The following is a 70376-nucleotide window of genomic DNA, read 5'->3' as shown; positions in this document are numbered from 1 at the left end:
AGTGGCGCGCTACGAGCTTGTAGGTCTGCTATTTTTGAAAAATCGAAGAACGACTGACATAGAAACATGGCTTTTTCAGACATTTTTTTAGAATCTGAACTCAGGTCAGAATGGAAAACTGTCAGGATGTAGAAGACATTTTTTGAATCTGATCTCAGGTCAGAATGGAAACTGTCAGGATGTAGAAGACATTTTTAGAATCTGATCTCAGGTCAGAATGAAAACGGTCAGGATGTAGAAGACATTTATAGAATCTGATCTCAGGTCAGAACGGGTTAACTTTCCACTGGGCGCGACCTCGCGGCCGACGCTGGTTGGTGGAGTTCGTGTCTTTTTGGGGCATAAAAAGAGGCTTCGAGACGCCGACCCGGTCACTCTGTTCCAGAATGAAGCTCTGCTCTGTGGCTGTTCTGCTGCTGCTCTGCTGTCTGTCTGATGCTCACCCTGACGCTCAGACTGGACCAGATGGTACCCTGGTACAACCTGACCATGAGGCTCAGACTGGACCAGATACCCTGGTACAACCTGACCCTCTCTGGGCCGAGCTAAGAGACCTCAGGGACATGGTGGTGGAACAACGGGTCCAACTCGGCCACATGGAGGCCAGAGTGTCAGCCAGCGAAGACGAGGTTTGATACAGACTTATAGCATGTTATGTAGACAGCACTACAATTGCATTGTTATGTAGACAGCACTATAATTGCATTGTTATGTAGACAGCACTATAATTGCATTGTTATGTAGACAGCACTATAATTGCATTGTATGTAGTCATAGCACGTCATAGTACATATGTATAGCATAGTGGTATATAGTTTATATGTATGGTTTCATTATATAGATATTCCACTGTTACTTTCTTAGCTTACGCATGTTTCATGATACATGTTTTTATGTGATGTATTCCCATGCTTTTTTTGTTCTTGCTTAATGTAAATCGCTCTGGATTAAGAGTGTCTGATAAATGCCTACATTGTAAATTGTAAATTGAGGTGCACAGCCTGGGAGCCACCGTGGTGGAGCAGAGAGTCCAGCTGGAGAACACAGAGGCCAGGCTGTCGGCCAGTGAGGAGGAAGCCAAGGACCTCCGAGCCGAGGTGCTCCGTCTGGGAGCCACCGTGGTCCAGCAGAGAGAGAAGCTCAGCTACACGGAGGCCAGGTACTGTACGGTACTGTAGTTAGGGATTTACTTTAAAATTCTGTCATTCTGTGTTAAGTAGCATGCCACCGGTCAAACTAGGGGGGTTTCCATGATTCATGTGTGGTAAATGTGTGGATGTACTAAATGTGACCCGAAACACAAAGTGTTAACCTAATTGTATTATACTATACAGTGGTTCTCATATTAGCAAATATTGGACAGGAGAAATTCATATTCCTCAATGAAAATGGACCGAGGGCGATCATGTTATGCCATTTAATGCAACTTTCATTCTGTTGATATTGATCTGCTGATATTGATCACCTGTCTATTTAAATTCTCAGTATTTCTGAAAATGACTTATTCATAATAATAATAATAATAATAATAATAATTAATAATAATTAAGGTTCCATATAATAGAGCAGTCACTGCATTCTTATTTGCAAATATTACTAATAAACTTACTATTACTAATAAACCTACTATTACAAATAAACCTACTATTACTAATAAACCTACTATTACAAATAAACCTACTATTACTAATAAACCTACTATTGCTAATAAACCTACTATTACTAATAAACCTACTATTACAGTAGTATAAATTAAGACCGACAATAAAATTACATTTTATTCCTGGACGTTTTATTATTGAACCAATAAAGTATGAACAAGATCTTGTGACTAAATAAATAACTATACATTAGGTTATATTCTTTTTGGACATACATGGTTTCTAGCTGACAGACCACATGTATTCATTCAGGACAAAAAGACTGGCCTTCTGGCTTATGGGATCTATACTACTCACTAGCCAATCACAATGCTCCCGTCACTCCCACTGATGGGATGCACAATGGAGTTTAGGGTTTACACAAATACAATCTATACTGTATCAAATACTGTAATCTACTGTATCAAATACAATCTACTGTATCAAAATGATACAATATAAATATTGTGGCCGTTTGGTGGAGACCTCGTATGTCCTCATTTTAACCCATTTAGACCTGAGGCCGAAAACAGTTTTCTGAAAAACCTGTTTCTATGTCAGCGGTGCTCAACCTGTTTCTATGTCAGTGGTGCTCAACCTTTTTCATGTAAAGGACCCCAGAATTATCTGTATTTGGCTGTGGACCCCCATCTGAAAACATGTTGTCCCAGGGACCCCCCAGAAGCAAAAACGTTCGCTCTGAAAGAATATCAGTCCTAGCAGATCTACAAGCTCATAGCACAGCACTCGGTGCCATGCTATGAGCTTGTAGATCTGCTATTTTTCAATTGCTAAAGTAACATAATGCTTAAAACACCAAAAGGGGTTCGCGTCCTGAATGGGTTACAAATAGCAAAAATAGCAGATCTGCAAGCTCAATGCCTTGCATCACGAGACGTTGCGTGCTTGCAGATCTGCTATTTCACTACTTCTGAAAAATGAATAATGACTGTACTGTACTGTACATCCATACAGTAAAATACCAGCTGAACACTGGATAATCTCCACATGAACATTTATTCTAAATACACCAAACAATAATAATTGTATTTCTCATCTTTTTCAAAACATCAAAATCTTCCTCACTAATAAAATCCCAGACATTCAAAAATAAAATGTCACAATTCCACATAAGATCAACACCAAAATACATTAATCAATGTTGACACCGTACCCCAAAACAAGTCTTATTGTCTTATACCCACAATATTTAATATAGAACCGAGTTGGCACTGCATGATGTGCTCTTTTGAGCCCCTCTACACAAAATCTCATGACCAAAAACGGCAGCTCTACAAACTCACAAACGAGTCGTGTTGCATGTGTTGTGAGCTTGTAGATCTGCCTTCTTCGGTGAAACTTCCCCCAGAATAAGGATGCTAGGGTTCAAGTGCTTAATGTCTGTATTGAGAACACAATTCAAAGAGTTTACAGTCATAAACATTATGTACAATAGCTGATTTATTTTGTCTGTCTTCAATGATTGATAACATCATATAGATAACCAGGCTACTGTACATGAAAGAGAATAACGTAATCATTGGAGCATCACTGCATTCCTATTTGCAATATTACAAGACTGACAAATAATGCCGTTTTATACCTGGATAGATATCAATCTTGCACATTAATGAAGAAGAACGTTGCATTTAACATAAACCTGAATGCTGCAAAGTAAAATATATGAACAATGGATTCATTTTAAATGAGTTGACATAAAACCTATACGTGTACACATGTTACATGAAAACTAACCTTTTCATGTAAAGCTGAGGATAAGTCTAATCTGTATGATTGACAGGAGAGATGATCAGAGGAGCATAGTTTTTACCATCATAATTAAGATATGGACTGAGGTATGGATAGAGTCTCTCAGTGAAGGAGCAGCCATTGAAGGAGTAGAGGTGAACTCTGGCCTCCACATCATAAAAGGAGACCAGACCCTCCTCATAATCCACAAACACTCCCACTGTCTGGAGCTCCTCTCTTACAGGGAGGAGGACAGGAGGGTCGGCAAAAGCCTTGTACTCGTTTCCATTCCTCAACGCTATAGAGCGTGCAGTCCCGCCCCCTTTCAGAACGACGAGTGGGAAATTAATCCCAATGCATTTTTCCCATAGGCATTTCAAATCGTATATTTATTTAAAGACCTTTTAAGCGTCGTACGAAGCCAACTCTTGTCGTGACAAAAAATTCGGGCCAAACAAAGAATTAGAAAGTAGAAAAAAACGGCAGGTTACAACACTTTCTTTTGTTGTTTTTCTTCTTTGTAATTATTTCTTTGGTCCAAAATCTTCTGTGTGTTGTCATGATTTGTCACGACAAGAGTTGGCTTCGTACGACGCTTAAAAGGTCTTTAAATAAACACGTTTTGAAAAGCCTATGGGAAAAATGCATTGGGATTCATTTCCTGGGCCACTCGTCGTTCTGAAAGGGGGAGGGACTGCGACGCTCTATAGTTCAGTAACCATCGTCAGGGTTCAGTGTGGTGTCCTTCCTATTGATATAGACTCTCTGACCACTCCTACATCCCACTCAGTCTTCCCTCCAACCTGCACCTCATAGTAGGACGACCTTCCTGAGGAGAAGCTTTGTTTTCCTAAGTCACAGACATATTTAGAGAATCTCTCTTTGTTTTCTGGCAGAATCTTCTTTACTTTTCCAAGACTCATTTGTTTTCCATCCTCAGACAGGATGAGTTAGCAGTGTGCTGTATCGAAGTCCAGAGTTACATCCACTTCATATCGCTGGATCCTCAGCTCAGCATCACAGAGGTTCTTCTCCATCTCTTGACTGAGTGTCTTCTCCACTATCAACTTGCATAATTTATGTTGAGCAATTTTCATAATTGGCATAATATCGGACCATACCATTAACAACCTATAAGGGGGGGGGGGGGGGGAGGAAAAATATCAAAATGTCATCATGCTTTATGTAGCATGTGACATGTCAAACTAGGTTTTTCATGATGCTGAATCCATTCCAATCATTAGTTTTTCACAAAATACACTCCTTAGGCTAAAACGGCCATAGCCGTAATCACAAATGTGATGATGTGAGCACATTAGGGCATGTAGCTATATGGCCGTTTATAGCCCAAGGAGTGTTTCTTTTTTCAAAACTAATGCTTGGAATGGATTCAGCATCATGAAAACCCCCTAGTTTGACACGTCACATGCTACATAAAGCATGATGACATTTGGAATTGTTTGCCTTCTATAGGTTGTTAATGGTATATGGTCACATAATAATTATGCCAATTATGAAAGTTTCTCAACATATGCAAGTTAGCATCGGGCAGTTTCTACATACTCATACCCATACTCAACGTTTCTAACAGAAACCTTTGGTGTACTAGCCTGTTGCTAGCCTGCTGCTAGCCTGTTGCTAGCCTGCTGCTAGCCTGCTGCTAGCCTGTTGGTAGCATGTTGCTAGCCTGCTGCTAGCCTGCTGCTAGCCTGTTGGTAGCCTGTTGGTAGCCTGTTGGTAGCCTGCTGCTAGCCTGTTGGTAGCCTGTTGGTAGCCTGTTGGTATGCTGCTCTATAATATAGTACTCTTGATGAACTCATTTGTGAATAAAGCTGGTGGTAAGCATTTTATTTTGCTCTCTTTAACTCTCCATAACTAAAGGGTGGCAGCCAGCGAGGGAGAAGCCAAGGAGCAGAGAGTCGTGGTGCTTCGTCTGGAATACACCGTGGAGGACCAGAGAGTTCATCTGAGCAACATGGAGGGAGAAGCCAAGGAGCTCCGAGACACCGTGGTGGAACAACGGGTTCATCTCAGCAACATGGAGGAAGAAGTCCAGGAGCAGAGGAGCTTAGTGAGAGGTAAGGACAGACCTCATGGAGCTTAGTGAGAGGTAAGGATGGACCTCATGGAGCTTAGTGAGAGGTAAGGACGGACCTCATGGAGCTTAGTGAGAGGTAAGGATGGACCTCATGGAGCTTAGTGAGAGGTAAGGACGGACCTCATGGAGCTTAAAGGACAACTTTAGTATTTTTCAACCAAGGTTCATGTTTTAGGTTGTTATTAGAGAAAGTAAAAGATGCGTGTTCATTTTTTTTCATTTGCTGCTTTCTTTCGTTTTAGGGATTTTGGGAGGCATACTATCATCTGACAGAGCATTGCTCCGACGGAGCAATGCTCCGAGGTGCGCTGCGGGTCGGGAGAGGGTTGCGGTTAGGTTTAGGTGTCTGCCCCGGGGCAGGTTAGGGTTAGGGTGAGGGAGGAGGTAGGTTGTCGTTCGGACCAATGCTCCGTCGGATGAAAGTACTGCACTCAGGGATTTTAGCTGTTTTTGACAGGGGGCGGGGGCATTCGAGCATGGGGCTAAATATGTATTATTTATTTTACATAATTTTATAGCGATTTTTTTATTTTTATTTACTATAGTCCTACTAGACCCCAAGAAATTACATCTGGCCACAAAAGTTCACAGGATCTACTGAATATGACGGTAGCCTATACTGGGGGGAAGCCGCATTGTAATAGGCTCAATATGTCAGTTTGACACATTCAGTAGATCCTGTGATCTTTTGTGGCCAGATGTAATTTCTCGGGGTCTAGTAGGACTATAGTAAATAATAAATAAATAAAATTGCTGTACAATTTTGTAAAGAAATACATATTTAGCCCCATGCTCGAATGCCCCCTGTCAAAAACAGCTAAAATCCCTAAAACAAAAGAAAGCAGCAAATTAAAAACAAATTTCACTCATCTTTTAGTTTCTCTAATAACAACCTAAAACATGAACCTTGGTTGAAAAAAACTAAAGTTGTCCTTTAATGAGTTAAGGATGGTCTAAAGTTTAGACTATCGTCCTCACCTCATTAAGCTCCATGTAGACTCTTCTTATATATATTTTTTATCCCACGATTTTGTAACCCATTTTTCACCCCTGTGTCAATCATCTAATGTGATCCTGGGCTCTACACACCCTCCGCCAACCTGGGGAGAGCAACGGACTTAACTCATGCTTCCTTCATGCTTGAGTGTCCAAGTTGCTCCTTTACACCTGACAGGGGGGAGTTTCCCTGGTTGGACGTAGCGCATGGAAGGAACACGTTATTCCAACCAGTTCCTTTCCCCTCCATCAGGCGCCCCGGCTGGCCAGGGGGAGGCAGTTTAGAGACCAGGATTACTGCATGTTTTTGTCTAAAGTTTAGACTATCATCCTCACCTCATTAAGCTCCATGTAGACTCTACATGTAGACTCTACATGGAGACTCTACATGTAGACTCTACATGGAGACTCTACATGGAGACTCTACATTTAGGGCGCGTTCGGAAATAGTGCACTGAGCGCACTGTGCAATGCAAACTAATAGGCGAGTGCGCTCCCGGTGCGCATTTCCGAACGCACCCGTAGACTCTACATGGAGAGTCTCCATGTAGAGTCTCCATGTAGAGTCTCCATGGAGACTCTACATGGAGACTCTACATGGAGACTCTACATGTGGCGCCCTCTGGTGGTCAGGGAGGGCATTCCACAGCCGAGGAGCAGCCGAGCAGAAGCCTCCACCTCCGGTTCATGTATTTCTCTGTGATATTGTGTTTCCAGTAATGGCTGCCAAAGTGAGTGAGAGTGAGTCCCAGGTTGCAGAGTTCCAGACCAGGATGAACGCCACCGAGACCAGACTGGAGGCCACCGAGGTCTACGTCGAAGACTACCAGAGCAGACTGGATGCTACAGAGACCAGACTGGATGCCACAGAGGTCCAGGTGACAGACTTGGAGAAACAAAGTGAAGGTAATTTAAGCGTGAAACATCAACGCTTTCGTTCTGGGCCCAGGAACGTTGCTGATTTGGTTGCCCTACGCATAATGTTTGTGCTGCACCCTCAGTGTGTTGCCCGATTCATACTCCTATTTTACCGCTGTTTCGGCGCTGTAGTGCCGAAATGATTTCGGCTCGTCAGAGCACCGAAGAGCCGACTTTAGGACGGTTCCCCCCCCCCCCCCCCCCCCCCCCCCCCGGAACCTCAAATGACGTCAAATTGTAGGCTCTACAGCGCCGAACCGACTTTTATTCGGCTCTATAAAATAGGAGTATGAATCGGCCCTAAGTCTTGTGCATATGCGTAGCGACGGCGCTGTATGGGCCATGAATAAAGATTGTTTTGATCAAAAAGGCATTTAGCTGCTGGATGAATGAATGCAGACGACAAGATGACTTTAACTTTAACATTTAGCTGCTGGAGGAATGAATGCAGACGACAAGATGACTTTAACTTTAACATTTAGCTGCTGGAGGAATGAATGCAGACGACAAGATGACTTTAACTTTAACATTTAGCTGCTGGAGGAATGAATGCAGACGACAAGATGACTTTAACTTTAACATTTAGCTGCTGGAGGAATGAATGCAGACGACAAGATGACTTTTAATTTCCGCTTATTTCCTGCATGTTTAAAAGCAACAGAGGGTCATTGAGACGGTGGCGCGACAGAAATAAACAAATGACGTATTTATTGGTCAGAGGCACAGAATGAGTTTAACATACATGTATTTCTCTGTGATATTGTGTTTCCAGTAATGGCTGTCAAACTGAGTCAGAGTGAGTCCCAGGTTGCAGAGTTCCAGACCAGGTTGAACGCCACAGAGACCAGACTGGAGGCCACCGAGGTCTACGTCGAAGACCACCAGACCAGACTGGAGGCCACCGAGGTCTACGTCGAAGGCCTCCAGACCAGACTAGATGCTACAGAGACCACACTAGATGCTACAGAGGTCCAGGTTGCAGACTTGGCGAAGGAAAGTGAAGGTAATTTATGGATGTGAACCGAGAGGTTCCCGGTTCGATCCCTGTGGGCTCCCCCAGAGTTAGTGTGGAAGTGTCCTTGAGCAAGACTCTGAACCCCTGATTGCTCCCGATGTGCAGGTTGGTGCCTTGCATGGTTTCCACCTCCATCGGTGTGTGTGTGTGTGTGTGTGTGTGTGTGTGTGTGTGTGTGTGTGTGTGTGTGTGTGAAGTGACGATGGAATGGAATGGTTTGTAATGGGATGTAATTTACTGTATTCAACATACAATCCACACATGAGAAGGCACATTAAACTACATTAATGATTGTGATTATGTAACAACTATATTATCAATGATTTAATTGATTTAATGGTATAATCTGGTGTTGATTTCAGCTCATGCTGCTCAGCTGTCCAGCGTAGAAACACACCTGACTGCTACTGACAACCAAGTACAGGATCTGAGGAGTGAGTTTATTTATTATGCATTATGTTATAATGATCTGAGGAGTGAGTTTATTTATTTAATATGTTATAATGAACTGAGTTCTAGGTGGTTACAATATACAATGTAGGTGCTCTTACAACAACACATGGTAATACGTCAAATACATATAATTAGTCATCTAGGATAAGTAAGCTAAAGAACCTAACAGTGGAATATCTATGTTATTAAACTATATGTGTATACACTATAGACTAGTGCTATGTCTATAAAAAATTATCTAAGTTGAGACTTTGCCGTCGAGGCTACTGTAAGTTCTACAGCAAGTACTACGGCCTAGGATGGAGTCTGAAGTACTAGACATACTATAGCGTACTCTGAAGTACTGTAGAATACCTCCATATTGTAGAATGTACTCTACTGTACTGCAGTACTGTTTACTACTGTGTCTTGTTGAAGCTGATAGTTGGATTTAAAGCTGCTGCACTGCAAGACAATATATTTAATACATTATTGAAATAACAGGTCTATAATATATGCTTTTATTAATGTTATAAACATTGTGATAATGTTTCTGTGTTGACAGACCCACCGAAGGTGGCGTTCTCTGTTGGTTTGAGTAACGATGGACAAGTTGGACCGTATAGTTCTGACACCACTCTGATCTACAAGAACGTCATCACCAACGTGGGCAACGGCTACGATCCATCTACAGGTTGGTTAAGATCCAGTCATGTATCTATTATATATATATATATATATATATATATATATATATTAGGGATGCACCGAAAGGGAAATTCTTGGCCGAAACCGAATACCGAATATAGGAAATAGATGGCCGAAAACCGAATACCGAATAGCCGAATACATCTTGTGTGGAATGTGGAATTTCATGGAATTTGATGCGATGCGATACGATGTGATCCGACACATTTAACCTTTTTTAGATTTTTTATTTGAAGCTAGATCTATAAGGAATAGGGTTGGGACTTCATTAAAAAACATCTAATTAATTAGAGGCTTTGTGATTAATTCATCTCAATTAATCACATTTTAATCGTATATCAATAGGCCTATTTGACCAGAGCAGTGAGCATTTTTTTCTACATAAACATAGGCAATAAAACAAGTAGTAATAATAATAGTGATGATAATATTATTTATAGCTTCTCTGAGTACTTAGACACTTTTCAAGGAGAACATGAGAAAACAAATAAAAACAACTTTATTTGAGAAAAACTAAGACTATGGAATAAAATAAATTAAAGTGGAATGAGATTCCAGAGGTGGGTTTGAATTTATAGGTGGTGGCAGGCCCGGCGCCACGGGGGTGCCAGAGGGTGCCCAGCACCCTCAGTTCCAAATTCTGCACCCTCACTTTTATGTACATACAGCATAGTTTTACTATATAAAAATTAGATGTGCACCCTCGCCATTTTCAAATGCCCCCTCAGTCATTTCATCCTGGAGCCGAGCCTGGGTGGTGGCATGGGAAGTGCATTTTGTGGACAGTGAAACCCTGAGCATTAAACACAGGCAGACGATACAGTCTATCATTATTGTTAAAGCTACAAATGATATTCCCATTCGTCTTTGTGTCTGCCCGTGTAAACGCAGCAGCGAGTGTGATGGGGTTGGGGAACGGATGGAAAGTACATAGTGTTAAAACTAACGTTAGCTCCCATGCTAGCTACTAGCTAGTAGCTTCCCTCGTCAACAGAACACCACCACAGATCGGGTGGAAGCTGCTGGATATCACGTTGCTTGTGCCCGTGGATGGGAAATAAGATTTAAAAGGCTATGGAAGCGTGGATGTTGTGTCGGATCTGCCTGTGCATTCCGTCTGCTGCTCGCGTGTTGTGAGTGACTGTCGCAGCGTCGCTGGCTGCTGATGCATTGTTAAAGAGCGTCATAAGCATGCGCCCTTCCTGCACTGGAAGTAGCAGATCTGCAAGTTATCTACCCGTCGCAATGCACAGCTCGTTGGGCTTGTACATCTGTGTTTCTCCCGCAGTTTAGTTGAATTATATCTCACTACTATTCGGTGATATTTTTTTGGCCTATTTGAGCCGAAACCGAATAGACCGAAAATACATTTTTAGCCATTTTCGGCCGAATATTTTCGGTGGCCGAATTTTCGGTGCATCCCTAATATATATATATATATATATATATATATATATATATATATATATGTATATATATATATATATACATATATATATATATATATACATATATATATATATACATTGTGGAGTGTCTGTGTTCAATGAGCAGGCGGAACAGGGGATTGCAGCAGTTTCAAACTGCTTTTTATTTGTTTAGCAGCAAATCATACAGCAGGCAGGAGAAACCCCACATAGGTTCCGGATAAATTATATTCCATACAATATTAGTTTCACAGGCGTCCTCGCCAGCCTGGAGAAGGATGAGAACAGAAGATTAGATTTCAACTCAGGTTTGTACAGTCTCTGATAGCTCGCTCCTCACTGGAGGGCTTTGGTTTTAACAATGATAAGAGGTGACGGCGATGCCTTGCTTCGTGACGTCATCGGTCTTTATCTTTAACTGTAGTGGGTCTTCTCCCATAGCGGGGGTTCAGCTTCGAGAGAGCACAAGCCGTCAAGCCGTTCCGGCGTATATAATGAGCGCCTGTTTGCCAGACAGGGCTCAATGCAATGTCTCAGAATTATAGGTTTCTTTCCGACCTTATTTGTAGTTTCCGCGTCTTCGTCGTTGTGGCAGGGCTGCCCCCCTCCGGTGACAGACCCCCCCTCCCGCAGCGCGATACGTGGGAACTGGAACTCCTGTTCCTATATTTTATTCATACAGTCCGATAGTCTCTGTCCCTCGGACATTTCCTGGACCGTTCCTAAAAGCCTGTGACGAGAGGAGAGTGACAGTTAAGACATGCAGAGCTATACACATGAATGTGTGTTCGGTGGAAGTGTGTGTGTCTTCTTACCCCCCGACGGTTTGCTGTGCGTGTCTCCGTGAGCTTGTGTGTGTGTGAACCAGCCGCTGTCAGACGTAGACTGAGTCTTCCTTTTATATGACGGGTGTGGCCGCTTGCTGATTTGGGTGCGGTCGGTCCATCAGCTCAACCTGGCGGAGGAGGAGATTCGGGACGTATACATTCTCTATTATGCGGCCGAGGGTGTTCCTAACGGTCCGAGGCGTCTTCTGTCTGACAGCGTGTCTGGTTGCCCTGGCAACGCACTTACCGTCGCTCGCGAGACCCCACAACATATATGTGACCAGTGCCAGTGATTTAAACCACAAGGGGGCCATGGTCATTTTTCAGTTCTTTACATATTATGAAACTGCACACTGCAACCTTTCATTTGATGTATTGCTCATTGAAATTGGGGGGAAAATGAAGAAGATATGACCATTTTAAACTTGTTGAACTGTAAACACCAAGGTACTGAATTTGCCATTCTAAGTGTGCATAGAATGACTTGAGTGAACCAAGTGGGCTCTTAAAATAAGAATAAATAGAGATGAGAATTCTAATTAGTTTGTTTATTTTCCACATACTTGAATTTGCATACTGTGACAATGACAAATAAGAGTGGCATAAGAATAAAATACAACTAACAGTTTAACATTGCACTTTCCCTGTGACTAAATAAATATATACAGTTTAAATTTGCACTTTCCCTGGGACTAAAAAGTATAAAGTTTAAAATCTCACTTTGTCTATGGACTAGAAATATATACAGTTTAAAATTGCACTTTGCCTGTGACTAAAGAGTATACAGAATATAAAGTTTAAAATCTCTTTGTCTGGGACTAAAGAAATGTATACAGTTTAACATTGCACTTTGCCTGGGACTAAATAAATATATACAGTTTAAATGTGCACTTTCCCTGGGACTAAAAAGTATAAGGTTAAAATCTCACTTTGTGGACTAGAAATATATACAGTTTAAAATGGCACAATAGATTTATAAATGTTACACTCGGACAGTCTTCTTTGGTGCTGTGGACTTTGGTTTGGGGCACGTTGTGTCTTGTGCATCATCACGACAGAATTTTCTGAGTTCTTTAAAAAGATATTCCTGACGGGCTGTGTCCAGTCCAGGTGGGGGTTGTACTGGAAGACCATGTACTGGGGGTAAGACCTTGGGATCTTTGAGCAGCTGAAACGCCACTACTTCTGAGTCACGGTGTTTTTGGGCCATCACCACACCAGGCTTCGTGGTGTCAAAACGGAAGTGCTGGTAGCTCTTTATCTGTGGGAGTTTGCGGAAGTAGGGAGTCAGGTGTTTTTGCCAGTCGAAGCCTTCAACAAGCACTGTCCCATCTTCATGTCCGACAAGCTGGGAGAGGTTCACTCCCTTCTCCTCAGAGCTTTTAGCCATCACTGTCGCGATGTCTGCCAAGGTGTCAACTCTGCTTCTCCTGTAGACTTGTTTGAACAGTCCAAAGCACCAGTCAGGACCAAACTTGGTGTGGCCAGCAATCAGCAGATGGACTCCCAGCTTCAAATGTAGCTTGTGAATGGTTCTCCACGCACAGTACCAGAGCATGAAGTTGTTTTTGTTTTGGCCACTGCAGTTGTCACAATGAAGGTCAACGTATTTTTCTCCAACTCCATAGTTGTTGAAAAAATGATGTAAGTAGCTGATGACTGCATTACTGCCTTTTCCTGATGCCATGCCTTCATCAATCAGGTAATTCACTTGCTTCGCCAATCCTTCACAGTGGATACCAAAAAGGCCACACTTGCGTGCAGTGAGGAAAAACAACTGGCTAACCTGGAGAGAAGATGAAGGGTAGTGCACCTGAAAGAAGAAACATTGAAACAAATATATACATTAAAATCAATATCCTGACTGAATACAGAATGGACATTGCTATGACAGTAATATGCAAGGCCCTCTGGAGTAAGTGTGGAAATGTAGTGGCGTCATCAAAGTTGCCCACCCCTAACACATGCCTATCACAGTAACACAGTCAACAAACAATATTGAGGATGAGAATCATTCCTACCTGTTGTGCGAAATCAAAGCTGTAGTGCATTGTGAGGTCCCTGCTTGCATGTGTGGAGGGGCCTAGAGACAGCTGGCCATCCGCACAGATCTTCTTACTGGCAGCGGACATCTCCTGGTACAACTGACGCTCTCTATGAACAAGTGCCAGGTGATCGATTTGCTGCTGGTGCTTTTCTGCCATCTTCTCGTCGCTTATGTTCACACTTCGGCTCAGCTGGTAGTTGTCTTTGTAGCACTGCCAGCACAGATCGGTCCTGGGTTTGACGCTTGTTACCTGGGGGATAATCGCCTTCCACAACCTTCGGAAGCAGTTCAGTCCAACAACACGTTTCCCTGCAATAGAGAGAAAGAGAGACTTAATTAAAATGGGCTGTGTACAACTGTACATACATCCTATACACGACTTAATCCCTATTAAAAAATAACTAAATAAATATAACATCAAGAAAAAATATTTCAACAATAGCTGATCTACAAGCTCACTCTTTTTTATTTTATTCTTTCAAAACAATAACCTACCAGCTTCCATTGCAGCCTTGTAGAGACGCCAGACTGATGCTTTGGTCACATTACTTGGCAACAACTTCAGGCTGTAATCCTTGTGTCCGGGATGTCGACCAGGCAAAGATATGGCATGGACCTCTGCATAGTTTGTGATGAATGTCAACACCAATGTGATGTCCTCTTTAGTCAGAAACTTCTTGTTCGTCCTGGGAGCCTTTTTCCTCTGCCGTGGAGTGAGACCATTCTCATTGTAGTGTCGCTTAATTGCTTTTAGAAGGGTGCTGCTGATCCTGGACAAAAAACAACAAACGCTGGGTTACTAACTAACAACGTTAGTCTGCCTGGACTCCATTTACTGTTCAGCGCTTGGATCCGGTCTAGAGCCCGCCCACTTAAACCTACACATACATACACGCACACAAACGTTTCCGTATCCGCTCTATACCGGATGCTATTATAAACAGCGCTAACGCTAACACACTGCAAATTAAAACGCTACTGCATCATGTATCAAGACTAGTCTTACTTAAAACAAACTAATCATAAACAGACTGATTTCAGAGACTATAGACCCTGAATATAAACAAGATGATAATGAAACTCACCCATAGATGAAGCAAAATGTAGCTCGACACACCACGATGGCATTCACCATGTATGTGGATCTGTTGAACTTTCGCTTCGCGTTGACTTTCTTCGTGGATTGAGTCATTTCGGAGTCGTTCATACAAGTCTTTATAATCGCCAAAATAACAAGGTCTTTCTGGTCCTTTGTCAACGCTGCCATGTCTGTTCGGGTCTCCCAGATCATGCCTGGATCGAGTTGTTTACTGCAAGACGAATGCGGCTGTTCTACGTTCTCTTTTGCTCTTTGATGACATCCGCAATCAAAGTTTATTATTTTCTCCATTTCTGCTGTTCGGTCGGTGTCCACGGCTACATTATTAACTTCTGGTACAAGTAAAAGCGAGGCGATGCCGACCTGTACACCACCCGGCCCAGCTGTTCCCCCAGACTCGTCTTCCTCGTCCTCGTTATCACAACACGAACTCCTGTTGATTTGATCGAAAACAACGCCATGGTCTTCATCATCCGTGTCAGATTCATCCGTGAGCTCTAAACCCGGGTCACTGCCACCGTGTATGAAATCTGAAATAAATGTTCCCAGGAGATCGTCTTGTGCCGGTCCATTTAAAGCGTTAAGCAAGCGTTCCAATTCAAAGTTACTAGCCATGATCACAAACAAACAACAAGAATGATGTTGTGTTTACTGACAGCCTGAACACGTTGTACTTATGGGCGGTGATCGGCTACGTGAAACTGGAGAACAATACATAGGTATGGCCAATCGAAACAGCTCTATGTAAATACGTGCAGGAATGTTCACACCCCCAAAATACGGAAAATAGTCTTACATTATAGAGACATTTTTGCAACGTAATTACAACAACTTAACGACACTAAACCGACTTTCTGATGGAATAAAAACATTCTTTAACATTCCAACTGTTTTAATTTGACTAAAAACGAAAACCACCAAAAAAAAAGAGAGAATCTAATTTGGTATAATGTGAAGTTCCATTAGAGCCGACTTGTGGTTTAAATCACTGGCACTGGTCACATATATATATATATATATATATATATATATATATATATATATATATATATATATTCATTCATGATCCAGTCATGTTGATTCACTTCATAGAATACATTACTTTACTATTTAAACCAATAGACGGGAAGGATGAGAGGAGAGAAGTTTAATGTGATTGGTTGTGAGCTTGTAGATCTGCATGCTATTTCTAACAGGCTACAATATGGTGGGATGGTTCATTCACGCAGTTGTATTCGCTGTGTGTGTGTGTGTGTGTGTGTGTGTGTGTGTGTGTGTGTGTGTGTGTGTGGTGTTCTCTCTCTCTCTCTCTCTCTCTCTCTCTCTCTCTCTCTCTCTCTCTCTCTCTCTCTCTCTCTCTCTCAGGTATCTTCACATCAGTCCTGAAAGGGGTCTATCAGTTCAGGTTCACTGCAGATCACTTCTTTACATCATCGCATGTGCATATCCAGATGTATAAAAATGATCAGCGACTCATTTGGAACCATGCATATGTTAGTCCTACTGGTAGTTGGACATATGTGTCTAATGGAATGATCCTCGAGCTGGAGCAGGGAGACACAGTTTACATGCGTATACCTGGTGGGGAGAAGCTCTGGGACTCAGGGTCATACAACATGAATGTGTTCAGTGGTTTTCTGCTCTATGCTATGTAACTCTGTTACTGTATACATTAACACTGTTACTGTACCATTACATTAACACTGTTACTGTACCATTGCATTGACACTGTTCGTGGCAACGTTACATTAAAGAGACAAGTGTTTGTTGACCCAATTCAATGTATTTATACATTCTGTCAATAAGAAAACACTTATTAAAAACAGTACTGTTGTTTATAGTGTGTTTTACTGATTGTTTCAACACTGTAGTACATCTAGAAGACAGTGATGAAGTGTTTTTGTCCATAATTACAGTATTTCTGTTGGGAGGAAATCACCTAACTCCATTTTGGAGGTTTTTGACTGTGTTTGCATAAATCAGTGCTATTGAACATCCTTTACGTCTGTGTGTTGATTAAAACAATATTGAACCAATGGAAAGTAGTAAAAAGTGCTTCGAACAAAACCTCTTAACTCCATCAAACTGTCTGCTAAAGCAGCTAACTCCACCACCTCTCCCCCTCTCAAACTGTCTGCTATAAAGCAGCTAACTCCACCACCTCTCCCCCTCTCAAACTGTCTGCTATAAAGCAGCTAACTCCACCACCTCTCCCCCTCTCAAACTGTCTGCTATAAAGCAGCCAACTCCACCACCTCTCACCCTCTCAAACTGTCTGATATAAAGCGGCTAACTCCACCACCTCTCCCCCTCTCAAACTGTCTGCTATAAAGCAGCTAACTCCACCACCTCTCCCCCTCTCAAACTGTCTGCTATAAAGCAGCTAACTCCACCACCTCTCCCCTTCTCATGGAAGTAATTGGCAATATATAAAGTCACAACACCAACTTTGAGGAGGCTGCATTGCTTTGTTTTCAAAATACAAGGTTTTCTTCATTTCCTGAAAAAGATCCTGAAAATCTTTGAGGGGCCCTAGCCCCTCCTATGTCCAGCTTTGAGGGTCTGTGTAAACACAAACGCAAATTGTGATTGGCCGGAATGAGAAGATGTACGATGATAAGAGCGCCCCTCACTTCACACAGGTGTGATTTTTCCTTTTCTGATGAATGATCATTATGGAGTTAGGTGGTTTCCTCCCGACAGCAGAGACAGAATGTGACACATGCAGCATGTGAGCGACAGTGGATCAGCGGTCCAGAGTGGGCGACTGGGAGGTTTCCAGTTCGATCCCGGGTGCAGTGGATCAACGGTAGAGTGGGCGAATGGGAGGTTTCCAGTTCGATCCCGGGTGCAGTGGCTCAGCGGTAGATTTGCCGGCCGGGAGGTTCCCAGTTCGATCCCGGGTGCAGTGGATCAGCGGTAGAGTGGGCGACTGGGAGGTTTCCAGTTCGATCCCGGGTGCAGTGGGTCAGCGGTAGAGTGGGCGACTGGGAGGTCTCCAGTTCGATCCCGGGTGCAGTGGGTCAGCGGTAGAGTGGCTGCAGGTAGAGACACCATGGGAAGGCTTTCAGTTCGAATCCCAGCTCCTCCTCCACAAGTCGAAGTGTCCTTGAGCAAGACACTGAACCACACACTGTCTCCAGTCAGTGAGACACTGAACCACACACCGTCTCCAGTCAGTGAGACACTGAACCACACACTGTCTCTAATGCGTCGGTGTGTGAATGTGTAATCCATCTGGTCCTTGGTCTGCCCCGGGGTCTCCTCCCAGTGGAGATATAATCCATCTGGTCCTTGGTCTGCCCCGGGGTCTCCTCCCAGTGGAGATATAATCCATCTGGTCCTTGGTCTGTCCCGGGGTCTCCTCCCAGTGGAGATATAATCCATCTGGTCCTTGGTCTGCCCCGGGGTCTCCTCCCAGTGGAGATATAATCCATCTGGTCCTTGGTCTGCCCCGGGGTCTCCTCCCAGTGGAGATATAATCCATCTGGTCCTTGGTCTGCCCCGGGGTCTCCTCCCAGTGGAGATATAATCCATCTGGTCCTTGGTCAAAACATTGTGTTTATTGTCATGATTTGTCTTTAAATAAATCTCTCGAGGGGGCGGGACTGCATGCGACGCTCTATAGTGTAACAGAGTGGCTCAGAGCCTCTGCCTGATGGTGGCGCTATAGTGTAGCAGAGTGGCTCACAGCCTCTGTCTGATGGTGGTGCTATAGTGTAGCAGAGTAGCTCAGAGCCTGATGGTGGCGCTATAGTGTAACAGAGTGGCTCACAGCCTCTGTCTGATGGTGGCGCTATAGTGTAGCAGAGTGGCTCAGAGCCTCTGCCTGATGGTGGCGCTATAGTGCAGCAGAGTGGCTCAGAGCCGTGGTGTAACAACTTCCAAACTTCCGAAGGTGGATAGGGCCAAACCATTTCGGGATTTACACAGGGGTGGACCGCATGAACGTAGGATTTCTAAAGTATTACTCCTAAGATCACTTTGGAGCTGGGGGGGGACATGTGACGTTGCAGGGGACGTCCCCCCGTCCCCCACCCAATTGTGCCCCTGCGTGGAATCGGTCTGCATTCAAATGGTTTTAATATCGGGGCTCCTTAACTCTATCTCTACCACTATTAGCTGTTAGCATAAACCCCAGTTCCAGGTGCCAGCATATACGTGTTCACTTTAAAAAGACACAGTTTGGGCCTGGGCCATGGCTCAGTGGTCCAGGCCTGGGCCATGGCTCAGTGGTCCAGGCCTGGGCCATGGCTCAGTGGTCCAGGCACCTCATGGCCACCCTGGGCCATGGCTCAGTGGTCCAGGCCTGGGCCATGGCTCAGTGGTCCAGGAACCTCATGGCCATCCTGGGCCATGGCTCAGTGGTCCAGGCCTGGGCCATGGCTCAGTGTTCCAGGCCTGCCCCCCCCCCCCCCCCCCCACACACACACACACTCACACTCCATTGTAGCGACGCTACAATGGAAGCAAAATTCTGATGGCCCGCGTTGGAATGGACAGGTTAGGGTATCAAGTTCATGTTATTTTGTCATCTGACACCCAAACCATAGCCTACAGTGTTTATTTAATTATTTTATATCTACAATGGTATAATGTCTCCACAGTGAGGCTATAGCAGCCTACTACTATAGCAGGGGTGGGCAACTTTGACGATGGCGAGGGCCAATATATTTCCACACTCACTCCAGAGGGCCACAGTGCATATTACTGTCGTAGCAAAAAATAGCCGATCTACAAGCTCAAAACGCGTTGCGCTGCGACGCGTTTTGAGCTTGTAGATCGGCAATTTTTTGCTATATTTGAATTGAAAACCTGAATAATTATTTTGCTATTTTTTAAGTTGGAATCCTGAAAAGTAACCTTTTTATTGAATTTCAAATACATTTAGTTAGTTATGTTAACTTTATGAACTGTTAACATAACTACATTGGACACAAAAAGACAATAATATTTTAATACTAGTCATTTAATACTAGTCATTAAGTACTAGTCATTTATTCATGAAGTAATTAAAGCAGGTTTGGAATTGTAAACAGCTGAAATCAATACTATATCAGTATTCTGATATTAACATGCGGGCCACATTAAGTGAAGGTGGGGGCCGCATGTGGCCCCCAGGCCGCCAGTTGCCCTGCACCCCTGTACTATAGCCTACTAGGCAGGAAAATGGCAACCAGAATAGTCTGGTGAGTCTCAGAGGCCTCTAGCCAATAGCAGGCCAGTCTGGTGCGTCTCAGAGGCCACTAGCCTATAGCAGGCCAGTCTGGTGCGTCTCAGAGGCCTCTAGCCTATAGCAGGCCAGTCTGGTGCGTCTCAGAGGCCTCTCTAGCCTATAGCAGGCCAGTCTGGTGCGTCTCAGAGGCCTCTCTAGCCTATAGCAGGCCAGTCTGGTGAGTCTCAGAGGCCTCTAGCCTTTAGCAGGCCAGTCTGGTGAGTCTCAGAGGCCTCTAGCCTATAGCAGGCCAGTCTGGTGCGTCTCAGAGGCCTCTAGCCTATAGCAGGCCAGTCTGGTGCGTCTCAGAGGCCTCTAGCCTATAGCAGGCCAGTCTGGTGAGTCTCAGAGGCCTCTAGCCTATAGCAGGCCAGTCTGGTGAGTCTCAGAGGGTACATAACTGCACCCTGTTATTAAAGTAAGGGCCTAAATCTCTGTGTTTATGTTTTTCATGGTGAATCGTTTTCTTTCCGTGAATGTTCTAAATGCAGCTGTGACTCTTATCTGTCTCCAAGACATTGTAATGTCTATATACTATATACACCAACTATGAAATACCTTTAAAGATATATACACCAACTATTAAAGACTATCATAGAATATATACAGTATACACTATACAGTAAGGACCATGTTAGGCTGGAAATAACACAAATTACATCACATGCAATCACACTGTCTGCCTGTCTGTCTGCCTGCCTGCCTGTCTGTCTGTCTGTCTGTCTGCCTGCCTGCCTGTCTGTCTGTCTGTCTGTCTGTCTGCCTGCCTGCCTGCCTGTCTGCCTGTCTGTCCTTCCTTTCAAATACTTTTCAGGCGTCCCACATATTGAGACCCTGTCTGTCCCACACTGACACTGTCTGTCTGCCACACACACACACACACACACCCTCACACACACACACACACACACACACACACACACACACACACACACACACACACACACACACACACACACACACACACACACACACACACACACACACACACACACACACACACACACACACACACGTACAGCAGGGGGCAGTGTTACACAGCGTAACCACACGTAACAGTGGTCTGACACATAAGAAATACCTCCTCTATGTAATGTTAACATTATAAAACAGTGGTCCTCACAGTAAGGGGTTTCCCAGGGGTCCTTGAAGGGGTTTCCCAGGGGTTACAAAATGATTTAATGTAACCACTTTAAACTCAAAAACATCAAAACCCTGAAAGAAATTCAACTTTAGGAATATTTTAACAATCCAAATTTTCTACGGGGGTCCCTGGCACAACGGATTCCCAGAAGGGGGTCAGTGGAAAAATATATAATCAACTAGAACTGCACTCTGTCGAGTGCATACTTGCTTGTTGCACACTAGTAGGCCATAAATGGCCAACTAGTGCTCAAGCAGAGCGCGCAAGTACTTTCGACCGTTATAAACTGTCACTTTTGATGCGTATGCACCGTCCCAGCAAATTGTGCCTGATTTGCTGGGACCAGGTTACATACATGTATACACAGGAGCATTACCTTTAATCCTCCCAACACTAAAACATATCGTCATTACGTCACAATCGAAGACCAATTACACTCTGGCATTGGGTCCTTTAATCCACATATTTCTTACGTCATCATTGAGAGCTAGTTATACATAATGCTGGGACCAGATTACATACATGACCATATTTCTTACAACATTTATTGAGAGCTAGTCATACATATACTATATATATAATTTGTAAGTTGATTAGCGGTATACTGTGGTTACTTTGCGCCAAAAACCGTCCCAGCCAACCCGCCACTTTTGATGCGTATGCAAATAAAACAGCAGATTTGTGCCAGGTTTGCTGGGACCAGATTACATACATGACCATATTTCTTACGTCATCATTGAGAGCTAGTCATACATATACACACCATGTACTCTGGTCCCAGCAAATCAGGCACAATTTGCTTTTTTTTTTTTTTTTTTACAGATTATATATATAGTATATGTATGACTAGCTCTCAATGATGACGTAAGAAATATGGTCATGTATGTAATCTGGTCCCAGCAAATCAGGCACAAATTTGCTGTTTTATTTGCATACGCATCAAAAGTGGCGGGTTGGCTGGGACGGTGCATACGGACCGGGCGAAATTATTACTTGCGCGCTCTGCTTGCGCAAGTAATTATTTGGGGGTGGGGCGCTCCAACCATGGGATACATTATATTCACACCGAAAAGGAAAAACTAAAATCACGAAAAATATAAAATATAATACTTGGATAATTTGGCAGAAACAAAAAATAGGCACAAAAGAAATCACAACAATATTTGCACGATCCGTTCCCAATTCAGGGACACATTTAATTTAAAAAGAAGAAAAACAATTATCGTTTCTTCAGTTTTCAAAGTACACTTCTAAAGCAACGGCAGGCATGTAGCATAAAAGAATAATGTTGATAAAATATATGTCAAATTTCACAACTCAAATGTCACAATAACTAAAGACTGTTTAGCCCCTCCTCCTTTTTTGGGGGGGGGAAGACAAAAATTGAAATAAAAAACATTTGGTATAAAGTTAAAGTTCTGTATTCTGATGGAAATCCTTGCTTTAGGGTCGATTTGAGCCAATCAGAGCACACTCGTTTGATTTCAGCCAATTAGAGCGCACTCGTTTCATTTCAGCCAATCAGAGCGTACTCAATGGTCCTCGAGTTATAAAAGTCTACTCAATTATTTGTGTCATCATAATAGCTCTGTACTGATTGGATAAAACTGCTATCCCAACGTGAAGATGCATTTCATGTCTACTAAAGCGCCTCTTCTGATTGGATGAAACTGCTATCCCGACGCCATAGACCAACACACTATCATTCTGATTATCATCAGAATACAGACATAATTTAACATTTATTTTAATCACTTGCAGTTATTTTAATCAATCAATAAATCAGATCTACAAGCTCACAACGTGTGCTCATATACTCAAAATGTAGAGAGAGGGGGTCGTGTGCTTAACCGGGAGGGGCATTAGCCCAAAATAGCAGATCTACAACATCTAAAAAGCTCACAATGCAGCGCAAGGCAACTCATTGTGTGCTTGTAGATCAGTTATTTATTTTTGGCAACCAAAAATAATAATATAATATTAATAATAATATAATAATATTAATAATAATATAATTATATATATATATAGCTATCTGGTTTAGGCACAACCATTTTGAAAAGCATTTTAAAATAGTTCCCCGACAGTCAGGTCTACACATGCTCACGACTTGCTCCACATAGATTATTATTACGTTACGATCATGATCATCATTTTAAAATGCCCCCCCCCCCCCCCCCCCCCCGCCGGCCATTTAGAGACACTGTAGTCGAGGCCCGTGAACCAAGGACTGTCTAAAGAGGACGAGACGCGAAGAGCGTACGGGCGACGCCATGTTGCTCCATGGCAGTGTTGCCAACTCGTGACAGGAATAAGCCAACCCACCTCCAAAAACCAAGCCAAAAAAACCCCAATAACATGACCATATAATCCTAATAAAAAAGATTTGATGCATTTTATCATTATAAATACCATGTGTGTCTAGGATAATTCATGTCTTAGTAACTTATTATACTAATAATTAGCCTATAAAGAAAATAAAAGGATCTCTGGAAAAAAGGAAGCCAAAAGTCGCGGGAAATAAGCAGACTTGGCAACCCTGCTCCATGGAAGGAAAGCAACATGCGCAGTTGAGACCAAGGAAGCTGAACGCGGAAGTGTTGGCTGCATAAAGCCTGACTGCGCATGTTTCTGTCCTTCCACGGAGCAACATGGCGTCTCGTCCTCTTTGGACAGTCCTTGCCGTAAACGAGGAAGTGAACGGCGGCGAGCGGAAACAGGTCTGAATCTCAGCGATCTCATTTGACGTCATTAAAAAGCACCCAAAGCCGTACGTGTACTGTACGGACACGTCCAATTAGAAAAAAGACCTGTATACTCGTCCTTAGCGTAATTAGTGTTAAATAAAGAAAATAAATCAATCAATCAAAAAAAAGAAAAAAAAAGGCAAAACAAAAAGTACAGAAACAACTTCAGGTGGGCTCTCCTCTCCGGGCTGTACTCGGCTCGGTCCACAGAGGGACGGCGGTGGTTACGGAGGACAAACTGGCAGTGCATCGTGATGCAGCGACACCAGCAGCAGCAGGCAGGTGGCGCTAGAGAGGCCGGGCTCCTCAGGGGTCGAGCAGCACGGTCCTGAGCGCGTCCTCCTCGCTCATGGTGATGGTGGCGACGGCGCCGTCGTTGAACTCGAAGGAGGTGCCGCTGTCCACCACCATGCAGGCGTCCCAGCAGCGCGAGCGCACGCACACCTGCCGCGCGGCGAAGCCCCGCTGGTGCGCGTTGGAGAACACGCGGTTGACGATGGGCTCGCGCACGCTGAAGAACAGCCGGCGGTCCTCGGGCGAGAACACCAGCGCGGCGTTGTAGCGCTCCGTCACGCGGTCCACCAGCTCCGCGTCCAGCGGGGCGTCGTCGGGGGGGCCCCTCTGGGCGCCGCGCCGCAGCGACCTCCCCAGCCTCAGGACGTCTTCCACCGTCTGTGGGAGGTCAAAACAAACAACAACTTACAGTTTAGTGAATTCGCCTGCCATCTATACGTTCATAAACGTAGCTAGGCTAACGACGGTACCTTATGGCAACCTGGCGCCCCAGCTTGTTAAATAAAAGGTAGGTACCCTCACATGTTCTCCCCGTGTACCCTAGGGTAGGTACCCTCACATGTTCTCCCCGTGTCCCCTAGGGTAGGTACCCTCACAAAAAACATGCAGTAATCCTGGTCACTAAACTGCCTCCCCCTGGCCAGCTGGGGTGCCTGATGGAGGGGAAAGGAACTGGTCTCTATACTGCCTCCCCCTGGCCAGCCGGGGCGCCTGATGGAGGGGAAAGGAACTGGTTGGAATAACGTGTTCCTTCCACACGCTACGTCCAACCAGGGAAACTCCCCCCCTGTCAGGTGTAAAGGAGCAACTTGGACACTCAGGCATGAAGGAAGCATGAGTTCAAGTCCGTTGCTCTCCCCTTGTCCCCCATATATGGGGACTAGGTTGGCGGAGGGTGTGTAGAGCCCAGGGTCACATTAGATGATTGACACAGGGGTGAAAAATGGGTTACAAAATCGTGGGATAAAACAAATATATTAAAATAAATAAAATAAAAATAAAAGTTTAAGTGTGCGCAGGTTAAAATCTAACCTGGCGCCCCAGCTTGTTAAATAAAGGTTCAGCTTGTTAAATAAAGGTTAAAATCTAACCTGGCGCCCCAGCTTGTTAAATAAAGGTTCAGCTTGTTAAATAAAGGTTCAAATCTAACCTGGCGCCCCAGCTTGTTAAATAAAGGTTCAAATCTAACCTGGCGCCCCAGCTTGTTAAATAAAGGTTCAAATCTAACCTGGCGCCCCAGCTTGTTGATGTTGTAGGACCAGGCCCGGCTGCCCGTCCCGCTAGCCACGCTCAGCCCGGAGCTCTTCTGCTTCTCCCAGGGTCCGTCGTCCACCGACATCTCGTAGTACGAAGCCTTGGACGACAGAGACTCGCCGATGAAGATCTCGTTCAGGCTCCTGGAAGCATCATGGGTAAAAGAAGGACGTTATGTTAATTAAACATGCTGAGACAACGGTCGGACGTGGTCGGATGTGCTGCTCCCGTGCTTGCGGGACCAATAGCATGTCTGAACTAAAGGTTAGGGTGTCGGTCTATTGACCGTCAGACCAATAGCATGTCTGAACTAAAGGTTAGGGTGTCGGTCTAATGACCGTAAGACCAATAGCATGTCTGAACTAAAGGTTAGGGTGTCGGACTGTCGGTCTAATGACCGTAAGACCAATAGCATGTCTGAACTTAAGGTTAGGGTGTCGGTCTAATGACCGTCAGGACCAATAGCATGTCTGAACTAAAGGTTAGGGTGTCGGTCTAATGACCGTAAGACCAATAGCATGTCTGAACTAAATGTTAGGGTGTCGGTCTAATGACCGTCAGACCAATAGCATGTCTGAACTAAAGGTTAGGGTGTCGGTCTGTCGGTCTGAGACCAATAGCATGTCGGAACGAAAGCCTGTACCCGATTTGTTTGTTTTCTTTCTTACTTTTTTCTTCGGTTACTTGATTTGTATTGTATGTGTACAGTGTATACATTACGACCCTTTTGTATTGTATGTGTAGTAGGAGAGTCGCGACACGCTTTGATCTCGCCGCAAAGCGGGCGCCTATGGGCTATAGTTCCAAACATTGCTCCTATTGGCTGGAACTATCCCATTGAGACAAAGCGGGCGCCTATGGGCTATAGTTCCAAACATTGCTCCTATTGGCTGGAACTATCCCATTGAGACAAAGCGGGTGCCTATGGGCTATAGTTCCAAACATTGCTCCTATGGACTGGAACTATTCCATTGAGACAAAGCGGGTGCCTATGGGCTATAGTTCCAAACATTGCTCCTATGGACTGGAACTATCCCATTGAGACAAAGCGGGTGCCTATGGGCTATAGTTCCAAACATTGCTCCTATGGCTGGAACTATCCCATTTAAAGATAGAATGAGCACTTCCGCATTCCATTGTTACCAGAGTTGGGTGTAACGAGTAACGGAAAATCTCGTTACTGTAACGACACTACTCCTCCAAAATTGATAATCACACTACAGTTACTGGTCGCTTTAGTGCTGCAGTTACTCGTTACTTAATTGCGTCATGTGGCTGCTTTCAGCAGTGTTGCTTTGGACTAATGCACACAACGGAGATGAGTTGAACATGAACAGTAATGGTGCGCTGGAGTCGCGGACTAGAACATGTCAAATTTACGTCGTTTCGGTATTAAAATCTCCGCAGCAGCACTGCTCACAGCGAGCCAGTCTCCCACTGTCACAGAGACGAAGCAGTTGGGGTGTTGCCATGTCCGCTTATTATAAGCGACTTTGGGCTTGTTTTATAATAGCGTAGTCAGGCTTCTTTTGGGCTTGTTTTCATAGACATGGCTGCTTGTTTCTCTTCCAAAACCTGGCAACACTGCCAGCTGGGAGGGTCTTGTTTGTTGTAGAATGTATGTGCTCTCAGAGTCACAATCACTAGTTAGTTAATGAATGATGAATAAACCAAATATGCCAACATGAAAAACTACATTTAATGAGCATGGAGCAGGGAACTCCACATCATAAAGAAAGGGATCCTAAAGCACTGTGAACATATAGGCTACTGATTTCTCTCAGTATCATTATTTTTATTTTAATATAATTGATTTGATTGATTGAAGAATTGATTAGAAGTTTGCATAGAAAAAGTTTTACAAGGTCAAGAGAACCACTGCACTAGACCGTTTTGGAAAGGCCCATTTTGTTTTATTCCTCCACAACCTGGTAAAGAGCATAAAGAAAGATGTTGTGTATGTCCTCCTTATTAGGATTATAAAGATTTGTTAAGTGGTAAATTATGTGACAATGCGACATGCGATTTTATGGAGTAACGCAAAAGTAATGTAACAAGTAATGTAACTAGTTACTTTCTCCAGGGAGTAATAAAGTAATGTAAGGCATTACTTTTTTCAAAAGTAATATGTAATATGTGGCAGGTTAAAACTAACCCGTGGGAGGATAAAACTAACCCGTGGCAGGTTAAAACTAACCCATGGGAGGTTAAAACTAACCCGTGGCAGGTTAAAACTAACCCGTGGGAGGTTAAAACTAACCCGTGGCAGGTTAAAACTAACCCATGGGAGGTTAAAACTAACCCGTAAACTAACCCGTGGCAGGTTAAAACTAACCCATGGGAGGTTCAAACTAACCCGTGTCAGGTTAAAGGATAATTCCATACTAAAAGGCTTTCTTACCTTTCTTTGTAGTTGTTACGTTCCCACCAAAGAGGTCCAGGTGTTATTTTGTGCAAAAGCTCCTTATAATTGGCTATTTCCCCAACCATAAACCCTAAATTAATTGCATTGAATGGGAATTGAATGGGGCTATGGGGTGTTATGCTAATTCGCTTATTTCCATCGCTCAATTTTTTATATATATTTTTTATATATCCTCTCTTCATAATGTAAATAATATCCCAAGCGGCACACTTTACTACTTATTTCGATGGAAATAAGCAAATTAGCACAACACCCCCATAGCACCATTCAATTCCCATTCAATTCAGTGAGGGCTTATGGTAGGGGAAATAGCCAATAAGGAGTTTTTGCACACAAAAACACCTGGACCTCTTTGGTGGGGACATAACAACTACAAAGAAAGGTAAGAAATGCCTTCTAGCATGGAATTCTCCTTTAAAACTAACCTGTGGCAGGTTAAAACTAACCCAGCCTAAAGGATTTGGTACCTGACAGGTAGCAGGTGAGGCTCGGTGCTGGACGACCGGTTCTGTAATAGTTCTGACCTGACAGGCAGAAGGTTCTGTAATAGTTCTGACCTGACAGGCAGAAGGTTCTGTAATAGTTCTGACCTGACAGGCAGAAGGTTCTCTAATAGTTCTGACCTGACAGGCAGAAGGTTCTGTAATAGTTCTAACCTGACAGGCAGAAGGTGAGGTGAGGTGCTTGAGGACAGGTTGTGCGGCGTGCCGTCTGCGTACTGCCGGTTCATCTTGGTGACGCGGTGAGCCTGCGAAGGGAACGGGGGGAAACCAATCAGTCATCACCATCGGTACTGGGCCTTTAGTTAACCCATTTAGACCCAGAGGACCACCATCGGTACCGGGCCTTTAGTTAACCTGTTTAGACCCAGAGGACCACCATCGGTACTGGGCCTTTAGTTAACCTGTTTAGACCCCGAGGACCATTCTACAAAACGTCTTCTAACAGTTTTCTGAAAAAGCTCATGTTTCTTTTTTTTTAACTATATTTTTTATCCCACGTTTTTTGTAACCCATTTCTTTCACCCCTGTGTCAATCATCTAATCCTAATGTGATCCTGGGCTCTACACACCCTCCACCAACCTAGTCCCCATATATGGGGGACAAGGGGAGAGCAACCTAGTCCCCATATATGAGGGACAAGGGGAGAGCAACGGACTTGAACTCATGCTTCCTTCATGCCTGAGTGTCCAAGTTGCTCCTTTACACCTGACAGGGGGGAGTTTCCCTGGTTGGACGTAGTGCGTGGAAGGAACACGTTATTCCAACCAGTTCCTTTCCCCTCCATCAGGCGCCCCGGCTGGCCAGGGGGAGGCAGTTTAGTGACCAGGATTGCTGCATGTTTTTTGTGAGGGTACCTACCCTAGGGGACACGGGGAGAACATGCAAACTCCACACAGAAAGGCCCTTTCGCCAACCCCGCCTTCGGGTATGGGCACTGATGACGCGGAGGAGGAAACACGCCGCCAGCACCCACAGCGTCCCGAGCGGGAATCGAACCCAGGACCTTCTAGCTGTGAGGCGACAGCACTACCAACTGTGCCACCGTGCCCCCAAAAGCTCATGTTTCTGTGTCAGTGGTTCTCGAATAATTTCATGTCAAGGACCCCCAGGAATTATATGAAATTGGCCGCGAGCTTGTAGGTCTGCTATTTTTTTTAAACTGTCAGGATTTAAGATTCTTTTTAGAATCTGATCTCAGGTCAAAATGCGTTAAAGAACCACCATTCTTCTGTGTGTCAGAATCTGATCTCAGGTCAGAATGGGTTAAATGTCTAGGGTACCTGCGAGCAGTGTTGTTTTTGGCAGACATTTTTTAGATTTAGTCAGTCTTAGTCTTTTGGAAAAATGCTTAATTAGTCTTAGTCAGTCTTAGTCATTTGGAAAAATGCTTAATTAGTCTTAGTCAGTCTTAGTCATTTCTATCCTTGATAGTTTTAGTCGACGGAAACTCCTAAGGGTTTTAGTCAGTTTTAGTCATTTTAGTAAAAGGTCTCCAGTTTGTCAAAAATGTAAAAATGTCTTTAAATAAAATGTCTATAGCGTACAGGTATTAATTAGAGCTGGGACTCGATTTAAAAAAATAATCTAATTAATCAGAGGCTTTGTATTTAATTAATCACGATTAATCACATTTTAATCGCATATCATTATTTGACCCAATAACTGTGAGAGAGCCATTTTTTAATGGATTTTGGTATACTAGTGAATCAATGAATAGTGAATATATAATATAGTTTAAGCAATAAAACATTGTTTTTGTAGTAATAATATCTCAAAATTAATAATTTATATAGAGCTTTTCTGAGTACCCAAAAATGCTTTACAAGGGGGACATGATAAATCAAAAACAACTTTATTAAAGGAAAAACACTAAGTAAATAGAAATAAATAGCTTTGGGGAGAGTTTTGGGGAATACATTCCACAGGGTTTGGGGGGGGGGGGCTTCAATTGGTGCAGCAAATATGTGACATGACCATAAGAAAACACCTCTGTGTTTCTTCCGTGGACATACAGTAACAGCTAGGGATGCACCGAAAGGGAAATTCTTGGCCGAAACCGAATACCGAATATAGGAAACAGTTGGCCGAAAACCGAATACCCGAATACATCTTTGTTGTAAAGCTACCTAATTATGGCAAAATACATGATTATGGCAAAACCTAACTTAAATAATTAACACTTATGGGTCCATTAAAAACATCTAATTAATTGGAGGCTTAATTTGTGATTAATTAATCTCAATTAATCAGATTTTAATCGCATATCAATATGCCTATTTGACCAAAGCAGTGAGCTTTCTTTTCTACATAAGCATAGGCAATAAAGTACTTAAAGATGCTTTTCAAGGGGAACATGAGAAAACAAATAAAAACAACTTTATTAGGGAAAAACTATGGAATAAAATAAATGAAAGTGGAATGAGATAGCTGGGGAAAGTAATATTCTAGAGGTGGGTTTGAACTTAGCATGTCTCTGAGAAGTGCATAGTTTAGACAGGTCTGCCTGCTGTGGACACTGGACAGTTAAACTAAACACGGGCAGACGCAAGGATAGTCTATCATTAATTTATAATGGAAACCAGCAACATGTTGATGCAAAGACGTGTAGCTGCTCCAAATGATATTTATTTATAATGGAAACCAGCAACATGTTGATGCAAAGACGTGTAACTGCTCCAAATGATATTCCCATTCGTCTTTGTGTCTGCCCGTGTAAACGCAGCATCGAGGGGTTTAGTTGGGGAACGGATGGAAAGTAGGCTACAATAGTGTTATTAAGGAGGACTCCTTCTAACGATATGGACCAGAGCTAAAATAATGTTAGCTCCCATGCTAGCTAGTAGCTACCCTCGTCAGACAACACCACCACCATCCAGATCGGGTGGAAGGCAAGCTGCTGATATCACTGCTTGTGCCCGTGGATGGGAAATAAGATTTAAAAGGCTATGGAAGCGTGGATGAAAGCACAGATGTGTGCAATAAAGTTGTGTCGGATGTGTCTGTCTGTGCATTCCGTCTGCTCGTGTGTTGTGACTGTCACAGCGTCGATGATGCATTGTTAAAGTGCGTCATAAGCATGCGCCCTTCCTGCGCTGGAAGTAGCAGATCTACAAGTTATCTACCCGTCGCAATGCACAGCGCTTTGGGCTTGTACATCTGTGTTTTCCCCGCAGTTTAGTTGAATTTTATCGATTCACAACTTTAGGACCACTACTACTATTCGGTGATATTTTTCGTCTTGTCAGCGATAACACACACACGTCTCGTCATCGTGTCAAACAGAGCTAATTAGCTCGTCAGCGTCAGTCTTGTCCCGAATTATTTTAGTGTTGTTCGTTTTAGTCCGTCTTAGTCCTGGAAAAAGGGGCGTTGACGTCGTCATTTACGTTATCGTCAGTCCTGACGAAAACAACACTGCCTGCGAGTGCTGCTCCAGACTGAACAGAACATTGACCTTTCTAGTTAATATTATTAGTAGTAGTATTATTAAATGTCTACTGTACCTGTAGTCATTATTATTAGTAGTATTATTTAATGTCTACTGTACCTGTAGTTATTATTATTATTATTATTATTATTATTATTAAATGTCTACTGTACCTGTAGTTATTATTATTATTAGTACTATTATTAAATGTTTACTGTACCTGTAGTCATTATTATTAGTAGTAGTATTATTAAATGTCTACTGTACCTGTAGTTATTATTATTAGTAGTATTATTAAATGTCTACTGTACCTGTAGTTATTATTATTAGTAGTATTATTAACCCTACGGTACCTGCGAGTGCTGCTCCAGACTCAGTCATTATTATTAGTAGTATTATTAAATGTCTACTGTACCTGTAGTTATTATTATTATTATTATTATTATTAGTATTATTAAATGTCTACTGTACCTGTAGTTATTATTATTAGTAGTATTATTAAATGTCTACTGTACCTGTAGTTATTATTATTATTAGTATTATTAAATGTCTACTGTACCTGTAGTTATTATTATTAGTAGTATTATTAAATGTCTACTGTACCTGTAGTTATTATTATCAGTAGTATTATTAAATGTCTACTGTACCTGTAGTTATTATTATCAGTAGTATTATTAAATGTCTACCGTACCTGTAGTTATTATTATTATTATTATTATTAACCCTACGGTACCTGCGAGTGCTGCTCCAGACTCAGTTATTATTAATAGATGTGTAGGGTACCCTACGGTACCTGTAGTTATTATTATTATTATTAGTATTATTAACCCTACGGTACCTGCGAGTGCTGCTCCAGACTCAGCTGCATCTCGTGCAGGTCGACGGGGGTGGGGTTGATGCCGGTGCCCTCCAGGTACAGCCTGGAGCGATGGCGCCACAGCCAGCGGAACTGTCCCCGCCGCAGCTTGGCCAGCGCCTCGGGGAAGGCGTGGGTGTAGCGGACCGGCAGGCACAGGTGGCCCTCCGACTTCTCCGGGTCCGTGTTCACGCCGATCACCGGCGTGTCCTTGTCGAACACCTGGATCGATCGATTGATTGATTGATTGATTGTGTTATTAACAGTTTGCAGAATGTTCAATGAAAGTACAGGTCAATACAAAATCACCTACGAGGATAAAACCTGAGCAGGGGTGAGGTGGGTCAGTGAGCAGGGGGTGAGGTGGGTCAGTGAGCAGGGGGTGAGGTGGGTCAGTGAGCAGGGGGTGAGGTGGGTCAGTGAGCAGGGGGTGAGGTGGGTTAGTGAGCGGGGGTGAGGTGGGTCAGTGAGCAGGGGGTGAGGTGGGTCAGTGAGCAGGGGGTGAGGTGGGTTAGTGAGCGGGGGTGAGGTGGGTCAGTGAGCAGGGGGTGAGGTGGGTCAGTGAGCAGGGGGTGAGGTGGGTCAGTGAGCAGGGGGTGAGGTGGGTTAGTGAGCGGGGGTGAGGTGGGTCAGTAAACAGGGGGTGAGGTGGGTCAGTGAGCAGGGGGTGAGGTGGGTCAGTGAGCAGGGGGTGAGGTGGGTTAGTGAGCGGGGGTGAGGTGGGTCAGTAAACAGGGGGTGAGGTGGGTCAGTGAGCAGGGGGTGAGGTGGGTCAGTGAGCAGGGGGTGAGGTGGGTTAGTGAGCGGGGGGTGAGGTGGGTCAGTGAGGTGGGTCAGTGAGCAGGGGGTGAGGTGGGTCAGTGAGGTGGGTCAGTGAGCGGGGGGTGAGGTGGGTCAGTGAGCAGGGGGTGAGGTGGGTTAGTGAGCGGGGGTGAGGTGGGTCCTTACCTTGCCAGCCACCAGCAGCATGGTGCCGTCGCCCCCGGCCGACACGATGGCGTCGGCCCAGCGGACCGTCTCCTGGTCGTACTCCTGCCGCCGCACCACGCGGACCTCCACGCCCGCGCCGCGCAGAGCCTCCACCACGTGGGACACGTTGCGCGTGTGGATGTGATGTCGCTCCAGCAGCCCGCTGTACGACGAGCCCTTCACCACCAGAGGACAGGTTAGCATGTTACGTAGAGGACATGTTAGCATGTTACGTAGAGGACATGTTAGCATGTTACGTAGACGAGAGGACATGTTAGCATGTTACGTAGAGGACATGTTAGCATGTTATGTAGACAAGAGGACAGGTTAGCATGTTACGTAGAGGACAGCTTAGCATGTTACGTATTGGACATGTTAGCATGTTACGTAGAGGACATGTTAGCATGTTACGTAGAGGACATGTTAGCATGTTACGTAGACGAAAGGACATGTTAGCATGTTACGTAGAGGACATGTTAGCATGTTATGTAGACAAGAGGACATGTTGGTGTGTTACGTAGAGGACATGTTAGCATGTTACGTAGACAGAGGACATGTTAGCATGTTACGTAGAGGACATGTTAGCATGTTACGTAGACAAGAGGACATGTTAGCATGTTACGTAGAGGACATGTTAGCATGTTACGTAGAGGACATGTTAGCATGTTACGTAGAGGACATGTTAGCATGTTACGTAGAGGACATGTTAGCATGTTACGTAGACAGAGGGCATGTTAGCATGTTACGTAGACAGAGGACATGTTACGTAGAGGACATGTTAGCATGTTACGTAGAGGACATGTTAGCGTGTTACGTAGAGGACATGTTAGCGTGTTACGTAGACGGCAATAGAACTGCATTTTATAGTAGTCATAGCACGTCATAGTACACATGTATAATGTGAATACCGCTAGTATAGTACTTACGGACCACGGTCCTTTTGATTATTTGTTATTTGTTTAAGTATAATTATTATTTATGGTGGCTATTATATTAGGATAATAATTATAAGTTTGGTATTTGTGATGATGTTTTATGGCATTTGACAAGTTCTTTTACTACAGTACTCAAGTGAATTGACAGACATGGCTCTGAGTGACAGGTCCCTGATTGGACCTGCTCCCTCTGTTCCTTATTGGTTCTCCCTCACAACACCAGTTTCCTGTTGGCTGGGCACTCTTCCTGTCTCTGTATAAAAGCTCATTTGAACTTTTGCTCTGGAGGGGACGACAGCATTCAGCAGCAGAGAATCGATCCCTCTTGTCCTCTCTTGTGCCTGCCTTATTGTTCTCGTTTGTTCTTGTTCATTATGCCGTAAGTTCTGTTTTGTTTTGGTTAGCCCAGTTCCTAGTTCATAGTCATTGTTAATTTGCTTATAAGTTTGTAAACGAATTATTTATCATTGCTTAAAGCCCGGTTCCTACCTTCTCCATGTAGGGGTGCCAGGTCTTTTCTTTTGTTAACTTATTGTAATTTTGGTTAGTTAGGGTAGTTAGGGATTTAGAATTGTAATTTTGTTTAACATTCTGTTAGGGCCTTTAGATAGGGGTAAACTTTTGATTTCCAGTTAGATTCGTTTTGTTAGAATAGCACCAGCACCTTGAAGCCAAAATGTGAGAAGTTGTGAACCAAAAAATGTAAACTCTCTGCTATTGAAAGTTCTTTTTCACCCTGTCTCCTCTCAAATAGTGTCATGTCCCTTCACCCTAGACGAAGCTCCATAACAAGTACTTAGCACTAGCACTTACCCCACCCCCTTAGATAGCATTTCTGTAGACTACCGTAGATAGCATTTGATACAGACTTATAGCATGTTACGTAGACAGCACTATAATCGCATTGTATGTAGTCATAGCACGTCATAGTACATATGTATAGCATAGTATAGTATATATGTATAGTTTATATGTATAGTTTAATTATATAGATATTCCACTGTTACTTTCTTAGCTTACGCATGTTTCATGATAAATGCTTTTATGTGATGTATTCCCATGCTTTTTGTTCTTGCTTAATGTAAATCGCTCTGGATTAAGAGTGTCTGATAAATGCCTAAATTGTAAATAGTATAGTTTATATGTATAGTTTCATTATAGAGATATTCCACTGTTACGTTCTTAGCTTACGCATGTTTCGTGATAACTACTTTTTATGTACGCGATGTATTGACATGTTTTGTGTTCGTGCTTATTGTAAATCGCTCTGGATTAACACCTATTTAATCCATTAATAAAATGTGCCCATCGTCAGCAAGCGCCTCTAGGCTGTAGAGCGATGCGATCAGTTTTCATAGCACTAATATGACGGAGATTATCAATATTCCATACGGAAAGATAATGATGATGTCATTAGAAAGCCTACTTTCCTTAGTGGGAGCACTCGGAGCCCCCCCCCCCCCCCCCACACCACACGTATAAACGGTACTTTTTGGCCAAAAGGGCATTTTGTTTCCACCGGGGAAAAAAATACTTTTAGTTACTCCACTATGCCTTCTACCGATATTGACCAGGAAATTGCCACATTTTTTCCTCCGGTGAAAATAAATCCCTTTTTTTGGGGGGGGGGGGGTCAGAGTGCTCCCGCTAAGGAAAGTAGGCTTTCTAATGACATCATCATTATCTTTCTAATGACACAACCCGCCTTTTGTTTTGGTGAGTCTGCATTAATGCGAGCGGCGGAAGTCAGGAGTAACATAGCTCAAGTGCAATGCATTAGAGCTATGGACCAGAGCATTAGAGCTATGGACCAGAGCATTAGAGCTATGGAACAGAGCATTAGAGCTATGGACCAGTAGCATTAGAGCTATGGACCAGACAGAGCATTAGAGCTATGGATCAGAGCATTAGAGCTATGGACCAGAGCATTAGAGCTATGGATCAGAGCATTAGAGCTATGGACCAGACTGAGCATTAGAGCTATGGACCAGAGCATTAGAGCTATGGACCAGTAGCATTAGAGCTATGGACCAGACAGAGCATTAGAGCTATGGACCAGAGCATTAGAGCTATGGACCAGTAGCATTAGAGCTATGGATCAGACAGAGCATTAGAGCTATGGAACAGAGCATTAGAGCTATGGACCAGAGCATTAGAGCTATGGACCCAGAGCATTAGAGCTATGGACCCAGAGCATTAGAGCTATGGACCAGACAGAGCATTAGAGCTATGGACCAGTAGCATTAGAGCTATGGACCAGTAGCATTAGAGCTATGGACCAGAGCTAAGGCGTGGGGAAATGTCAGCCGCGACCCGCCCGTCTAGACCGTCCAGAAACCTAACCCGTTAAGCTCAGGTTAGCTTTCAAGTAACTTGTCTTAACCCATTCTGACCTGAGATCAGATTCTAAAAAATTCAGTCGCTCTTCGATTTTTTCAAAAATAGCAGACCTACAAGCTCGTAGCGCGCCACTCGGTGGCACGCTATGAGCTTGTAGATCTGCAATTTTTCAATAGCTAAAGCACGACATGACGCTAACACCAAAATGGGTTAACAGTACGACCACCTACAACATGTCAACCAGAGTGTAGAGTAGGACTTAACAGTACGACCACCTACAACAGGTCAACCAGAGTGTAGAGTAACTTAACAGTACGACCACCTACAACATGTCAACCAGAGTGTAGAGTAGGACTTAACAGTACGACCACCTACAACAGGTCAACCAGAGTGTAGAGTAGGACTTAACAGTACGACCACCTACAACAGGTCAACCAGAGTGTAGAGTAGGAATTAACAATACGACCACCTACAACAGGTCAACCAGAGTGTAGAGTAACTTAACAGTACAAACACGTACAACAGGTCAACCAGAGAGTAGAGTAGGAGAGTAGCTTTGATCTGCCTATGGGCTATAGTTCCAAACACTGCTCCTATGGCTGGAACTATCCCATTGAGATAGAAAGAGCACATGTACATACAGAGTACAGCAACACTCACTTCAGACAGGTCTGATTTTTCTTCTTTCTAATTATCTGTTCGGCCCCAAAATAAATGTGTTTATATATAGGGTATATGCGCGTGACATGATCATCAAACCAGGAAGTTACGCGGGAACACCTACTGAGTGGCAAAAAAAACTACTTTCTGGCCTTGACTGACAGCCCATACATCCAAACAGAAAAGTCCTATCTGATTGCATTAAACAATGTTAAACTCACTTTGCATGTTTCTTTGCCACTCGATGTGCCATTCACTTTAAGCATGCGCATACCTTTTATCGCTATGATGTGTCAACTGGGCTGTTTTTTGTCTGTAGCTTTAAAGGTCTTTAAATAAACGGCGGTACGTTTTGAAACGCCTATGGGGAAAATGAATGTGGATTATCTTCTGGTGCCTTGTCATTCTGAAAGGAGGTGGGGCTGAGCTCTATAGGCCCAGGGCATAGGTTTCACTCAGAACGGGTTATTCTGGTTGCCATTTCTTTCTCCTGCCTACCAGTGGGCTAGTAGGCTATAGTAGTAGGATGCTATAGCCTACCAGTGGGCTAGTAGGCTATAGTAGTAGTAGGCTGCTAGAGCCTCACTGTGGAGACATAAATTATACCATTGTAGATATAAAATAATTAAATAAACACTGAATGGTTTGGTGTCAAAAATGACAAAATAACATAACCTTGATCCACAACAACAGTAATGGGTCGGCCTAGCCGCAATTTGCAACTCTAGATTTTTTTTACAATGGGTTGAATCTAGAGTTGCAATAAGCTCCATCCACTTCCTATTCATGATTTTCGGTTTCTGATCTGCTGGTCTTAAATGACGTTAAACTCACCAACATTGCAGCTGTAGTCCAAGCTTGAATTATCCTCTTTCAATCTGCCGAGCTTGTTTTTCATAAAAATCCCCCGTAGACATGTTATGAGTTACTTTCTGTCCAAAATATTCCAAGAGTGACATTTCCGAGCCGCCATTTGTATTTTTGCAACGTGCCGTAAAACAAGATGTGAGGGGGAGCGCTTGTTTAATAGAATCTTACCTGCGCAGGTAAGACACCCAAAGAAGAGGCAGACACAGTGCGACGCCCCATCACACGCAGCCTTCTATTAAACAAACAACATGTTTTACGGCACGTTGCAAAAATACAAATGGCGGCTCGGAAATGTCACTCTTGGAATATTTTGGACAGAAAGTAACTCATAACATGTCTACGGGGGATTTTTATGAAAAACAAGCTCGGCAGATTGAAAGAGGATAATTCAAGCTTGGACTACAGCTGCAATGTTGGTGAGTTTAACGTCATTTAAGACCAGCAGATCAGAAACCGAAAATCATGAATAGGAAGTGGATGGAGCTTATTGCAACTCTAGATTCAACCCATTGTAAAAAAATCTAGAGTTGCAAATTGCGGCTAGGGTCGGCCCTGTCTAACTGGTCCATTCCACCACGGGCCGGCCCTGTTTTTTTTTTTTGGATTATGTCCACATTTCTTCTCGTCAAGAAGTAAGATGTAAACATGGAGAACTGTTTTGCCGTGAGGGGAATTAACACTTCTAACGACGAATAATAATAATAATAATAATAATAATAATACCAGCGTCGGTTAGATCACATGACATGCATCAGCCACTTGAATAAAGGTGACTTGATTGACATCCAAAAGGGGGCGTGTCAGCTCAAACCCACAATGCAATACTTGATTTCCAGAGTGTTTTGCCTAAAATACAGTAGCATTATAAAGTCATATTACAGAAACTATTCCATTTTCACCCTCCTATATAAATATGTAACATCAGCAACACTATTTAAAAGCCCCCTCAGCCTGCCTCAGGGCAGCCTACTTTAAAAAAAAATATTTATATACTATTTTCAGCAAAGGGATAGCGATTTTTGTGGGGTGGATAGATCTTGTTGAAGCTGGTCATTTTGAAAGTAGCTCTCAAGTCAAAAAAGTATCATATCATATCATATCACGGAGACACCGTATCGTCCTGATAATGGTTTAATTAATGGTTAATGGTTTAATATCTGATATTATCATGATAATGGTCCAGCCTTACCTTCATGGCCAGCAGGGTCTTCAGGTCCTCCTCCGACAGCCCCGCCAGGCGGTAGCGCTGCAGCTCAAACTCATAGCGGGTGGTCTTGGTGACGACCGCCACGCGCTCCGGAGCGAAGCCCTCTCCTCCTCCTCCGGAGGAAGAGGCCATGTTCCGATGATGATGATGATGATGATGAAGGTGGAGGCGTGGCCTCAGCAGAAGAGGAGGCGGGACCAGCGGGACGGCGACGGCTCGCTTACCGAGACACATCATGGCGTCCAGCGCCCGGCGACCACCACTCATTGTCCGGAATAACAACGATATAAATAATAATAATAATAATGGAATCCCCTCAGGAGGAATATGTTGCTCCGGAGAGGGAAGTCTCCCTGGAGCTCTCTGGTTGGAGCCGTTGCCCCTTCCCCCGCGACCCGACTACGGATAAGCGGTTGAAGATGGATGGAAGGATAATAATAATAATATTAATAATCGAGGCGTAGATTGAGTTCGTGGCGATCCAACAACAGTCTCATATTAGAGTCACATAGCGGAATAATAACAACAACAAAAACAACTGCTGTTAAAATATCACTCCTCCATTCACAACACAAAACAAACGTCAACCAGAGTTGGAGTCTCTACGTTACAAGTATCGCTCGTTATATTTGACCTCCTTCGGTGTTAAACGGCCGTTAATAAGGACTGTTAACAGGAACAACAAGCGGCCGTTAGGGTAGGAACTATAGACGGCCTGCCGTGGCTCGATGATGACCCGTGGCTGGCTGGCTGTTGTTTAAGTGTTGTTTAAACAAGAGTAAGCTTCTATCAGACCTCCATATGAGGCTGTGCTGCTAATTTTAGCTCGTCTCTCTCTCTCTCTCTCTGTGGGTTAAGCGTCCAGCTGTCTGTTCCACCTCCACACCAGCATGGAGATCCCAGAGTCCATGTGGAGATCAGATCCTCTTGGTTGTGGAGATCAGATCCTCTGGTGGGTTGGTTGGTGGTGTCTGAGGAGAAAGCAGGAGAAAGCAGGAGAAAGCTTTGAAGCACACAGCGGGAGAAGTTTCCACCTTTAACAACACACACACACACACACACTGTTACACCCACACACACACACAGAAAGAGAGAGAGAGGTTTCTGTGACTTTCCAGAAGAGCGACTGTAGTTGTAGTGTAAGGGGGAGGGACACACGCACGGGCGCGCGCGCGCACACACACACGAGCATACACATCCGCAAACAAAGCTCGCGTCACGCTACGCGACCGTTCCTGTGGCGGTGTTGCCAGACGCTGTGTGAGAAAATAAGCCCAAAAAGAAGCAATTTATAAATCACACTTTAGTGTGATTTACATGCACATTTACATGTGTAATATAAATATTTTTTGAAGTCAAATATCGTGTTTTCAGAATGGGGGTCTGCAGACAAATACTTATTACATTCTGGGTCCTTTGATTTGAAAATATTTGAGAACCATTGTTTTTTTGGGGTTTTTTTTTAACAATTAGGAAGCGAGCCCAACTACACTTTAGTTTAGAAACAGTCCTTTAGTTTAGAAACCAGCCCCCCCCCCCCCCTTTTCCCCTCACTGTATAAGTTTCTTTTCCCTTTTTGCTTCCTTTATGATGAATTCCTGTTGTTTTTTGACTATATAGAAGTGTGTATTTGTACGTCTCTAAATGTTTTGATGAATTGAACATGGTGGACCCTGTTGTAAACAAGTGTAATGCTTAATTGGGTCGTCCACTCACAGTTAACAGTCTTTGTATTGAGTTTGTGCTTGAAATGTACTGTAATTCTGCAAACTGTTAATACATATTTAAATCAATCAATCAATCAAAAAAGCCTTTAGTTTAGATACAAAACTTTAGTTTAGAAACCATTATTTATTTACAATTAGAAACAATAAGAAACAAGCCCAAAGTCGCTTATATGATAAGCGGACATGGCAACGATGTCCGGTGCTGACGTCGCATCCCGGAAGGAAGCAGCACACATTATGCATACTTTTAAAATAATAATTCATATTGAAATATATGTAGGCCTACGTCCAAGTGAGGTTATTTATTTTAATAAGATACTGATTGCATTCTTTACTTTTTACTACATTGTGGCAAACACAAATACAGCTCACTGAAACAAAGACAGTGTTATGATATATAATACGATAATATAGTATAGTAGGCCTATGTATAGTTGACATAGATACTCCACTGTTACGTTCTTATAGTTTATAGGCTACATGATTCATGATAACTACTTTTTATATACCGGTATATGATCTTGTATGATGACATGCTTTGTTTTTGCTTAAATCTAGAGTCACTCTGGATCAAGAGCGTCTGCTAAATGGTTCTTTTTTGATTGATTGAGTTTGTAGAATTTACAGTACATTTTAAGCACAAACTCAATACAAAGACTGTTAACTGTGAGTGGACGACCCAATTAAGCATTACACTTGTTTACAACAGGGTCCACATTGTTCAATTCATCAAAACATTTAGAGACATAGGCCTACAAATAGACACTTCTATGTAGCTAAAGAACAGAACAGGAATTCATCATATAGGAAGCAAAAAGGGAAAAGATACATAGACAGTGAGGGGAAATGGGGCGGGCAGGGGGGGGGATTCAGATTTTACAGAGGCCAGTTTCGAATTGCAGCCATCCGTAGGTGCCCTTTGAGCGCGGTTTTGAAGGAGTCAAGGGATTCACATGTCTTAATGACTGTTGGTAGGGCGTTCCACATTTTGGTGGCATAGGAGCGAAAATAATTTAGTCCCTTGTTTGTGCCGAATCTGGGTTGTACATGGTTTGTTGCACTCCCTCTGGTGTTGTAAAGGGGAGGCATACTATCATCCGACAGAGCATTGCTCCGAAGGAGCAATGCTCCGAGGTGCGCTGCGGGTCGGGAGAGGGTTGCAGTTAGGTTTAGGTGTCTGCCCCGGGGGACGTTAGGGTTAGGGTGAGGGAGGAGGTAGGTTGTCGTTCGGACCAATGCTCCGTCGGATGAAAGTACTGCACTCCTGCTAAATGCCTACATTGTAAATTGTATGATGTTTATAAACTATAAGGGTCAGGGCATAGGGAGGAGTTTCACTCAGAACGGGTTATTCTGGTTGCCATTTTCCTGCCTATAGTAGGCTATAGTACAGGGGTGGGCAACTGGCGGCCCCCACCTTCACTTCGTGCCGTGTCATTAGTCAGAAGGTTCATTTTTCCGAAATTACTATCCCTATCTCTAACCCTAACCTAAACCTAACCGCAAGCACGGGAGCAAACCTAAACCTAACCGCAAGCACGGGAGCAGTGCATGTTCGGACTAACGGGACTTCGGATCTATGGGCAGTTTCCCCTTCACTTAAAGGACCACTTCACCACTTTTCAACCTATCTTCATATAATAGGTCCTCACTAATAATCATGAAAAAATGGCGCGATTTTTTTCTACTCTGTCTGTGTCTCATAGGAGGGCTGTGGGCAGTTCAGAAACCGTCCAGTGACATCATCGATGGGGAATACAAGCTAATAAAAACTGCAGGCTTTCTAGTCCTGAAAAGTTGCAATGCGAAAATGGAAGCCATCGTTCTCACGATAATGAAAATCTAAACATTTTTGTAAAAAAAAATTGTTTAAAAAAAATCTGCCAAATGATGATGTCACTGGAAGACGGTTTCTAAACTGCCCACAGCCCTCCTATGAGACACAGACTGAGTAGAAAAAAATCGTGCCATTTTATCATGATTATTAGTGAGGACCTATTATATGAAGATAGGTTGAAAAGTGGTGAAGTGGTCCTTTAATGCGGCCCAGCAGGTTAATAATTATCAGAATACTGATATAGTATTGATTTCAGCTGTTTACAATTCCAAACCCGCTTTAATTACTTCATGAATAAATGACTAGTACTTAATGACTAGTATTAAAATATTATTGTCTTTTTGTGTCCAATTTATAGTTATATTAACAGTTCATAAAGTTAACATAACTAACTAAATGTATTTGAAATTCAATAAAAAGGTAACTTTTCAGGATTCCAACTTAAAAAATAGCAAAATAATTATTCAGGTTTTCAATTCAAATATAGCAAAAAATAGCCGATCTACAAGCTCAAAACGCCTCGCAGCGCGACGCGTTTTGAGCTTGTAGATCGGCTATTTTTTGCTACGACAGTAATATGCACTGTGGCCCTCTGGAGTGAGTGTGGAAATATATTGGCCCTCGCCATCGTCAAAGTTGCACCACGGTCCGTGTATTTTACGGCCAACTGAATTCTAATTTCCTATTTGACAACTAGTATTCAGAATACGGTTTGGTGTTCTGAAAACTGTTTGTCAAATATATAAATGGTAAATTAAAACATAGAATACAGTTCGTTTTCTGAATACCGTTTAGAAATGGTTCATTAAAAACGTAGTTTTAGGTATTTAAAACCCGATTCTAGATTTTCGCTGGTGTCGTTCGAAACAGAATCAAGAATTCAAAACAAGACGCACCGTGATGCTATACTGAATACTGTGATTCATTTCTACCTCTAACCCGGAAGTCCCGCCCTCCTTCCCGATAAACACAGAGCGGGCGGCGCCATCTTTCTTTCTCTCCAGTCAGACACTAGCAGGCAGCACAACAGTTCGCCGCAATGGAAGGTTTAAGCTATGTCCTTTATAGGGGGGACATCAGGCGTACAGTAATGGACATGGACATGTGCGTGGAGAATATAGGCATGATCTTCAAGGTACTGTAATATTTAATTAATACGTTTGAGCGTACTGTTTACCTGTGTAGCATGTAGCTATTTTCCTGTGTAGCATGTAGCTAGATAGGTACTAGGACAGTGGTTCCCAAACTATTTCATGTAAGGACCCCCAAAATGACAGCCTGCGGACTCCCATTTAAAAACATATGCCAGGGACCCCCATAAGAGAAGATTTTTACGGCTATATGGCAGAGATTCTCAACCTGTTTTATTTCAAGGACCCCCAGTTTGACATGCATATTAGTCTATGGACCCCCATTTAATGGCATTTCTATCTCAGGGACCCCCAATTTATATTGTAAAATCAATGTTAATTTAACTCTGTGTACAAATGGAACCAAATTGACCGGGTCCATTTGGTTCCATTTGTACATTCCCAGAGTTACAGATACAGACCCATAAGGGTCCATTTGGTTCCTAATGATCATTTATCATGGAACTGGAACTCCCTCAGGTACCCCTGGGGGTCCCCGGACCCCACTTTGGGAACCCATGGTAGCATGTGATTCCATCATATTTACAACGATGCTTTGCGTTGTGAGGTTGTAGATTGGCTTTATAAGGAGAAGGAACTCATGCAGGATACACAAGTGATGACAAAAAAATGAGCAGACAAAATTAGTTTTAAGCTAATAAATGGAGGACATTGTCAACAATGAATATATTTTTTCCACTAATTGTATTGATGAAAACGTGCATGTTATTGCATCTTTAGAGATTCTTTAAACACATATTTTTCATTCTGTCCACTTAAAACAGGTCAGCTCCAGGAATCTGTACATTACAGATGAGGCAGACGTTGTAATATTTCCAGAGTCATCAGGATATTTTGCCACCATCCATCTTGCAAATCGTGGTCACTATGAGGTCCATGGCGATCCAGATCAGAGTCCGCTCCCTGCAAGCAGATTCCCACCCACACCAAACTCTAAGGTTGGAACTCCACGAGCCAGGGCCATGTTCCCAGTGAAATCCTCCCATAGGTTAGTTTTTTATGCTGTAAAATCTTATCTCTCATTCATATAAATAAGCTTTATGTGTAACTGTAATTTTAAATTCATGATTTGATGTCCAGGTCAATCACTGTGGCCGAGGTCACGGTTCAAGGTTCAAGGTCACGGAACATTACCTTTGTGGAGGCTGATGCAAACGTCAAAGGAATGACGGCAAAGGCGATGGCTGCGTTAGGCAGCAATGCGCCACTTACTCTATTGGATGGCAAAGGATATAAATTCCTGGACTCTGAGTACTCAAGAGGCAAGTTGTATGATCAGACACTTGCTTATAATTTGTGGTTTTAAAATGAATGCTGTTTTTTTTTTTTAATCAAGATCAATAAATACTTTCTTGACTCCCAAAGGGCTGGATTGGTGGGAATCAAAAGGAGTAATCTATGCCATGCCTGATGAGGACTTTGTAGAGTTCCAGAATGGAAGACAAGCTAATCCTAAAAGGTAATACATTTGATGTTAAGGCAAAAACACATGAATAAATGTTTAGAGTTAAACATTTCGATTTTAATTTGTGTAAATTAACTTTTTGTTCATAATCTGATTTGGTTTTCTCAGCATAATTATGCAGAGAAAAAAACAGATTCTAAACTAAGTTGTTCAGGTGCACTAATTTGAAAAATCTTTAATCCTTTCTTAATCTTTTCCCCTCATTCAAGACAAATGTTTGAAGATAGTGCGACCGTACAAGCCATCATTGGTGAAATTGGCCAACTGAAACAAGCAGCGGAGGGACTCCAAGAAATCACCTCAACATTAAACCGGCTGTCTGATCTTGCGAACATCAAAAGCACAGCAGCCAGTCTGCAGGACCCTATGCAGGAAGCCTTTGCCTGTCTCATTTGTAAAGGTATGTAACGGTATACACTATGTGACAAAAGTTTTCTTTATGATTAAAGTTGTGATTATTGTTTTTCTGAAACCATGTATTTTAATCCTTGCAGATACAATGGAAGTGCCCATGTATTCTACATGCTGCTATTCTCTGCTTGGATGCCAAGCATGTGTGCGACAGTGGCAGTTAACTTCAGATCGGTGTCTGAAATGCAGAGCAGAAGAACTTCACTCCAATCTACACAAAATTGAAGGTCTCGATGATGTCTTGTCTTCTCTCAGGGCCATGGAAACTGAGTAACTAGTGTCATTGTTTCATTAAACATGTGATTCATTTTAAGCATAGTTAGGTATATTGGTTTAGAGAGGACCACCCAATTTGTCTATTGTTGGGCTTCTTCATAAGGTAGATGTTCGCATCCAAGCTGCTTTACACTTTTTTTGTTACGACAGGAGACCTGACTTTATTTAATGCAGTGTATGTTCCTTTTTCTTACTCCATTAACCCATTTAGACCTGAGAACTGATTCTACAAATGTACAAATAAGTCATGAGTTTTCTGTTTTGGTCAGTCATGCTCAAACCTTCATGTCAAGGACCCCAAAATTTGTATATAATTGGCTGCCGACCACATCTTAAAATGTATTGTTCCAGTGACCTCCCAGAAGCAAATATTTGAGTTAAAACTCTGCTCTGCTGTGCTGAGCTTGTAGATTTATTTGTGAAAGTTTAAAATAAGGTGACACAGATTTATCCTCTGGTCTAAATGGGTTACACCTAAAGTGCACTTTATAGATCACTTGAACCACAATGGTATACAGCATGACTGGTTGAGCTTGTAGATATTTTTGGTGAGCTATTGTATTAGAGCCCTGGGGAACTCTAGTCAAAGTATATGGGGTTGTACTTGTCCGACCAGGATCCAGTGTCTGGCTCCCTATTTTCACCCTCTAGTGATCTGGTTTAAGTGATTGACCACGATTCTTACCAATCTAGCCCTTTGGGAGTCACAAAATGTATTAACTTCTATATTTGAAAACCTCATTCATCCCCCTCCACTGTCACGAAAATATTGAAAGATGTTTTTTTTCCTGTTTATTAAAGATTGTGTTCTTTCAAACAGTTAATAGGTTTTACAGTTTCATTATGTTAAGTATACTGCATCTTCATGGATAATCACAGGTCACTATGTAACAGATCTTCTGGTGATATCGATAAGGGACCTAACTGCATCTTTAAAAGGGTCATAGTTATGATGAACCACATTTTGGTATAGGGGTAACAAGTCAAACTGAGAACCAAACTCTCTTTCAGTCCATTGTTGGGTTTCTTCAGAGGGGAATGGATCACGTCCAAACATTGATTCTCTCTTCAAGGCTGACCCCACTTCCTGCTGATACATGTCGGCTGCAACGGAACCAACAGGCAGAAGGTCTCCTGGAATTGTTGCCTGACACCCGCCTCGAGCCAGTACGTTTGGTACTCCCCTTCCTTAACAGAAAATGTAGTGATTTAAGGGGTTACAGTTTAAGCAAACATTTTTGGCCATTTACATGAACCCATTCAGACTTGAGGATAATTCCAAAAACGCCTTGTTTTATACTTCACAATGTGGCATGTTCTTTGCTGGAAAGTAGCAGATAAACAAGCTCATAGCATTTCTCAAACACTGTGGGCTTGCAGATCTGCTACTTTGTCAATAGTGAAGAATAAATGGGAATTAAGAGTTTCAGAAATAAATGGCATACGTAGACATTTCCCAGGCCAGATTGAAAGGTCTAACACGTTATCACAGTCTGAATGGGTTAAACTTGAAACATCCTGCCAATGAATCAAACCTGGGATCCTGTGTGCGTTCCATGCCTCTATGACATTTGTGATGCCAATCCTGGCCATTTGGCATGTGAGGTTTGACACACAGTACTTTGATGTGTTGTCCTCCATATCCACCTCTTCCTGGTTCTGCAGCTGTACCAAAGCTGTCTTTAATGGATAGTTGACTCTGGCATTCACCTCAGACCACATTCTCTCTATCACATGATTCTGTGCAGGTTTTAAGAATAGTGTCAGTCAGAAGTGCACATTCATTTTAACAAATGGTTAGTTATTGAGTGTGTGTGATATATATTTACAGCTAATTTACCCGTGTAGAGGATGTCTGAAGGTAGGGCTGCCTCTGACGATTGTGTCTGTGTTCCGACAGCTTTTCCTGGATGAATAATATCAGATAAAATTCTTTTCCGTGGTCCACTCTGACCTGGTCCCAAAGTCCTTCAGAAAGCACAGCAGGCCTGAGGATGATCATGAACATAGCCACATACAGTACAACTTTTTAAACATACAGCAGTAGTTGAAAATCATAGATCAAATACTTTATTACTAAAGTATTATCAAGGCACTAATACATTATTTTACCTGTACACTTCCTCATAGATGATGATGTTGTTCTTTATTGGCATAGTGGAGTGACCGACAACCTTCTTGCTGAAACCATCGATAGCCATTACATGGGTCACTCCAAACATAACAAGCTTCTCATTTTGATCGATATGCAGCTTGTGACCCATATATTCTGCATAATATGGTATAGGGTTCAGATTTCGGGCACCCTACAATGTAAGAATAGCATTATTATACAAACTTTATAATCTGTACATCATACTATTAAATGATCTTTGAACACTGATTTGTATTCAAATATTAAAAAGACATTTGACAGTACCTGTTGTCTTGCAATATTGTAGGGTTGATGAATACTTCTCAACACGTTGCCCACTCTGCCTTCAGAAGCTTTAATACCCTTTGACGATAAATATCCAGTCATCATTTTTCGTCCAAAAGACGTCCCAGTCTAGGGAGAATATGTCGAGTGTGAGATACACATACATACATACATACATGTGTAAAACAATTAGAATATCGATTCGTAACCAGTATAATTAAAACCGTGAAAGGGCAGCTCTATATGTCCACTACAGAGTAAATCATGTACAGTGGATATTGGATAATAATAATTAATAATCCTACCTCATTGATACCTTCAGCAACTGCAACTTCAAGTTGGCTATCCGGACAGAACCCCCTTACAAGCCCCTGCTCAGTACACCACCTCCGCACATTCCTGTCAGAAAACCCCCGTGTTGTTCCAAACTGTGTACATAATGCAGCGGCGATATCACCAAACGACTCTCCGTTTATTCTTTTTTCTGTAATAAAATCTGCATATTCATGCAAAGACATATCTACCTCTATGATCTACCTGCGTAATGAAAACATACCGCTAACCACTGTGCTCCTAATTCCGGACATAATAGCTTCCGGGGCAGGCAGGTCGATGTACATCACTGTTGTACGACGACGCATACCTCAAGCATGTGTGCCGTTATGTAAATACTGTATAATGTACCAGTTATAGGTGTACCTGTACCCTACCCGTACAATAATTTTAAGTGCGTACTGCTAGTTGTCCTCAAAGTTCCCAGATGTTTTATAATAGACCCAGAGTTGAACAGATTAGATCTTGTTGACAGACCGCACCAATTTCTTCATTTATTTTCCAGTTGTAGGCATTATAGCCTACTATTATTGCTATTACTCTGATGCTGATGAGCTGTTAGGATTGTCTCTAATAGCCTACTAAATAGACTAGGCCTACTGCAAATGTCTTGGACCCAGAAATCAGGTACTCACTGACATACCGGTATTTATTGTATTCATATTATTATTATACATTTAAATTTACAGTCCCAGATTAGTATGAAAACCTGCAAAACCTGTCAGTCTGTCCGTCAATCTGTTCGTCATGCCTCCATATATGGGTGTCAGTCCATCACGCCTCGTGACACGCTCCATATATGGCCATCTCCATATATGGCCATCTCCATATATGGCCGTCTCCATATGAAGATCACAACACTGACCTCATCAAACCCTGGATAGCCATACATGGAGAAGACGGCCAGCAACTCTATATCTGACCTCAAACCCTTAGATCTCCATATATGGAGCTGACCTGTTCTGACATTCCATATGTTGATCTGACTGACCTCATCAAACCCTGTACACTCAAGACACACTCCATATATGGCCAGTACAGAATGAATTCCATATGTTGTGCTGACCCCCATGCCAAAGTGCCAGCGCTTGCCCAGCAGTCTGTCGTCACCCAGGCGACCTTGCCCTTTAGGACGAGGCCGCTTGTCGCCATCAGGGCGTCTTACTGGTAATACATTGGTCCAAACGAGAAGCACGCACATCTAAAAAAAATCTACAGGTGCTGAACAAAAAGCTCCCAGAAGCACTTGCAGAGGTTACATTGTTTGAACCGTGTGGGTCTTCGTCAGTTGACACCTATTTGATCAGTGTGCGGACTGCCTTCCTTCTTCTGTGTATGGAATCTCACTTGTTCCAGTTAAGCCCTAACACATATTTAAAGGAACATGATACAGTCAAATGTTATATGAAGGAGGAGGAGGCCCTATTTAGATAACATTATATTCCAATGCATAGATATTAGAACTTCTATCTGGTTTGTAAATCCCCCCCTCTTAAATCCTAAGGATAGACTGAGGTGTTGTGACTGAGGGATTGTGAACAAGATAGTGTGCTGTGCAGCAGAAACTCCATGCTAAATGAGGGCCTGCAGTTGCACAACTGACTGCAGGCCCTGTGTTATACACAGTGTATAACAATGAGTACACATCAACTACAAGTCTAATTTCTCATGAGTTAATGGTGAGCCACTTGAGTTGGGCTACAAATACAGACACTGCCCAGTGCCTAAAGAAAGGATTATACTGTAATAACAGTAGTACCTTAGCTGTAAGGAAGCCTGCCATTATAACATTGTTTTAGCTGTTAAAAGATCTGCTAGATGGTCATAGGAATTAGCTATGCATGCATTTCCAAACATATTCATGTAGCCTTCAAAAGTCAGCTATATTAAGCAGTTAGAAATGCATTATTAAGGCATTGAATTACCTAAAACCACCAAAATAATATCCAAAGCATACCCCATTAGGTTAGTTAAGATAAGATCTTTATTGTCACTGTATGAGACAGAACGGAATTCCGTTTAGTGCAATCATAACAGTATGAACTTATAGAGAACACAAAGAAAAAAAACACTGATGGGGCAACTTCATGGCATAGAACTGTTAGTCCGTCATAGTCCAGTCAAGTCATCTGCTAGAAGCCTCCCTGTCCCCTGATCTAAACGCAGTGCCCCGGGCTCTGAGCAGTAGTCGCACCCCGTTGGTAAACCATGGTTTATGGCATTGGTTAGGGAAGATTTTAATCTGCTTTTTTGTGCACATATTGTCAGTGCAGAAGTTTACGTAGGATAATACAGTGGAGGTGTAAGGTAAGGTGTAAGGTTCTCTTATATTGGCCATGAATTGGCTGACTATGCTAATTGCTCACTTAACTCTTAGCAACACAGTGGAATAAAAACAGTAAAAATAGCTGGGGATAGCTGGGGACCACCTGGAACCCCTTCAAGGACCACAGGTTGAAAACCAATATAGACCCACAGTGCTTTCCTATGGACAATAGAACATGGTCAGTTGTCTGGAATATAATTCCGTCACTGAAACCCTTCACGGACCACTGGTTGAAAATCAATATAGACCCACAGTGCTTATGTCACTATGGACAATAGATGGTCAGTTGTCTGAAATATTATTCATTATCAGGGAAAGCTGACAGAAACAAGGGTATAGTTGTACATTTATAATATACAACTAAGAACCTTTTAAAGATGCAGTTAGGTTTCTTATTAAGATCACCAGAAAGTGATTAACCTGTTTCACGGTGACTTGCAATGGTCAATGAAGAAGCAGTATACTTTCAAATAAAACATTTATTGAAACAAAAATACGTAGAAAATATAAAAAACATTTATGCAAAAGTTTGAACAAGTGCCATTTCAACGAGGTAAATTACACATTTTTCATAAAGTGCAATAGTGTCCATAATCACAGCCTGGTCTAGCTTTTGACAGCATGTAAGACAATCACATGTGCGCATTGTATGTGAATGTGTTTGAATGACATCTTCATACAATAGGTCTTCACTAATAATCATGATGATACAATGACACAATCTTTCTACTCAGTCTGTGTCTCATAGGAGGGCTGTGGGCAGTTCAGAAACCCGTCCACCAGTGACATCATCATTAGGCAGATATTTTTCTTTTAAACGAGTTTACAAAAATGTTTAGTTGCTCATCGATGAGGTCACTGGTGGACGGGTTTCTGAACTGCCTAGACCCCTCCTATGAGACAGACCGAGAAAAAAAAAAAGCCATTTTATCATTATTGGTGAGGACCTATTATATGAAAAGTGGTCCTTTAAGTTCACAAAACAGTAGTACACATTTATAACATGTATTGCATAGAACACTACAAATCAATTTACATTCAATATCTGAACAAGATATTCTCTTTGAACAGTTTTTTTTCCACAAGGTAAATTGCATCACAAAAAAATAAAAGTACTAGAAACTAGTAGATACTGCATCCTGTAAATTAAACAGTGTGATCTTTTTTCCTTAATACATTTAGAGTAGCCAATTATTTTTATTTTCCCTTTCCTCCGGTCCGCTAAAATGGTGGTGTTTCGGTCATCTGTGATGTACAGATGATTGGAACTGACCTGTGATTTAACAGTAATAAGTTGAATCTCTTCAGAAAGTTATTACAACTCAAAATACAGTACATAAATTTGTGAAATAAAACATCTAGGTTGTAGTTCAAGATGACTTCATCCTTATTGGCTGGTATGTAACAATTACATTTAAGCTTGTATCTGAACAAGATTCTCTTTGAACAGTTTTTTAAAGTGCCATTTCCACAAGGTAAATTGCATCACAAAAAAATAAAAGTACTAGAAAGAAACTAGTCAATACTGCATCCGGTAAATTAAACACTTTTTTCCTTAATACATTTAGAGTAGCCAATTATTTTTATTTTCCCTTTCCTCCCCAAGTTATCTGTTATGTCAATAGACATCACACACACACAAACACACTTGTATTGTCACTTGTATTGTACAGTGACAATACAAGACTCAGACTACAGACTCTCCTGCCAGATTGTATTGTCACTTGTATTGTACAGTGACAATACAAGACTCTCAGACTACAGACTCTCCTGCCAGATTGTATTGTCACTTGTATTGTACAGTGACAATACAAGACTCAGACTACAGACTCTCCTGCCAGATTGTATTGTCACTTGTATTGTACAGTGACAATACAAGAATCAGACTACAGACTCTCCTGCCAGATTGTATTGTCACTTGTATTGTCACTGTACAATACAAGACTCTCAGACTACAGACTCTCCTGCCAGATTGTATTGTCACTTGTATTGTACAGTGACAATACAAGACTCTCAGACTACAGACTCTCCTGCCAGATTGTATTGTCACTTGTATTGTACAGTGACAATACAAGACTCAGACTACAGACTCTCCTGCCAGATTGTATTGTCACTTGTATTGTACAGTGACAATACAAGAATCAGACTACAGACTCTCCTGCCAGATTGTATTGTCACTTGTATTGTCACTGTACAATACAAGACTCTCAGACTACAGACTCTCTACACTCTACAGACTCTCCTGCCAGATTGTATTGTCACTTGTATTGTCACTGTACAATACAAGACTCTCAGACTACAGACTCTCCACCCAAATTACTCTGTTTGAATGCTCCTGAGAACAGACAAGACATGATCCAAACCCTTAACCTGGTGTACATTGACGTGGAAATCTTCTTTATTGCACTTCACACACTTGTCTTCAGTTGTCTGTTGCACACATGTTTGGCATCCAACCACAGAATTGCAGCAGGTTGCAAACATGGGCACTTCCATTGTAGCTGCAAGGTTTAAAACAAAGAATATTGTTGCAGAAACAATGTAACAAAAATGTAATAAAGAAAATTAACCCGTTAAGACCCGAGACGTGGTTCTACAAATGTCTTCTGAATCCTAATAGTTTTCTGAAAAACCTATGTTTCTATATCAGTGGTTCTCAAACAGTCATGTGAAGGGAGTCTGAAGCGAGTGGTGCTGTACTGTACAAGCCCTCCTCCCTGGCCTGTGTATGTTAGGCTGTTAACAGTGACACTTGGTGGTGAACAAACGCTATTTTTGTGCTCAGACACAGCCACACATAGCCGTCTAGAACAGTGGTTGCACTCTGTTCCAAACAAATTGAGTGATTTGCACACAATAATGATTTTTCAAAAATAGCCGATGTACAAGCTCACTTGTAGATCTGCTCATTTTCAAATGTTTAAAATAAGGTGTTACGTGGTTAAAAGCCAATGTGATGATGCGTTCCAGGTCTTAATGGGTCAACTGAAGTCTTATGTTTTGTACTATACAGTACAAGTACATTTACCTAGTGTTGCATGTCTTATACATACCGTTGCACAAAAGACAGGTGAAGGCTTCCTGCATAGGGTCATGCAGACTGGCTGCTGTGCATTTGACCCTTGCCAGATCAGTCAGCTTGTTTAATGCCGAGGTGATTCCGCCGAGTCCCTCCGCTGCTTGTTTCAGTTCCCCAATTTGAGCACTGAGAATTTGAGCACTGATGGCTTGTGTGCCTGAACCGTCTTCGGACTTTCGGCTTGAATGTGGGAACAGAAAAGAAAGTATTCAAGATTTTTTCAAATGGTGCACCTGAATAATAACATTTTTACATTACATTAAAATTGTCAACCTATACCTTAATTTATACTTTTGTAGAAGAGCTGTTCCGTTAAAGTATTTTGGTGTAAATGTTCCGTTTCTCCTTAGAGTTGTTGTTACCTTGTAGGTGGTTGTACTGTTAAGTAACTTGAATAGCCCCTAGTAAAAACCGCATGAAAAATAGCATGTATAAAATGTATTACTGTACCTTGCCTTAGCTCTTCTTCCATTCTTGTACTCCACGAATGCATCATCAGGCATGGCATAGACGATCCTGGTTTTAGATTCCCACCAATCCTGACCTTTGGGAGTCCGAATATTTAAGAACTTTATATTTCAAATTTTATTTGAAACCACAATTTATAAGCAAGTGTCTGACATAAAAAAAACTTACGTTTTGAGCACTCAGACTGCATTATCTCATTTCCCTTGCAATCGAGCAAGGTCATTGGGTCATTGGTGCCTAACTCTTCCATCACCTTCGCCGTCATCCCCTCAACGGTGGCATCAGCCTCTTGGAATCGAATGTTGAGTGATCTAATACTGAACAGCTTTCCATTGATATTCTCTGCCACACTGATTACCCTGGGCAAAAAAAAGAATATGTTTAAATTAACATTAACACACCTAAACATATGAATGAAAGATAATTTCTCAGCATAGTACATTAAACATACAATATAATATAACTAACCTATGGGAGGATTTTGCTGGGAACTTTCCCCTGGCTCGTGGAGGTCCAGCCAAAGATTGTGAGGTTTCAACTGCAGCAGAAGCAGCGTGTTGGCGTGCGAAGGCAAAAGGCACACCAGCAGTCGGTGCTCTAGGGAGTGTACTCTGGTCTGGATCGCCATGGACCTCATAGTGACAGCGATGTACCAGCTTGTTGGCGGGAAAACTGCCTGTTGACCGGTCCGCTAAAATGGTGGTGTTTCGGTCATCTGTGATGTACAGATGATTGGAACTGACCTGTAATTTAACAGTAAAAAGTTTAATCTCTTCAGAAAGTTATTACAACTCAAAATACAGTACATACATTTGTGAAATAAAACATCTAGGTTGTAGTTCAAGATGACTTCATCCTAATTGGCTGGTACAGTATGTAACAATTACATTTAAGCTTGTAGATCGGGTATTCTTTAATATGCTAGGGCAGGTGACTTCAACCGGGAGTCTGGGACCCCCATGGGGTCCAAAGAATACAAGGGGACCACCAAGTTTACATTACACTAACAACGTGAAGCCCATTCTGTGGGGGGCATAGTTCTTTTTTTCAGTTCTCAAACTTTTTCATGTCAAGGACCCCCAAATCGACATACATTAGCCCACGGACCCCCATTTGAAAAGATATGCCAGGGACCCTCATAAGAGAAGATTTTTACAGCTCTAGCAGTGATTCTCAACCAGTTTTATTTTAAGGACCCCCAGTCCTTATGCATTAGTCTACGGACCCCCATTTTATGGCATTTCTATCTCAGGGACCCCAGTTTATTTTGTAAAATCAATGTTAATTTGATTGTACAAATGAAACCAGATTTGGTTCCATTTTGTACACAGAGTTACAGGATCCATTTGGTTCCAAACTATCATTTAGCTGGGTAACCCCTGGAACTCCCTCAAGGACCCCTGGGGGTCCCACTTTGGGAACCACTGCCCTAGCAGATCTAAAAGCTCAACGTGTCGCGCTGCAATGCTTTATGAGCTTGTAGATCTGCTGTCCACACTGATTGATTGATTGATTGAAATATTTATTAACAGTTTGTAGAATTTACAGTACATTTTAAGCACAAACTCAATACAAAGACTGTCAACTGTGAGTGGACAACCCAATTAAGCATTACACTTGTTGCAGCCATCCGTAGGTGCCCTTTGAGAGCGGTTTTGAAGGAGTCAAGGGATTCACATGTCTTAATGACTGTTGGTAGGGCGTTCCACATTTTGGTGGCATAGGAGCGAAAAGAATTTAGTCCCTTGTTTGTGCCGAATCTGGGTTGTACATGGTTTGTTGCACTCCCACTGTACATTCTATTTCATTGTAATCCGATTGTTGTTACGGCAAAAACTATAAAAGAGCCGCATTTTTTTGGTAGCTCCAATTCAGAAAATGTTCCGTACATGTATCTAGTTTTATGCTTGTTATGACTTAAATGAACATATTTTAACAGATGGAATTTAAACGCATGCGGTCTACCTCTGTGACAGCGTTGGCTACTGGCTAGTAGAGCTATGCTACACAGGTAAACAACAGTACGCTCAAACATTATTACAATTACAGTACCTTAAAGATCATGGCGATTTTCTCGACGTTCATGTCCTCCTCCATTACTGTACGCCTGATGTCGCCCCTATAAAGGACATAGCTTAAACCACCACCGTAATAATCTTCCATTGCGGCGAACTGCTGCGCTGCCTGCTAGTGTCTGACTGGAGTCTGGAGAGAAAGAAAGATGGCGCCGCCCGCTCTGTTTTTATCGGGAAGGAGGGCGGGACTTCCGGGTTAGAGGTAGAAATGAATCACAGTATTCAGTATAGCATCGCGGTGCGTCTTGTTTTGAATTCTTGATTCTGTTTCGAACGACACCAGCGAAAATCTAGAATCGGGTTTTAAATACCTAAAACTAAGTTTTTAATGAACCATTTCTAAACGGTATTCAGAAAACGAACTGTATTCTATGTTTTAATTTACCATTTATATATTTGACAAACAGTTTTCAGAACACCAAACCGTATTATGAATACTAGTTGTCAAATAGGAAATTAGAATTCAGTTGGCCGTAAAATACACGGACCCACCACCCCTGCTATAGTAGTAGGCTGCTATAGCCTTACTGCGGAGACATATACCATTGTAGATATAAAATAATTAAATAAACACTGTATAGGCTATGGTTTGGGTGTCAGGTGACAAAATAACATAAACTTGATACCCTAACCTGTCTATTCCAACGCGGGCCAACCTGGACCACTGAGCCATGGCCCAGGATGGACCACTGAGCCTTGGCCCAGGATGGACCACTGAGCCTTGGCCCAGGCCTGGACCACTGAGCCATGGCCCAGGAGGGACCACTGAGCCACGGCCCAGGATGGACCACTGAGCCACGGCCCAGGATGGACCACTGAGCCATGGCCCAGGCCCAAACTATGTCTTTTTAAAGGTGCAGTGAAATGAAAAAGACGTTTTTCACACTTTTAGACCACATCCGTGGTCATTATATGGGCATACCTAACAATGGATGCCAAAAAAATGTGAAAATTCTCATTTCTGTGTGTTTTTATATCAAAGGTCCATGAAAACGATTGCATTATTTATTTATTAAAACGAAAACGTGCTGCGTGATGACGTGTAGAGATACACATCGATAAAAGCCAATAACGTTTCCCTTATTTGTGCGTCCGTCCATCACAGCTGCTATTGATTACAGAATACTCCGTTTTTATTTCCATTCCAGATAACATCCAGACAGTGTATTACTCGCTTTCAACTTAATCATCACGCTAGATTAGAATATGTATCTGAAAACATTATATGGAAGAAATAAGCCACATAACAGTAAACTGGTTGTGCTGGCCGACCATTTGATTTATAAAAAAAAGTGCCCTTCTGGGCACAGGTCTCCACCAGGATTTCTTCCTCAGCCTAGTGGGAATATGCGTGCACAGTTTCATCGCAATCGGACGCTGCGTTGAGGAGTTGTGGCGATTTGTACAAAGCGGGCTACTCCTGAAAACTGTAGGAGCCAATCGTGGCCAATCAGGATGGAATATGAGAAATCAAACAAACCTGTCTTGATCACATGACTATGGAGATCATGTGTACCGATTTACGTGAAATTTGGATCAAATCTGAAGGAGTAATAATAGAAAATGTGTTTTACATGTATTTATGACCAGATGTTAAACCATAAGACATACTCAAATATATATTAGTCTCTGTCCTCTCCACGGGGAAAGGGCGGTGGTTCACTGAATGTCAGGGCCCAGATGTGTTTACTCCGGTTACCCTGGCCTGGGTAAACATGGTACCTCTGCTTTGTTCTAACATAGCCAAATTATGTGTGTGGCTATTTACCACTCTATATTATGTGTCTTACAAATATGCCTATACTGTCTATTATCTGGGCTCCAATATACTACAGAGACTTTGCGTATGCTACATGCCTGCCTGTCACCTGTGGAGCAATAGAAAGCTCCTGTTGTAATGGGATTCTGTATTGTATATTTGAATGTGTTGTACATTTTAAAGTTTTTTGATTCATGAGTTTTTTATTATTGTATGGATCGATTTTGTTTAACTTGTTAATGGATTTTCTTATTGAACTTTTTTTTTTATCTTTTAAATTAGACAGCCTGTGACAGGGAAGAAATTAGCACAAAATCACATTTTGTACATATTTTTTAGGTGACATATATGTTGTAATTGTTGGATGCAATAAAACGTGTTACTGAACTCTGACTCACAGCCTATGTTCAACTGAATGGTAGAGAGAGAGAGAGAGAGAGAGAGAGAGAGAGAGAGACTGTCACCCTATATGCAGATAGTACGGTAGCCTACGTCAAAACATTATAATGCAGTAATACAGCTATACTGTAGTGGGGCCTAAAGTGACATAAAAAGCCATCATCACACAGGGGGGAATATGGCATGCCTCTGCTAAGGCATTAAGCAGAGCGGTAAATCCACTAGTCTACCTTGTTGGTACTAGTTGACTAGTTGATAAGAAGAACCACCTGAACAGCGGTTTTGCCAATGTGAGACTAGTATACAAAACGAACAGCACGTATACTGGTGTGTCCCCTCACATAAGATACTGTGTCAGAGTGACCACTCAGTTCACACAGGTGTGATTTTGTATTATTGTTTGGACCCAATGTTTTATACATTTGTGTCAATAAAGTAACTAACTAACTATACACTTACATGTGTGATATTATCTACTGCTAAATGTTGTCTCTCACCTGCACAACAGACTGTGATGGGGTTTGTTCCCTGTAACAGGGAAGAAATTAGCACTAAATCACATTTTGTACATATTTTTTCTGGTGACATATGCTGTAATTGTTGGATGTTCAACTGAATGGGAGGGAGAGATGCAGGACAATTAACCAGGCTGGCAAATATCCCTGGGTAATCCCTGGGTATAGGTTTAAAGGAGAATTCCATACTAAAAGGCTTTCTTACCTTTCTTTGTAGTTGTTACGTCCCCACCAAAGAGGTCCAGGTGTTAGTTTGTGCAAAAGCTCCTTATTGGCTATTTCCCCTACCATAAGCCCTCAATGAATTGCATTGAATTGAATGGGATGTATGGGGTGTTGTGCTAATTTGCTTATTTCCATCTAAATAAGTAGTAAAGTGTGCCGCTTGGGATATTATTTACATTATGAAGAGAGGATATATACAAAAAATATATAATTTTGAGCGATGGAAATCGCGAATTAGCACAACACCCCATACATCCCATTCAATTCAATGCATTTCATTTAGGGCTTATGGTAGGGGAAATAGCCAATAAGGAGCTTTTGCACAAAATAACACCTGGACCTCTTTGGTGGGGACGTAACAACTACAAAGAAAGGTAAGAAAGCCTTTTAGTATGGAATTCTCCTTTAATAATCAACCAGAAGAAGACCAACATAATGTCAATCAACACCCAGAACAATAACCCAATTACAGTAGGCGACGAACCAATTCAGGCAGTCGACTCCTTCACCTACTGTACCTCGGCAGCATTTTAGATAAGCAGGGAGCGATGTCACAGCTAGAGTAGGTAAAGCTAGAGCAGGCTTCATCATCGAGAAGAGTCGTTGATGGCCGATGCTCCACTGGGAGCGACGGGCCTAAGTAAAGTAAGTATGTTGTAATTGTTGGATGCAATAAAACGTGTTACAAAATACATACTGTGTCTGTACATTCTTATATATTGTGTCTACAGCATAGACTGTAAAAAATATGGACAAAGCGTTCGCCGGGTCTAACATGGACGTAAAATGAAGCCTGTTATTCCTGCACTGTAAGTCGCCATCTTTCTAGATCCGTTTGGTACCAGCTGGCCATTGGCTGGCTCCGTTTGGGTCCAGCTGGCCATTGGCTGCCCAGACAACGAGGCGGGACTTCCCCCCTTCTTCTCCGTTGGTTTTTATTTTGACTCGAGTGGGAGGGGAATCCCGATCATAGACTGTAACGGTAGCCACGCCCCTCAGAACATACACGATGGTTTTTTTTCTTTATGGTCATTTTTTTAATTAATGGGACCATAATTTTCCAAAAAGAATATTATGACATTAGAAATGAGACTTTAAACTAGTGACTGGAAGAAGAAAGTATTCATGACCATGTTTATTAAGGTAATACAGTCTAGGTGAAGTTGGGCCAAAATACATGGGCCTCTATGGAGCAAAATTAATAGGTAGTTAGTCTTGTAGGCTACACACATGATGGCTTTAAACAGGCGTGCCACGTGCATGCGTGTGCACCTTAAACTGCAGTGTGTATCCAGGTCGCAGGGCCAGGTCTCGCGTGACGGCCACCCTGTCTCTGTCAGTAAAGAGTAAATCCACTAGTCTACCTTGTTGGTACTAGTTGACGAGTTGATAAGAAGAACTACCTGAACAGCGGTTTTGCCAATGTGAGACTGGTATACAAAACGAACAGCACGTATACTGGTGTGTCCCCTCACACAAGATACTGTGTCAGAGTGACCACTCAGTTCACACAGGTGTGATTTTATTATTGTTTGGAACCAAATGTTTTATACATTTGTGTCAATAAAGTAACTAAATAACTATACACTTACATGTGTGATATCTGCTGCTAAATGTTGTCTCTCACCTGCACAACAGACTGTGATTCTGTATTATGCTGCTGTTCATTTCTGCTGCAAATGTTTCTCTACTAAATGAGGCACTTCTCTTTATTAGGTTTATTATGTTATTTGATAAATAAATCTAAATCTTTACAGAAAGAAATACAGACATATTTATTAGAAAGCAAATTAAAAGGTTTAAAAGGTTAAAAACTAGGAATAAAAATCAAAAGAGGGGCAAACAAGAAGGGTGTGTGTGTGTGTGTGTGGGGGGGGGGGGGTTATGTAGGGAAAGCCAGTTTGAAAAGGTGGGTTTTGAGTGTGCTTTTGAACATTAACATCATCATTTAGCATGTTTTAACCTGGGGAAGAATGTGGGGTTTGTTCACTATTTAGCATTAACATTTGTTTTAATACAGTGCAGCTACAAGCCTATTGAAACTAATTCCACAAGTAGGCTATTCCTCATTCCCTCCCATGAGGTGAATGAACAAATAAGCTTGGCTAAGCTAAAACACAACGGCTGTGATATTTTAATTCCCATTTTGACCATTCACCTTATTATATGTATTTATTTTACATTTTATATTGAATATTGCACTTGATCGTTTATATTGTATATACCAGTACTGTATATGACATTTTATATTAGACATTGTGGCACAACTAAGTGAATGTTGTGATGTATGATTAGTGACACAGAAATTATGGTTTTTCTCCCATCCTCAGCCAGTATACAGTAGTGTTCAAATGGCCAGTTCTCTGGTTGTCATTACAGATTTGTCTGCATTCCAACTGAGATTGAAGAAATCAGCACGTTTTTGTATATAATAATTGTCTCTGTTGTAAGCACACGTGAGCATTTTTTTCAAATAAAACCAGGCCTTTCCTCCTCCATAATACTGTTGATCAAATGTATTATTATCACATTTCACATTATGAAATCATAATAATTATGTTAGTGAAGTAGGTATGGAGACTTCTGTTACTGAACAAACAATATAGCCTATCAATGATTACTAGAGCTATTTTAACAAAACATATCCCTTACAACACCATTAACATTAACAAAAGTTCCATGTGATGATAGACCTATTTCTGTAGTTCTGTTGAAACTCATCAGAGTCAAAGAGGCGTAAAATGGTCTCAGTTCATCCATAATGTGATCATTAACAGCTGATCTGTCAGACAACCAGTAACCATTAACACGTTTAATATCTGCATTTGAATGCATTGTCTATAGTGAATGAAGCATCATCATTTAGCATGTTTTAACCTGGGAAAGAATGCGGGGTTTGTTCACTATTTAGCATTAAGATTTGTTTTAATAAAGTGCAGCCTATTGAAACTAATTCCACGAGTGGTCCTCATTCCCTCAGAGCACCAAAACCTGAACAATGACTTGATTCCCATGAGGTGAATGAACAAAGAAGCTTGGCTAAGCAAAAACACCACGGCTGTGATCAGTGTGGAAAACGCTTCCCTACAATGTCCAGACTTAAATTTTAACTTGTTAATGGATATTCTTATTGGACTTTTTTTTTACCTTTTAAATTAGACATTGTCTGTGACAGGGAAGAAATTAGCACAAAATCTCATCTTTACATATTTTTCTGGTGACATATGTTGTAAGTATGGATGCAATAAAACGTGTTACAAAATACATACTGTGTCTGTACATTCTTATATATTTGTGTCTACAGCCATTTGTGGAGGGGCGCTTTGACAATATACTAATTTGTTGTCAGGCATTGACCAGACCTGTACAGAAACCACTGTCTTCTAAAGACAAATTGAACTTACATAATAACTTAATAAAATAAATAAATAAAAGTACAGGGTGCGGTAGTATATACCTGTAAAAGACAAGATGTGAAGGCGTGTGTACTATTTATGAAGACTGTTTGGAATAATTTGTGAATAATGTAGAGCAATCCCCTTAATGCCTCTGCTGCAGTAACAATTAATTAATTAATATCCACTTATTCAATATTATTAGACTGTACATATATTATCCAGATTTTATTGCATCTCAAGGGGTATTCCAAATAAAGAATTTCAATAATCATAGTCAGATACTCTATATTGGATGTAGATAGATTAATGTATTAAATATGAAGCTTACAAAGCAATCTCACAGTTAGCAGTTTATTTCTAGAATGTTGCATAGAGCACGACCTGGGGGAGGAGTCAGAGAGGGGTGGAGGACATGCAGCAGTTTGTTAGGTTGTGATTAGTGGCTGATGATTCTATTGTTCTCCTCTTTGGCCAATCAGCACCAAGCAGTTAGTGGTTCCACCTCAGCCTCTCTAGTATAAGAAGAGTTTGTAGTTGTCAGTTCTCCACAACTCCTCCACGATATCAATAATTTCTGATCACATCTGACTGTGGACTCCAGACTTGAAGCGAAGATGGACTCTCTCAACACCACCTCAAACGATTCTGCTCAACAGGGAGGACCCAATGATCACCAAGACCTCTGTAAGTTGCTTACTGTGTCTATATGGATATACAGCATGCCATAAGGATGTTTTTTTTTATCTAGTAATTTGTTTGGTTTGATTTATTTTAGCATTGACTACCTGTTTTTATGTATTTTCTAAAATATAAAACGAGTGTAGAATCAAATTATAAATGGATGCTAAATTGATAATTGGGTACATTAACTTCACACCATAGTTTAAGTCCAGGAATGCCTCTAAACAACACTTTATTTGTTTTTGTTTCCAATTCAGTGTTGCATCAGTCTGGTTTCCCTGTTCTACCAGAGGTGAATGAACAAAGAAGCTTGGCTAAGCAAAAATGCCACTGCTGCGATCAGTGTGGAAAACGCTTCCCTACAATGTCTAAACTTAAAACACACCAGAGAATTCACACTGGAGAGAAACCCTATGGATGTGATCAGTGTGGACAACACTTCTCTCAAATGGCAAACCTTAAAACACACCAGAGAATTCACACTGGAGTGAAAGCCTATCGATGTGATCAGTGTGGACAATGCTTCTCTCAAATGAACACCCTTAAAACACACCAGAGAATTCACACTGGGGAGAAACCCTATGGATGTGATCAGTGTGGACAACACTTCTCTGAAAAGTCCACCCTGAAAAAACACCAGAGAATTCACACTGAAGAGAAACCCTATGGATGTGATCAGTGTGGACAACACTTCTCTGAAAAGTCCACCCTGAAAAAACACCAGAGAATTCACACTGGAGAGAAACCATATGGATGTGATCATTGTGGACAACACTTCTCCCAAATGGTAAGCCTTAAAACACACCAGAGAATTCACACAGGAGAGAAACCATATGGATGTGATCAGTGTGGACAACACTTCTCTCAAATGGCACACCTTAAAAGCCACCAGAAAATCCACACTGGTGAGAAACCCTATGGATGTGATCAGTGTGGACAACACTACTCCCACATGGTAAGCCTTAAAACACACCAGAGAATTCACACTGGAGAGAAACCATATGGATGTGATCAGTGTGGACAACACTTCTCTGACAAGTCAACCCTGAAAAAACACCAGAGAATTCACACTGGAGAGAAACCCTATGGATGTGATCAGTGTGGACAACACTTCTCCCAAATGGCACACCTTAAAAGCCACCAGACAATCCACACTGGCGAGAAACCCTATGGATGTGATCAGTGTGGACAACACTTCTCTCAAATGTCCAACCTTAAAAGCCACCAGAAGATTCACACCGGTGAGAAACCCTATGGATGTGATCAGTGTGGACAACACTTCTCTCAAATGAACACGCTTAAAAGCCACCAGAGAATTCACACTGGAGAGAAACCCTATGGATGTGATCAGTGTGGACAACACTTCTCTCAAATGTACACCCTTAAAACACACCAGAGAATTCACACTGGAGAGAAGCCATATGGATGTGATCAGTGTGGGAAACACTTCTCTCACTTGGCACACCTTAAAAGGCACCAGAAAATTCACACTGGAGAGAAACCCTATGGATGTGATCAGTGTGGCCACCACTTCTATGACAAGTCCACCCTTAAAAAACACCAGAAAACTCACACTGAAGAGAAACCCAAATGATTGAGAGAGAGAGAGAGAGAGAGAGAGAGAGAGAGAGAGAGAGAGAGAGAGAGAGAGAGAGAGAGAGAGAGAGAGAGAGAGAGGGTGAGAGAGATAGTATGGTACGTCCACTCCACACTGTCAACTGCACAGAATGACTTGAGTGGACACTTAGTAAAAGAAGCCAGAAGGTCATCTAGAACTCTTAGAATAAGAATAAATAGAGATGATAAAGTATCAATATTGCAATATAGAAATATAGGACGGACTTTGTTTAGTGTATGTTTTGTAATAATACAATCTAAAAAATAACTAGTAGGCTAATTGAGTTTTCAAATAATTACATGTGGAGTAAAACTACTTGCCGCTAACACTGCAAGGCTATAATTTATTCCATGGAGTTACTTGTAGTTTTAGACCCATGCTTTTAATTGCTAAATTTAAAAATGCTGTATGTTTACATTACATTATTAATATGTACAAAGGTACCTTTTTACCCCTAAATGCATGGCGTGAATCAGCCGTGCACTGATGTGAAAGAGTCAAAACCTTACCAACAGAAAGTCAGGGGAAAAAAATACCTTAGACGTGTGTTATGATGCTTCCACTTTGAAGTACTACACTGTGTCTTCTCATTCAATATTTGAACAACAATGTCACGGATTGATCAAATTATATTAAAGACGGATTTCACCGCGACGCGCGATCACGCATGGATGTCATGGATTGATCAAATTATATAAAAGACGGATTTTACCGCGACGCGCGATCACGCGCGATGTTATTAATTCATGTAGGCTATTGATCATCAGGCAGCTGCATCCAACGGTAATAAAGTTACAGAGATTAAAACACAGTGCTAAACATGCACATGTGTGCACTGAAATAAAGGGCAGAAGAATGGATTTACAACTACCCAGCTAGCAAGTTATGGCGCGCCGCCGACGTGAGGCGGTCCCCGCGCGCCGCGGATCGTGTCCTCCGCCGGGCGCGTGACGCGACGTGGGTGAGTCGTTCATGATCAGCGTGGGCCGCGCGCCCCGACGCGCGTGTAGCCGGCTTCTCTGCCGCGACTCGAACGTCAGCTACGGACGGCAGCAGCAGGACAGCGTGAAGCTGTCTTATGACACCCCCCCCCCCATATATATTGCGACCCCTCGATCCTCCCCCATGCTCACCTCCCTCCCACATATTTATAGAAACATAATAAAGCAGCAAATGTATACTTCATTTTGTTTCTTTATTAGGAAAAAAAAGGTTACAATGAAAACATTTAGACAGCCATGTTAAACATAAATAAAGTCACATAAACATTAAAAAAACATGGAAATATTTTAAAACAGACAAGTTTAGAATACAAGTGGTTGATTTTTATGCCATTTTGCTGAGAATGCACTTTAGGACCACACTTTGAGAACCACTGGCTCCTAAAATATATAAAACAGTAAAACACCAACTTTCCTGAAACCACCAGAACATTGTTGGATAAGATTGTCCACAATTCCACAGTTTTCTGAAAAAGTTATGTTTCTATATCAGTGGTTCTCAAATTATGTCATGTCAAGGACCCCAGAAATATTATGAAATCTGAAAATATGTTGTTCCAGGGACTACCCAGAAGCAAAGATGAGTTAAAAACGTTTGCTCTGAAATAATATATATTCAAAGATTTGCACATTTTCAGGATAAAACAAAATAGACCTACAAGCTCGTAGCGCGGTCCCTGGAACAACATATTTTCAGATTGGAGTCTAGGTTTTTCAGAAAACAGTCATAACATTTAAACACTTTAACCATAATTGTAAAAGCCGTTAGATTGTTGGCAGATCTACAAGCTCACGAGCTTATAGATTTGCTATTTGTGAAAATGTGGCTCAAACACAGTCAACGTGTTTAGATTTAGAAGACATTTTGTAGAATCAGTTCTCAAGTTTAATTTCTTAAGTCTATAAAACACCAAGTCTATTCTGTGTGGAGTAGTTATGTTAGTTATATAGGCCCAGTAATGTTGCAATAACAGTTACACAGCAATATACAGAACACATAATAGGCACGCAATATTTGTTAAACTTTTCAGGGGGGAAAAAAGTAATAACTTAAACTCCATTCACATTTCAAAACCAAACTTTTATCCCGGTATAGCAGGCCTGAGACCCCTCAATTCTTGGAGGGAAATCGAGATTCACCTTTGAGCAATAAATCGTGCAGCATCAAGAGTCCATTTGGAAACCCCTATAGCGGTGGGTTTAAACCATTTGGAAACCCCTATAGCGGTGGGTTTAAACCATTTTCATGCCAAGGTTATTCAGCATTTAAGCCACGGACCAAAATTTGATGAGCTTTATGAAGCCTGACTGGTGGTGGCCCCCAGCAGAAGTTCCAGAAGGCGCCCTGTCCAATGTCTCCGGCTCTGTCCCAGGTTGTGTCCACGGTCACCCTATCTTGCTTCATGGTAGAATTTCATGACTGCATCTGCAAAGTAAAAAAATATATACAATGAAAAAAGTGCAGTCAACTTTTTCTGCAAAACATAATTGCCTGTACATCCACTAGTTTAATACAAATCCATCTCCCTTCTACACCTCAGTCATTTAAAATGTCATGATGGTAACAAATTAACAATGGTACACAGTTACTCATTGCAAACTTGAGGCAAGAGAGCTTGTAGATCGGCTATTTTCAGCAGGATCCAAAGGCCAATATATACAGAAGTTACACAAAATATATGGCTTAACCTTGTTATGTAGCTGCTGTTGTTGTTGCCATGATGTAACTGTAGTAGAAACCAGGTCAGGGCGGTAGAGAACGCAGGGTTCCAGTCCAGTCCTGAGAAGTTTAGAGACAGGAAAAGACAACGTTCAGTTGTTTCAAAAAGTAATTACTTAATTCAGTGGTTCACACCAAATAACTGTTCAGACAGAGCAGAGACAGGGCAGTTTTCTTGAGTTCCTTTAGAGGAGACAAGAACAGAGAGAAGAGTAAAAGAAATGGCTCAGAACGTACCTGCATGGCAATGCTCATTCACTGCATCTGCACCTGTAATATAATAACAAAAAAAGTCTGTTTTAAACATTAGCCTACTATGTGATATATTTTACATTTGCAAAATAAAGATAATAATAATAATAATATAATAATAATATAAAACACAGTCCATAACGCTTAAGCTGCAGTAGCTTTCTCTCTTTCCAACGGAGCTAGATGTTTTTAAGCATTGGGGTTTGCTAACCCCGTCCAAACAATAGATTAGCTAGTTATCTGATTAGCTAGCTAGCTAGCTAGCGAGCTAGCTAATCAGATAAACAGATAACAGATAAAGATCAAAACTATTCTAACACGTGCAATTACACTACACAGTATACAGTATATATATCAGATAAAAAAATACACTGACCTTTCAACTGAATTTCTCCGGAGAAAAACGGTGAATAGAAGCATTTATTGCCAAAAAATGCCAACTTTGTCTTCCTCGTCTACTCTGCTCAGACGCTCAGCTCCGAGCCTCCGACCGTCAACAATAACAACAACTGGCCGTCTAGTGGCGGGCAGCCTGCAATGCATGCCGGTACACTAACACCGGGAGGCGTACTATCATCCGACAGAGCATTGCTCCGAAGGAGCAATGCTCCGAGGTGCGCTGCGGGTCGGGAGAGGGTTGCGGTTAGGTTTAGGTGTCTGCCCCGGGGGAGGTTAGGGTTAGGGTGAGGGAGGAGGTAGGTTGTCGTTCGGACCAATGCTCCGTCGGATGAAAGGCATGCACTCCACTAACACCAACCGGCACATTAAAGTGTTGAATGATGATGAGAAATTAATAATAATAATAATAAGAAGAAGAAGAAGAAGAATATAATAATAAGAAGAATCCACTTAATTATATTCAATAATAGTTAAAAAATAATCTTAATAATAATAATCCTACAAAATATAATATTATTATTATTGATTTATTTATACATACGATGCGCAGCACATCCTTGTCTGAGAGAGAGAGAGAGAGAGAGAGAGAGAGAGAGAGAGAGAGAGGGGCGGGGGGGGCAAGCCTCAGGAGAGCGTCACGAGGGCTGTAAATGCACAGATCTGTGCATCAGGAATGAAAATCTACTGAGTGACAGTGACTGACGTGAAGACCGCCTGGGGAATTCGCCGCGCACCCGGGTGCCGCGCGCCCGGCTCCCGACAGCGGGAGGCGGTACCTAGCGGGGCAATGTTAGCTGGGTAAGACAATCGTCAGAATGCGTGTGGTCCGTGTGGAGACCACAAACAAACAGCAACTTTTTCTTCAGTGGACGACGGGTAAATCAGTTAATTTATACTTTTATTACAACATCCAACAGCATCATATCAAGTTAACAAAAATGCTGATGTTGTAGGCTATTTATTGACTATTGTCACAAACACACGGCTACTGTAACTGGAGAACAAAGATAGCTATGGCCAATCGAAACGACTCTATGTA

The 70376-nt window shown here is 42.1% G+C and overlaps 1 protein-coding gene across 1 annotated transcript; it reads right to left on the bottom strand.

Annotated features, from left to right (window-relative positions):
* Positions 1 to 23497: 23497 nt before the first annotated feature.
* nadk2 (NAD kinase 2, mitochondrial) lies at positions 23498 to 40932 on the bottom strand. Its single transcript, XM_083777552.1, has 6 exons — positions 39786 to 40932; positions 33771 to 33968; positions 32805 to 33044; positions 28692 to 28783; positions 25585 to 25753; positions 23498 to 24734 (listed from the first exon to the last, which is right to left on the bottom strand). Exons 1-6 carry the CDS (start codon positions 40068 to 40070, stop codon positions 24369 to 24371), a joined length of 1350 nt encoding a protein of 449 aa, XP_083633678.1. The 5' UTR covers positions 40071 to 40932; the 3' UTR covers positions 23498 to 24368.
* Between the last annotated feature and the right edge of the window lie 29444 nt (positions 40933 to 70376).

The sequence above is a fragment of the Protomyctophum parallelum genome, assembly GCF_964188405.1.
Source record: "Protomyctophum parallelum genome assembly, chromosome: 11".
Lineage (NCBI taxonomy): Eukaryota > Metazoa > Chordata > Actinopteri > Myctophiformes > Myctophidae > Protomyctophum > Protomyctophum parallelum.
The sequence above is the reverse complement of the archived record's forward strand: the minus strand, read 5'-3'. Positions and strand labels throughout refer to the sequence as shown.

Bases quoted from the DNA above. Each gene is read 5' to 3' on its own strand.
- nadk2 (XM_083777552.1), bottom strand. From the start codon at position 40,070: ATGAGTGGTGGTCGCCGGGCGCTGGACGCCATGATGTGTCTCGGTAAG. The intron at 28,784-32,804 runs GTACCGTAGGGT...TTCCCTTCGCAG, and splicing joins GTCTGGAGCAGCACTCGCAG to GCTCACCGCGTCACCAAGAT. The intron at 24,735-25,584 runs GTTAGATTTGAA...GACCTCCCACAG, and splicing joins TCAACAAGCTGGGGCGCCAG to ACGGTGGAAGACGTCCTGAG.